The sequence below is a fragment of the Sorex araneus genome, chromosome 3 (assembly GCF_027595985.1).
Source record: "Sorex araneus isolate mSorAra2 chromosome 3, mSorAra2.pri, whole genome shotgun sequence".
NCBI lineage: Eukaryota > Metazoa > Chordata > Mammalia > Eulipotyphla > Soricidae > Sorex > Sorex araneus.
In genome coordinates this window covers 208705711-208777799 of record NC_073304.1, presented here as the reverse complement: position 1 = coordinate 208777799, position 72089 = coordinate 208705711, and the positions used below count along the sequence as shown (strand labels likewise).

General features: G+C 46.5%; 1 protein-coding gene across 1 annotated transcript; it reads right to left on the bottom strand.

The window, feature by feature from the left end:
• Positions 1-40827: 40827 nt before the first annotated feature.
• Positions 40828-70725, bottom strand: MMD (monocyte to macrophage differentiation associated). The gene is made up of 7 exons (XM_055131663.1): positions 70420-70725; positions 62267-62348; positions 57544-57704; positions 54236-54310; positions 52108-52209; positions 50266-50335; positions 40828-42792 (listed from the first exon to the last, which is right to left on the bottom strand). The coding sequence occupies exons 1-7, from the start codon at positions 70443-70445 to the stop codon at positions 42592-42594; spliced, it is 717 nt and encodes a 238-aa protein (XP_054987638.1). The 5' UTR covers positions 70446-70725; the 3' UTR covers positions 40828-42591.
• Positions 70726-72089: the final 1364 nt, after the last annotated feature.

The window sequence follows — 72089 nt, the reverse complement described above, 5'->3', positions numbered from 1 at the left end:
CCACCCCAGTCACCTCTCATTCCCCCTCCCCCACCCCAGAAGGCGCAAATATCCTAGCCTAGCCTGCATAGGTGCATTCGTGTGTGCGACATCCCACACCATTATCACACCAACAACAATCACAATGGGAAGCCAGCAGGGGAGGGAATAAATAGAAGGAGAAAGGGGCCGGAGCGGTGGTACAGCGGAGAGGATGCTAGCCTTGCATGCGGCCAACCCGGTTCGATCTCTGGCACCCCATCCTGTCCCCTGAGTCCGCCAGGAGGGATTCCTGAGTGCAGAGCCAGAGTAACTCTTGAGCACAGCTGAGTGCGCCCTCACTCCCCCCGCCCCCCCCTCAACACACACACAAAAGACCAAAGAAAAGGAGGGAAGCAAATGGCGGCCTGGCTGATGGATGCACACGCTGCCCTTCCGGGGTGGATTCCATCTTCTTCAGACACCTCACAAATACCTATCTAGGATTTTTGGTGGTGGTGGTCGTGGTGGGGCCACACCTAGTGGTGGTGCTCAGGGGCCTATTCCTGGTTTTGTGCTCAGGGATCACTCCTGGTGGTGTGATGGGCGAGGGGGATAACCCGTAGCAGCACTAAGGATTTGGGCCAGGTCTGGTCACATGCAAGACAAGTACCCTAACACCTGTGCCATCTCTCAGGCCCTCTTTTGCCTTATTTAGTTCTAAGGCTACCTCTTCCACACTGCTTCTTGTTTTCGTCATTTTGTCATTTTTGACTCAGCTTTTGGACTACACTCAATGGTGCTCAGAGTTTACTCCTGGCTCTGTGCTCGGGGATCACTCCTCGAAGGGCTCAGGTAGATCCTGTGTGGGGCTAGAGCTCAGAGCCAGGGCTACTCTCTCTCTGGCCCCTGCTTTTCTTCTTCTTCTTCTTTTTTTTTTTTTTTTTTTTTAGCTTTTTTGGGTCATACCCAGCGATGCTCCTGGCTCTGCACTCAGGAATTCCTCTGGCAGTGCTCGGGGGACCATATGGGATGCTGGGAATCAAACCCAGGTCGGCCGCGTGCAAGGCAAATGCCCTACCCGCTGTGCTATGGTTCCAGCCTCCCTGCTTTTCTTCTTACGCTCACTAATTCCTCTGCTCAAAGTTGAGGACGGCTAGCCCTGACTCGTCTGTTGCTCGTCCCCTGGAGCCACTTCATCCCTCGGAACCGGAAGAGCTGGGCTGCTTTTTCAGAACTGTCCTTCATTGATCTTGGTGCTCTAAACCCTTCCATGCGGCCTCTCTTTATTGCCTTTAGCTAGAAGCTCAAAGCCTAATTTGTGGGCCATCACCACAAGTGGTCAAAATCTCTTGTTCCTTATCCTCCCTTCTTCTCGGCCCAGATTTTATGGCATGTCTAAACAAAAAGTCACTGGGGTAATTTTCGTTGTCAGTAGGTACGCTCCAATCTCTATCTGAAAAAAAGAGTTATGAGTCAAAAAAAAAAAAAGTAGGAAGTATTGACAGTACATCTCGGCAATTTTCTTGACAATCTTGAACCGATTTCTTCCTGGGAGATGGGGCGGTCTTGTTGGGCCACGCCCAGCCCTGCTCAGGGGCTCAGTGCTCAGGAGTGACCCCTGGTGGTGCTTTGGTGGAGGCAAACTCCTTACCTCCTGCCCTAGCTCTCTGACTCCTAGACTCTTGCAACTTTGTTTCTTTCCAAAAAATAAAGAAATCTAAACATTTTAAAACCAGTCCAATTGTGATTTAACTTCCTGTAGCGATAGCACAGAGGTTGGGCGTTCGCCTTTCACTCGGCAGAGCTGAGTTCTATTCCTCCGCCCCTCTCGGAGAGCCCGGCAAGCTACCGAGAGTATCGAGCCCGCACGGCAGAGCCTGGCAAGCTACCCGTGCGTATTGGATATGCCAAAAACAGTGACAATAAGTCTGAATGAGAGACATTACTGGTGCCCGCTCGAACAAATCGATGAGCAACGGGATGACAGTGACAGTGATTTTCACGACTGTTCACGATGATGATTTCTCATGCACATAGTTCCAACACCACCGCCATCACCAGGGGGACTCACTTCCCTCCCTCAAGGACCTCGAGGTTCTGCCTTTCACAGCCAGCCTCCTGCCAACTCAGCTGTGTGCATCAGTTCTGCCAGTGACGCCTTCTCGACTTTGGGACCCTTTGTGACTCCCTTGCTGTGTATCTACCTTCAAGGCACTTGGGGCTCCGAGAGTTTACATAACTTTTTTAAGATGTTGCAATGTTCACACCGAAGAGCTGGAGTTCCAACTGTACCATGTGACTTCAAGGCTCACGCCCACAGCAGTTAGATACGCTTATACTTATTATGGACCGGGTTTTTGGCTGAGAATTCTAATGTAATGGGTATATAAAATATCCATGTTCCCTGGCTACATTCCTATGGAGTGGCGACCATAGTTACAACCATTTTACAGATGAAAAAAAAAAGTGAGTTCCAGAGAGACCTAGAATTTTCCCCATGTTATACAGCATATTGAGTTGCAGTGATTTTCCACTTGGCCGCAGCTTTGAATCTCTGCACTCCTCCCTGGGGGTGTGGCTTCATGCAAGAGAACTTGGCCTCACATGTGTGAGATCTCAGGTTCGAGCCCAGGGACAAGAAAAATAATTTTTTTTAAGTTAGTGATAAAACTTCGCACTCCCTCTGGATTATCTCACTTATTATAAAGATGAGCGGCAAAAAAGAAAATGGGGCGGAAAGATAATACAGAGGGTAATGCACTTACCTTGCATTCAGTTGGTCCAGGTTTGATCCCTGACACCCCATAGGGTCCCCCAAGCACCACCATGAGCCAGGAGGAAGCCCTGAGCACCGCTAGGTGTGCGCCTGCTCCCCACCCCACCTCCCGATAAAAACCAAAAAATCCTAATTAAGTTTTATTTGACTTCCTTTGAAGACTTGACTGCCTGGCTATAGCCCAAAGGCTTATCAACTGACAAATCCTATTGGAGAAATGAGTGCCTGGCTTGAAGTAGGTATTTCTGAGTTTCACAGTTCTTCCTGGAGCAGATGGATCAAAAACACAAAGTCTATGTGCAATACTAGGTTTTAAATGCCAGCCCGAGTACTGCAGAAAGGAAGAAAACTACACCACGCCCCAGGGGTGGGAAAAGTAAAAAAAAAAAAAAAAAAAAAAAAGCCTTTGGGGAAGGCGGTGCTGCTCACAGGCGCCATCTGGCAGGAAAGGTGGGAAATTGCTCAGAGCGAGAAACCCACAGCCAAAACGCAATTGCCCAAAGCACAAAGGTGTTGAGTGAGTGACTAATGCGTTTTTTTTTTCTTACATACCAACCCTGCCAGACAGATAGATAATTATCTTAATTTCACCAATTAGGTGAAACTCCAAGATACTAAGTCACTTGCTGCAAGATCTGACTTTTCTATGTGCTTGGATGCCACAACCCAAATGTCCCCCTCTAGGGCCACTGTTCCTCAATAGCTCCTCCCCGTTCCCCAGCCCTTCTCACATGTAAGTAGCGAGTAGGAAGGAGAGGTGGGTGCCTCCTGCCCCCCCTGTTTTGGTCCGATCCACAGACCAAGCCCCTGCCTCGTCCTTTGCTCATCTGAACTGGACCTTATGATCCACGTGAGTCCCACCAGCCCCCATTCCTGGGGGTAAGAAGGGCGGTTCCCATCCCTCTGCCCACACACACACACACACAAAAACACGTGCTCTCAAGATTACAAACACATACAACTAAACGAGAACAACAACAACAATAACAACGAAATGAGAAAGCCAGTCCTAAAGGCCACCACAGATGAGTACCTCTGGTACCAGCCTCCTGCCCCCCGTGAGAGGTGCCTGCTCCATGCCCTTATGAGAACCCGGCCCTGCAATGAACCTGGCTCCCCCAAGCGTGCTCCCCTACACCCCTTGGCATTCCTCAGCTGTGGGCCGTCGTGACCCCATAGGGAGTTGCATAACTGAGCGTGGAGGTTGTGACAAATTGGGCAACAGTTTAAGGTTCCTGAATGTGCAACGACCGAAACATTCGTTGAAAATCAATCACGGAATGAATCCGAGGTGTTTCCGGCACGTGGTCACCCGTGCTGCGTTTCTCAGGGAGAAGAGGGGTCGCAAGCGGTAGATGTTCCAGAAGCTCTGGTCTTGGGCAAGCTTATGAAAGCTGCAGATGGGTCCCCGAGCCGTTGTTCCTGTCTGTGGCGAAATGTGGGAAAGATGGAAAGGCATCTAGAAATGGGAGGATAGATCGGTGATGCCTTGATTCTCAATAAGGGACAATGATGCATCTTTGATATTTCGCTAAGCTGAACACTCTTTAGAAGTCAGTGATGTGTGAATAGTAAAGAAATAGAGAATAATGAGAGTTGGGAAAATTCGCTGTGAATAAATTAGGCAGAATTAACCAACATTCCTTCCTAGAAAAAAAAAGTCTTACGGGTACGTTTTGGAATGCTAGACGCACAGTTTGGAAATAAAGATTCCAAAACTATTCATGGACTAGATGTGCCCTCCTGGAGGGAGTATTTCAGGGAATGGTAGCAAGCAGCTCTACATTCTGTGCAATCTTGTCCTCAACTTAAATGGAACTTGGGGGTCCGAGAGATAGTACAGTGGGTAGGGTGCTTGCCTTGCAGGTGGCTGAACCAGGTTTAATCCCCAGCATCCCATACTGTCCCGGAACACTGCCAGGAGTGATTCCTGAGTACAGATCCCTAGGAGTAACTCCTGAGCACCACCAGATATGACACCAAAATTCTAAAAGTACTTCTCTCTGTGGCCCCAGCTTTCACCAGAGCAGATGATGACTTCTGAATGTCCACTATTCCATGACTTCCATAAAAACACCCACAAGACTCACCAGAATTAAGACTTTCAAAGTCCTGGAAATTTATCAAAGTCTTGCAACTATATAAGGAGGGATTTTATTTTTTTAGGAAAAATGATGGAATCTTAGCAAAGCCAGCATATGTGATGGCATTTAAGCCTTTCCTGTCCCTTTCCATCTCCCATGTTTTTATAAAAACATAAACATTTGTTAATTATTATATATGCTTATGTAGAGTCTCAGCAGTAAATCTGAAACATAGAAACCACCTCATCAATATTAACATATTGATAAGTCTTCTTCCATATTCTCCTTCCTGGAGCAACTTTGCCTCCATGGACAGCTGCTAGGTCCTCTTCATTCTTCTCTCTGAGTTTTCATAGGCGCCAGAAAATCCTGGTCAAATGTAGTGACCAGGTTAGAGCTCTCAAGGTATCAGCACCGAGACTGACGCTCAAGACTTGGGATCTCTACTCATGAGAGGCGAAGGGCATCGAGTGAAGGAGCTTGGGTGAAGTGGTGCAAAGACAGGACAGCCTGGGAGTCAGACACTGGGGGGACGAGCAAGCAGGCGGCACGGCCAGACTAAAGGCAGGAGTCCCCTGCCCCTTCCTTCAGCTCTGCACCTGCCTCCCTCCCATCTGGTCCTTCATCCCTCCACTTTCCCACCTGCACTGTGGCTGGGGGTTCCTAGCGGTGAGGTATACAGCCAACGTGATACAGGGGGAGCCTTCAAGCAATGCTCAGGCGCTTCCCCATAATACTCGGTTGCCAGGTCAGGAAGCTTCACTGCTCAGGACGGGGAGGCAGCACTGTTTGAGCCAGAATGCTGGAGGCCTCCAGAGCCACCTTCAAGGTATTGGGGTGGGGTGGGAGCATGGTGTGCTGGAAAGTCATCTGGGGCCAAGGGTGTGTGCCCAAGCCACCTCCCCACCCCTTGACACTATTCTCAAACACTGTAGCTAATGTGCCCTTTGGAGGGACTGACCTAGTAGGTAAAGACTGAGGTGCCGGGGCTAGAGCGCTAGCATAGCAGGTAGGGCGTTTGCCTTGCATGCGGCCGACCCGGGTTCAATTCCCAGCATCACATATGGTCCCTTGAGCACCACCAGGAGTAATTCCTGAGTGCATGAGCCAGGAGTAACCCCTGTGCATTGCAGGGTATGACCTAAAAAGCGGAAAAAAAAAAAAAAAGACTGCAGTGCCAGGTGCCTGTTTCAGCTAGAACAAGAACTTCATGTGGATTTCTCTTAACTATTGGTGCCCCCTTTAATACCGGATTTAAGGAAGTTTTTTTCTCATACACCATTGGGTCCCACCCCAGCCTATAGCAGCATCTACAGGGGTGTCCCTAATTAGCCAGCCCTCTTCCTTCCCGAACCCACTCAAGTGCCTTCATGATGTCACATCCTCCTCAAACGATCTGGAATATCTGTTGAGTCTTGATCTTTTTCAGACAAAGGCCTGCTCCTCAGTGAAGCCCCAGGGGCTGTTTCAGCCTGAATGAGAGGGATGACGGGATGCTTTGTGCTATCAGGAATCCCTGGTCTTCCACATAGAGCTGGTCACTATGGACCCACTTACTAAACTGGACTGCTCCTGAGCGCACCCCTTGTGTCCTCCCAGCTCCTCCAACAGAACCTTGTTCTGAACAGGAAGTAGAAGGGAACAGGGAACATTTCTTTTCACAGCAAACTCCACGACCCCCCGCCCCCCAGCTTCACAGAGTTCCCAGTTGGGGAAACAACCTGGTGATGTTTCAGCAGAGGCCTGAATTTCCATTTTTATTCTGGGGGTGAGGGGGAAATGATCCGGTGATGTTTAGGAAGTGTCTTCAACTTTTATCTCTTGTTGTCCGGAAAGGTACCTGGTTGGCCTGTTGGGTGAAGAGCTGAAAGCCCTCCAGAGCTTTATCCGTCCACCTGGCTCTTGGGGCCCCCTTGTGGCAATCTGTCACCATGGAGAGGTAAACAAGACGAACAGGAGAACCTGAGGCCGTGACCAGGCCGGACAGGCATTTTTCCCCAAATTAGCTCATTTTTTTCCTTATCACAACTCTCTGAAGCAGCTACTGTGAGCTTAATAACTTACTCTTAGCAAACACACACAAGAAGGAGCACAACCTCGAAGCAGGCTTGGTTTGTGCTGTCAACATTTCCGCTGCCATGCAAGGAAGTGTGATGGGGAGTTCTAAAAAGATGAATGAACCGGGACTTTGTTCAGGGATGTGACTCAGTGACAGAAGAGTATATGACTCACATGTGCGAAGACCTGGGTTTGAGCCTCAAAATAGGAAAGGAAAAAAAAAAGAAAAGAAAATGAGTAGAACTTCCAGAAAGATGGAGTAACAAGATTGGAAGAAATTCTAGGAAGAAAAATAATAGTGTAAACAGATAAAGTTAATTTGCTTGGGGGAGCCACACCTGGCAGTACTCAGGGCTCACTCCTGGGTCTGCACTCAGGGGTCACATCTGGCAGGACTTGGGGGATCATGAGGTGCCAGGGGGATCAAAACCTGCCAGGTCGGCCACGTGCAAGGCAAGTGCTTTCCCTACTCTATATCGCTCTAATCCCATAAACAGATCTTACTTTAATTATCTATCAAATTTCTAGAAAGTGTGCAAAGTAGAAACCTTCATTCAAGAAAAACCTAAAACTAGAATTAAAAAAAAAAAAGGTCAGAGGGTCTGGAGTGATAATGCAGCGGGTAGGGCGCTTGCCTTGCACGTGGCCGACCTGGGTTCAATTCCCAGCATCCCATATGGTCCCCTGAGCACTGCCAGGGGTAATTCCTGAGTGCAGAGCCAGGAGTGAACCCTGTGCATCGCCAGGCATGACCCAAAAAGAAAAAAAAAAAAGAAAGAAAAAAAATCAGAGACAAACTTAACAGCTAACTCCCCCGGGCCCAGTTGGTGGGATGAGCACAGACCATTAGGACACCCGACCATCACATTTCACTCTCTGTAGGTGGGTGGGATGGGCTTACACACCAGTATCACTGGATCTGGTCCATGGTGAAAGGGGTATTAGAGACAGATTTTCTTATATGCCTCAGTTTCCAATTCTGATCTCTCTCTCTCTCTCAGCAATTCTTTGTGCAGAGGAAAAAGAATTGGGAATATTGGATAATCCCAAGACACCACAGCTCCCTCTTGTGCTAACTTGCTTGCACAAAAGAACCCAAGTTATTTCTCAGCCTCTTCTGTTCCAACTCTTCTGCCCCGTGCTGCTCCTCTTCAGCAGAAAGGAGTCAGGCTTGACTGGAGGTCCCAATTTCCAAAGAAATGGAAGCAGGTGTTGAGAGTGGGAAATTGTAAGCAAGCATCAGAGGCTCCCTCTGTTCTTCACATAGGCACTTCTCGTACCTTCTCACTCCACTTGGCTTTTGCTCTGTTTCACCATACTAAGAGATGTTCTCATGCATTGTATTGAATCTTTTTTTTTTTTTTTGCTTTTTGGGTCACACCCAGTGATGCACAGGGGTTACTCCTGGCTCTGCACTCAGGAATTACTCCTGGTGGTGTTCAGGGGACCATATGGGATGTTGGGAATTGAACCCGGGTCAGCCACGTGCAAGGCAAATGCCCTACCAGCTGTGCTACGGTTCCAGCCCCCATTGTATTTAATCTTAAACTAGGTCCCATCACGGGTGGGTGGGGAAGAGCTGAAGGCCCACTGGACGAATCCCTTCTGAAGCTCTCATGTAGCCCTCCAGGACAGATGCTACTGAATGACATTACCTCAAGGTTTACAAGGATCTGACCACTGATCCCTAATAACTCATCAAACCATAGACACCAGTCAAACAGCCCTGAGGTTAGATTTCTCACCCACTGACTCACTACCCTTTTCTATTTTAACTTACTTCCTCAACTGGCCTCTACAAACCCCTAACTCCTGTTTAAGAATAAGCCTTTACACGCCCTCGACCCAGATAAATCCGGAGCTGCTGAGCGTGAATCAGACCCTCTGCACCTAAAGACTTTGATTCCAGAGATCTAACACATTCGGGCATCCAGCGCAGCATCCGATAGTGATGCACTGGGACTGCGAACTGGGCTACAACTCTGTACTGCCAGGGGGTGGATTTTTTTCCTCCCCACCCTGTCTTCCTGCACGGAAAGCGGCAGGTTGGCGGCACCCACGTGGCAGGCGCCATCTTCTGAGACTCCAAACCCAGAGGTATTTGGTTTTTACTTTTGGGGCTCCCAGGAACTCATGGGAAGGGGGCATAACCGGCACGCCCTCGGCCCAGATAAATCCGGAGCCACTGAGCGTGAATCGGACCCTCTGCGCCTAAAGACTTTGATTCCAGAGACTTCTTACAGCAATGCACTGGGACTGTGAGCGGGGCTATGTAATTTCTGGCAGAGTTTTCCCTGGACTTTATACAGAAATCTAAACCGCAGCCGCGTCCGCGCGACTTAACATATATAATTGTCAGCAATGTGAAATGGTTCCTTTTGAACAGGTCTGACTTGGGGGGGGGAAACTCCAAATAATAACAGTAAGTTTTTGTTGAAATATTGAAGGTTATTAATGTAGCAGCCACCTCTCTGGACTGTGAACTAAGCAAAAGCCCCACGCTGGCCAACAAGGCGTGGCGTACACCATACTATGAGGCGCGGGAAGGGGGATGAGGGGGAAAAAGAAAAAAAAAAGGGGAAAAGGAAAAAGGAAAAAAAAAAGAGAGTTATGTACTTGTAGCAGTGGGGCTACATATCTCTTCATTTCCAGCAATGAAAAACTAATTATCAAAGGTAGTAGGTCTGTCTCTCTTGGGTGGAAACTCCAACAACTATAGTGAGTTTTGTGTTGAATTATGGAATGTAATCAAGGTAAAGAAAAAATGAAGTGAAATTCATTAGTTATACAGTAGGGGGTAGGGGGTGGGGGTGGGGGGTATACTGGGGGTTTTGGTGGTGGAATATGGGCACTGGTGAAGGGATGGGTGTTTGAATATTGTATAACTGAGACATAAACTTGAGAACTTTGTAACTTTCCACATGGTGATTTAATAAAAAGTTTAAAAAATTTAAAAAAAAAGAAAAAAAGAAAAAAAAGAATAAGCCTTTATTTGTTTATTTATTAATTTTGCTTTTGGGGGCCATATCCAACAATGCTGAGGTTAGTCCTGACTCTGCACTCAGGAATTACTCCTGGAGTTGCTTGGGGGACCCTAAGGGATGCCAGGTATTGAACCAGGGTTGGCTGAATGCAAGGCAAATGCCCTACCTGCTGTACTATCAATCTGGCCACAATAAGCCATTTTTTAAGTCGTTATTTTATTTTGATAAAGTTTTTCACAATACTTGATTACATTTAATATTTGCACACCAATCCCATCACCATTCCACCTTCCCACTGCCATATTTCGAGTGTTTCCATCCTGAACCCCAAACCCTGCCCCCCAAAGCAGAACCAAAATAATTTATTTTGTACTGCTTTTTATGATTGATCCACTAAAAATAATCCAAAAAAAGGTTTCTTACAGGAAAGTGTATGAAGATTGTTGTATTTCACCCAGGAGCCATTAAGCTCTTCTATAAGAGATTAGTAACATATTGTTAAAGGTTGAGCCTTGTGGCTTTTATATATACATATGTATATATACACATGTATATACATATATATATATATATCGCTTGTATTACTTGTATCACTTGTCATCCTGTTGCTCATGAAAACCCAATGGCATCTGCTCGCTCCAGGAACATGAAGAGCATCAAACCATTCATGGTCTTGATGAGGAAGTTTGACCATTTCATAGGTGGCCGCCAGGCGGTTTTTTTTTTTTTTTTAATTGAATCACTATGTGGAAAGTTACAAAGCTTTCAGGCTTAAGTCTCAGTTATACAATGATCGAACACCCATCCCTTCACCAGTACACATGTTCCACCACCAAGAACCCCAGTATACCTCTAATCCCACCTCCACCCCCCGCCTGTGTAGCTGATAATTTTCATTTTACTTTCTCTTTACTTTGATTACATTCAATATTTTCCACAAAAAACTCACTATTGTTGTTTGGAGTTTCCCCCTCAAAATCAGACCTGCTGAAAAGGAAGCATTTGATAATTTGTTTTCCATTGTTGAGAATGAAGAGATGTGAGATCAGTTTTGGATTTCTGTATTTTAATATTTTAATAACTAAGTCCAGGGAAATTTCTGCCAGAAATTGCATCATTGCAAGCTCATTCCTCTCTTTAGTGGTCCTTATAAGATGGTGGTCGCCACGCCGCCCCTGCCCCCACCCCGGAAAGGAAAAGCCAAGAGAGAAAAACCTTTCCCCTCCTGGGGCGGCTTGGGGCCTTGGCTTAGTTCACAGTCTAGAGACATTTCTGCAAGTAGCTGCTGGTGCCAAAAGTAGGTAGGCGGCCTCTGGGATCATGGTCATCCAGCAACGGAGAGGCCGCACATGTGCGGCCACTCAGGTCACATCTTGGCAGAGAGCTGTGCAGGCATTCTTTTGATGTCCCATGGAATCCAGTTGGTAACAGCTGCAGTCCAGTGGTTGTCTCCAAACTACATTACAGTGTCCAGCCCATATGATTTTCGATACCTTGGCAAACAAGGCAGCATCCCTGATCCTCAATCGTTAACTGAGGTTGGAACTCCAGATTCCTTCTCTCACTTGAGTGAAATGTGATACTCCAAGTTTGTTCAAGTGCTTGCTATGTTATATGTATATATATATATATGTATATGTATATATATGTATATGTGTATATATATATATCTCACTGTATCACTGTCATCATGTTGTTCATCGAATTAGTTGAGCGGGCACCAGTAACGTCTCTATTCCTCCCAGCCCTGAGATTTTATTTATTTATTTATTTTTTGCTTTTTGGGTCACACCCAGCAATGCTCAGGGGTTATTCCTGGCTTTGCACTCAGGAATTACTACTGGCGGTGCTTAGGGGACCATATGGGATGCCGGGGATCGAACCCAGGTCGGCCGCGTGCAAGGCAAACGCCCTACCCGCTGTGCTATCACTCCGGCCCCCCAGCCCTGAGATTTTAAAGAAATTTTTTATTAGAGAATCACTGTGATGTACAGTTACAAACGTGAACTTTTGTGCTTGAATTTCACTCATACAGTGATCGTTTACCCATCCCTCCACCAGTGCCCATTCACCTCCACCAATGATCCCAGTATCCCTCCCACCACCACCACCCCATCCCCCACCACCCCACCCTGCTTCTGAGGAGGGCATTCCTTTTTGTTCTCTCTCCTTTTGGGTGTTGTAGCTTGCAATAGACATATTGAGTGGCCTTCATGTTCGGTCTATAGTCTACTTTCAGTTCGCATCTTCCAACCCGAATGGGTCTTCCCAGCATTCTCTACTAAGTACTTCTACTACTACTTCTTCTATCTGAGCTAATACTACTATTTCTATCTAATACTACTACTTCTCTATCTGAGATGCCTTTTCCCCCAGCATGTAGGGCCAGTTTTCAAGGTGTGGGGCAGACCTCCTGGTCCTTATCTCTACTACTCTTGGGTGTTAGTCTCCCACTCTGTTATTTTATATTCCACAGATGAATGTGATCTTTCTATGTCTGTCTCTCTCTTCCTGACTCATTTCACTTAACATGATACTTTCCATGTTGATCCACTTATATGCAAGTGTCATGTTATCTTTTCTAATAGCTGCATAGTATCCCATTGTGTAGATGTACCAAAGTTTCTTTAATCAATCATCTGTTTTTGGGCACTCCGGTTTTTTCCAGATTTTGGCTATTGTAAACAGTGCTGCAATGAACATACAAATTCAAATGTCATTTCTACTATACCTTTTTGCCTCTCCGGGATATGTTCCCAGGAGTCTTATTGCTGGGTCAAATGGGAGCTAAATTTCTAATTTTTTGAGAATCGTCCATATTGTTTTCCAAAAGGCCAGCCCTGAGATTTTAGCAGCCTCTCCTTACTTGTCTTTCTCAAAGATTGGAGGCTCTTCCAGGGTCAGGGTAATGAGACCTATGGTTGTTACTGTTTTGGGCATATCAAATATGCCATGGGTAGCTTGCCAGGCTCTGCTCGTGCGGACGGGATACTCTCGGTAACTTGCTGCGCTCTCCAAGAGGTATGTATGTATGTATGTATATATATATGTATATATATATATGATTTGTTGCCTACTGTTTGAACTCCATTAGAATATAAATATGGTGTGGTCATTATGGAAAATGGGTAGGAAGTGTCTTATAATGTGTCCCGTGGGCACAAAGTGGCTGCGCGGTCCAGAAAGTGGAAAGTGGCCTGGCAATGGTTGGGTAATGGGTGGGATATCACTGCATAACACTGTATCACTGTCATCCCATTGCTAATCGATTTGCTCAAGTGGGCACCAGTAACGTCTCCATTGTGAGACTTGTTACTGTTTTTGGCATATTGAATATGCCACGAGTAGTTTGCCAGGCTCTGCCATGTGGGCGAGATACTCTCGGTAGCTTGCTGGGCTCTCCGAGAGGGGCGGAGGAATTGAACCCGGGTCAGCTGCATGCAAGACAAACACCCTACCCGCTGTGCTATTGCTATAGCCCTCCCAAGTAAGTAATGATGAAAATTAAATTAAATTAAGTTAAAAATTGTGTTATGTTATATCAAACAAAATGGAATCATCAGATATGTTAATTTTGCTAATAATCAGCTAAATTATAATCATTACTTATAATCACTTATTACCCTGTGATCTTACAGTCACTTGTCACTTGTCATCCTGTTGACCTTCAATTTGCTCCAGTGGGTGCCAGTAACGTCTCCATTTGTCCCTGGCACGTGTTAGTGTAGCCCAATGATATCTGCTCACTCCAGGAACACTAAAAGCCTCAAACCGTTTGTTCAGGGTTTTGACAAAGAAGTCTGACCAACTCGTAGGAGGGTGGCCACACAGTCTTTTGACATCCCGTGGAATCCAGTCGGTAACAGCTCTAGTCCAGCAGTCATTTCTAAATCGAATTACATGTCCTGCCCACCCAATTTTTGATGCCTTTCAAATGAGACAGCATCCCTGGTTCTTGATCGTTGATGGAGGTCAAAACTCCGGATATATATATATATATATCACTGTATCACTGTCATCCCATTGTTCATCAATTTACTTGAGTGGGTGCCAGTAATGTCTCCATTCGTCCCAGGCCTGAGATTTTAGCAGTCTCTCTTTTTTTCCCCAATGATAGGAGGTTCTTTTCAGGGTCAGGGGAATGAGACCTATTATTGTTACTGTATTTGGCATATCAAATACGCCACGAGGAGTTTGCAAAAGGCTCTTCTGTGCAGGCGGGATATTCTCAGTAGCTTGCCGGGCTCTCCAAGAGGTATATATATATATATATATATATATATATATATATATATTTCCCTTTATGATGATATGTTGCGCGGCCGCGCAGTCCAGGAATATGTTCACTCATGCATGAGGCTCAGCAAAAATATGGAATGCTTCAGGAATTTGCATGTCATATAAAATAAAATATTTAAGTGTTTATTTTAATGTAACTATCAATGTAGGAAAATTCAGAAATAAAATTCCAATGTTTTATATGTATATGTGTGCCAAGTTTTTATACATTATCTATGTAACATAATAATTATACCATATAAGATAACATCAGTTTCATAATTGTATTAAAAATATGGAATATATAATGTGCATACTGGGGATGAATATCAAGATTAATTATTATTCCTTTGACTCACTGCCTGTAGCTCTTACTAACTGATAAGCATTCTGAGTCAGAAATACAGCGGGACCAATATCTCTGGTGCATGCAGAATTCACACAATTGCAATGGAGGTAAGGAAGGTCAGCATGACTGTAAAATGATACAACCCTTTGAAAAATGGCAGTCTCAGAGCTACGTAAGGTATATATATGTGTATATTATATATATAATAATATATATGTATAAATAGGGCTGGAGCGATAGCACAGCGGTTGGGTTTTCGCCTTTCACGCGGGCAACCCGTGTTCGATTCCTCCACCCCTCTCGGAGAGCCCGGCAAGCTACTGAGAGTATGGAGCCCGCACAGCAGAGCCTGGCAAGCTACCCATGCATATTGGGTATGCCAAAAACAATAACAATAAGTCTCTCAATGAGACGTTACTGGTGCCCGCTCGAACAAATTGATGAGCAATGGGATGACAGTGATGTATAAATATATTTCCCCTTAAGAGTGATTGCTTTCTACTTAAAACCCCATCAAGTATTACTCTTGGAATGTTAGTGGTATAAAGTACGAGATGTCCAGGAATAAATTCACTTTTGGGTGAGGCTTGTCTGAGCATGTGGAGAGCGGCTGTGAGCATCGCAGTGATTGAGTTCTGGAGGTTTCTGGCTGCTGAGCAAGAAGCACTTTTTAAAGAACAGTAATCCTGCCATCTTCTTTGGTGTTTAGCCATTGAACAAGCATGTTCTTCTCACACCAATTCTTCAGTGCTGTCTTTTTTTTTTTTTTTTTTGCTTTTTGGGTAACACCCAGCAATGCACAGGGGTTACTCCTGGCTCTGCACTCAGGAATTACTCCTGGCGGTGCTCAGGGGACCATATGGGATGCTGGGAATCGAACCCGGATCGGCCACGGGCAAGGCAAATGCTCTACCCGCTGTGCTATTGCTCCAGCCCCTTCAGTGCTGTCTCTTGAGAGGTGATCTTGAATTCAGTAAAAAGTGTCCAAAAATCTCAATGAGAGCACGAGTGCTGTCTGAACCCATCACCTGCCCTGAGCTCCATGTTACAGAAGAAGCTCTGTCCGCAGTAGCTGCCCCTGAGAAGTCAGGCCGCCATCTCCCCTTCGATCACAGTCTGGGGCTATAGTTCTGCCCTACACAGAGGCAAGGTACTGGTGTTTCTCCTCCCACCAACGCTATTTTGCTATTTTTATTCCAGATAGGCAGGCATCTCACCCAGCCTCACCCAGCTCCCACTTCTAGTCTGGAAACTGTTGCAGGCACAGAACGTAAAAAAATATGAGATCCTAATTGCCCACATCCTCATTCAGTTTTGGCGCAGAAATCCCGTGCTGATGAGGACAAGCTGAGAAGACACACTTTCTACTGCCCTTTCCCCAGCACCCACTGTTAAAGCAAAGGTGCCTTCTTTGCAACCTCGGGATATAAATCTGGAAACAACCCGAGTGCCCGAGAACAGATGACTGGATAAAGAAACTTTGGTACATCTACACATTGGAATACTATGCAGCTGTTAGGAGAGATGAAGTCATGAAATTTGCTTATAAGTGGATGGACCTGGAGAGTATCATGCTAAGTGAAATAAGTCAGAATGAGAGGGACATACATAGAAGTCTGCACTCATTTGTGGAATATAAAATAACATAATATGAGACTGACACCCAAGGAAAGTAGACACAAGGGCCAGGAATATTGCCCCATAGTTAGAAGCCTGTCTCGTAAGCTGGGGGAGAAGGCAGCTGGAATAGAGAAGGGATCTACTATGACAATGATGGCTGGAGGAATCGTTCGGGCGGAGAGATGTGTGCTGAAAGTAGATAAAGAACCAAGCATGTCTGTATTGCAAACCATAATGCCCAAAAGTAGAGAGTATGGGAGAAATTGTCTGCCACGGAGGTAGGGGGAGGTTTGGAAAAGGGGGATACACTGAGGACATTGGTGGTGGAGAATGTGCACTGGTGGAGGGATGGGTGTTTGATCACTGTATGACTGAAACTCAATCATGAAAGCTTTGTAACTGTATCTCATGGTGATTCACTAAAAGATAAAATAAAATAAGATAAAATAAAATAAAATAAAGTAAAGCAAAGGTGCCACTCCGGGGAAAGAGCTCTCAGTCCTAGCTCTCGTACAACAGCAGAAGTGGGGAAGGCAGGTGCAAAGGAGGACTCCACAGACCCTCCACAGACCTTCCAGCCGGGACTGGCTTTACTTGAAAGAAGGAACGAGTGAGAACCCCAGGCCGATGGGCATTGTTGGAAATAACGGCAATCTGCATGGAGAGCAAGTAACTAACCAAGGCTGCTATCTGCATGATGCAAGCAAAACGGCAGCGTCTCCAGATGGCTCTTCGAGAAACCCAGGCAAAGAGCAAGCCGGAGAGAATGCTCCTGTGATCACCATCAATTCCCGGGTTCAGGAAGCCTGTGCCGCGCCCCCTTAGGAGCAATCGGAGCAGGATGTGGGGTAGACTTGAAAGCATTCTTCACGCCACCCACAGACCCATCCGCCTCTAGGAGGCCTTTTACTGGGGTCGAGGACTTTGAAACACAACCTCAGATCAAAACCAGACTGAACAATAAACGGCTTTGACTCAGAAGTGACTCTTAGGAAGGGAGGCTTTCCAGTATAAGGCACGGTCAGCCCCGCAGGTCTGCGTGACCTGGCCCGGGCCCCCACTGTCCCCTCCAAGGCAAATGTAGAGAGAGAAACCCCAAGCCACTCATCCTGGGTGAACCAGAGGGTGAAACCACTCACCCCCCGATCCGAGGGAAGAGCCCCCCACAGCACTCACACCGTTTCCAATAAGGAAGAGCGAGAGCCTGTTCTGCCCGGGGAATTCAGGCACAGCCTTTGCCCACGTGGGTATGCTGACCCACCGCCATCTCTACTACCAGAGCAAAAGGGTACCAAGTAAAGAGAAAATACCTGAGGAGGGATGTTCAGGATGGCACACAGCCAGAAAAAAAAAGAAACTCTTGCAGAATTACTTTATCCAAAGGAACAAAATAAATGATCCAGAAACACAGTAATCACCCCAGAGAAACAGTTTCCAGGATTTCCACAATGTATTATCTAAAATGTCTAGCTTTTTTTTTTTTTAACTCAGCCATTTTCCTTCTATCTCTTTTTCTTTTCTTTTTATTTATTTTGAATTGAATCACGGTGAGATAGAGCATTACAAAACTGTTGTGGTTGAGTTTCAGCCATACAATGTTACAACACCCATCCCTCCACCACTGTAATTTCCCAGCACCAGTGTCTTCAGTTTCTCTCCCATCCCTTCCAGTCATCCCCCACCCCATCCTGCCTCTATGGCAGGCGCCTCTCTTCTCTCTTTCTCTGTCTCTCTCTGTCTCTCTGTCTGTCTATCTGTCTCTCTCTCCTTCTGGGCATTGTGGCTTGCAATATCGATACTGAAAGGTTATCAAGAATGACCATTTACCTACTTTTAACACTCAGATCTTTTCCAGCATGATCATTCCCAACTATTCTTGTCCTACTGGTCTCTTCTCTATCTTACCTACTACCCTCACCCCCCAACACACTTGTGGTTAGTTCCAACCATTGACCAGTCCTAACCCCTGTTTTTCCTGGCCATGATATTAGTCTTCCACATGATATTTTTTAATATACCACAAATGAATGCAGTCATTTTATATCTGTCCTTTCCTTTTGACTCATTTCACTCAGTATGTCTAGATGATTGTTTGCAAGGACCCAAGAGGATGGTGGTCTCACCGCGCCTCCCGCCAGCTGTGAAAGAGTAGGGGGCACATATACCAGCATCTTGGTTTGAAGCTGGAGGAGATGCTCAGAGGAGAGAGGTGTGCGAGGCTATTGGTAAGTCTGCCAGAAGTTACTAGAAGCTCTTGGTGGCAAAGATTTGGAAGAGTAGTTAGATGAGACTTAGAGGAGGATGTAGAACTATTCATTTATTTGTTTTTAAAGCAGAGCTGGTTTGGGTGATTGAAAACCAACTTACTATAGCATCATCTGTTAATGGTTTATACTTATATGTATATAAAATATTGTCCACTATTAATAAAATAATGGCAGAAATTCCTCTGGCCACTGAGTCTCTTTTTTCAAGCATTTTCAATGACTTCTGGGGTTCTCTTTGACATCTTGGGTTGTTGCTAGTGGTTTGTAGCTTAGATTCTGTCCAACCCAGCAGAGAAAACAGACTGTTGGGAAATTATCTGAAGCTCACCTTGTGTCTGAGCACAAACAAAAGAATAACTATTTCGTTAGCACACCAGATCTTCAAAGAGAGAGGCGAGAATTTTCTGGAAATAAAACTACACGAGGACTAGGAGAAATTTCAGCCCAGCTCTGGGGGGTTCAAGGTGATTCTCCAGAGGCTACATCTGCATCAAAGCAGCCTGGTTAGATCGGGGTCTCTGGTGAAGTCACAGCAACTGATATTCAGATTGAAGTTAGTGAGAGGACTTCCTCTAGATTTTGTTGTGGGGGTTAATAGTAATAAGGTGTTGAGGTTCCCAAAGAAAAGGAGATTCAGTTAGAGGGAGGGAGAAAAGGGTCAAAATGACCCAGAGGAAGGCTGTGTGTGTGTGTCTATATAGGTGTGTGTCCACATGGGCCACCACTTAAGCAGAAGAGAAACGGGCAGAGAACTGCTGGCCCCAATATCTGACGTAGAGATCGGACTTTGGGTGGTCTTTGCAAGGACTTGGGGGACCCCAGGGTTCTGCTTTTCTTTATCTTATTAATTATCACTGAATCACACAAGAGCCTTGTTTAACAGCAGCTAAGGTACTCTCCTCGCACATGGCTGACCCAGGTTTGATCCCTGGCTCCACATATGGCCCCCTGATCCCCAGAGGCATGATCCCTGAGCACAGAGCCAAGAGCAAAACCCCAGTGGAGAAGGCTCTGCGCCAAAAGCCAGAAAAATTAAGAAAAACCTTTAAATAAATGTGTTACACTGAGAGTACAATGTAAATCTCGTATTCAGCCTGCCCAGCATACACGAAGACTATTTTCTTCCCTCTTTTAATCCTTATAAAGATGCAAAACAAGGACAACCCACACTGCTTCAGAGAACTGTTTTTCCCCGCCCCTGAATTCTGAAATGGTAGTTATTATAAAACTAACATCACTGTTGCTGCCTTTTCTCTGCAATAGTTCAAATTCCATGTGAGGGGTTGGGGGGTACCCTGGGTCAGGCACTTGCCTTTCAGGCCGTAGACCCGGGTTCAATCCCTGGCATGCAAATGGGTCCCCTGAGCCTCGCCAGGGGTAGTCCCTGATCGCAGAGCTAGGAGAAAGTTCTGAGCACTGCTGGCTGTGGCCCCCAAATAAAGCTTCAAATTCCACGTGAGGTGAGGCTTTCTTGGCTCCTTACCAAATGAGCAGTCCCCCCCCCCAAGACATTCTTGTATGTCCCAGCAGGGGCCTTGTCTGATTGACAGTACAACACCCCCGTTTTCCCAGAAACTGTGAGCACCCTATCAGTATCTTAGCTGCAGGCAGAAGCAGCTCAATCTCAGAAAGTCTCTGCTGCTTGACCAAGACGTGTTTTACTAAAGATCAAAATCATAAAGTTGTGTAAATCTGGTCTTGCCGTTGGTGGGCCAGGGAAAACAAGGGCTAGGAGGACTGGTCAGTGGTTGGAACTAACCACAAGTGCATGTGGGGCTGAGGGTAGGTAAGATAGAGAAGAGACCAGAATGACAATAATAGCAGGGAATGGTCATGCTGGACAAGATCTGAGGGTTAAAAGTAGGTAAAGAGACTGAAGCTGGAGCAATAGCACAGCGGGTAGGGCGTTTGCCTTGCATGCAGCCAACCCTGGTTGATTCCCAGCATCCCATATTGTCCTCTGAGCACCGTCAGAGTGATTCTTGAGTGCAGAGCCAGGAGTAACCCCTGTGCATCGCCGGGTGTGACCCAAAAAGCAAAAAAAAAAAAAAAAAAGTAGGCAAAGAGATAGAAGGGTAGAGAGGGAGAGATAGAGGGAAGGACAGAGAGAGAGAGAGAGAGAGAGAGAGAGAGAGAGAGAGAGAGAGAGAGAGAGAGAGAATAAAAGCTCCTGCCATAGAGGCAGTCAGGAGCTGGGGGCTGGGGGCTGGGGGTGATGGGATGGAATAATCTGGGGACACTGTGCTGGGAAATGTACACTGGTGGAGGGTGGGTGTTGGAACACTGTATGACTGAAATCCAATCATGAACAGCTTTGTAAGGGTCTATCTCACTGTGATTCAATAAAAAAAAGTTTTAAAAAAGAAACCTATCGAGGGACTGGGGAGGGGCGATGGCAGGGAAAGCTTTGCATATGAGAGCCCCAGGTCTGATCCCTGGTACTGAGGGTCCCTTGAGCAACACCCTGAGCAACCCCCGAGCCTGGACTGAGCATAAGCCTGAGCATCACTGTGTGGCTGCAAATCCCCAAACAAATCATTACCCGAAACCGTAGCATATGAAAGCCCTACAAAACTGTCACCCTTCTGGGATCAAACACAAATGACACATGGTTGACAATGACAAGTGGAGGCGCTGAGGCAATAGCTCCAAGGGATGGAGCATGTGCCTCCCACGCAGGGACCCGAGTAAGGTCCCCATTGGGGAAGTCGGAACACTGATGATCAATACATAGAACATGCGAAGATCCACCCAGGTTCAGTCTCTGGCACCACATGATCACGTGGCACACACAGCACCAGCAGATGTAGCTCTAGAGAACCTTGGCACTGCCACGTGGCCCTGGAAATCCCTGAGCACCACCCAGGGAGGAGGGGCAGTAGTTTCAGGCACCTCAGTGTCTGAGCAGCATTGCATCCCTGTGCTCTCACACTGAGTCTCTCACTGTGCGTGGCCCCAGGGTCCAAAGCACGACTTGGAAAACCCCCTTCCCCTCAAAAAAAGAAGAAAGGAGGGAAGGGAGGGAGGGAGGAAGGAAGGAAGGATGAAAGGGTTGGAGGGAAAGAAGGAGGGAGGGAGGAAGGAGGGGGAGAGGGAAGGGAAAGAGGGAAAAAGAAAGAATGAAGAAGAGAAAGAAAGAAGGAAGGAAGGGAGGGAGAGAGGGAAGGAGAGAGGGAGGGAGGAGGGAGGGAGGGAGGGAAAAAGAATAAACAAGAGAAAGAAAGAAAGATGGAAGGAAGAAAGGAAGGATGGGAGGGAGGAAGGAAGGAAGGAAGGAAGGAAGGAAGGAAGGAAGGAAGGAAGGGAGGGAGGGAGGGAGGGAGGGAGGGTGGGAGGGAGGAAGGAAGGAAGGAAGGGAGGGAGGGAGGGAGGAAGAGAGGGAGGGAGGAAGGGAGGGAGGGAGGGAGGGAAGGAGAGATGAAGGAAGGGAGGGAGGGGGAGGGAGGGAGGGGAAGGGGGAGGGAGGGAGGGAAAAAGAATAAACAAGTGAAAGAAAGAAGGAAGGAAGGAAGGAAGGAAGGAAGGAAGGAAAAGGAAGGAAGGAAGAAAGGAAGGGAGGAAGGGAGGGAGGGAGGAAGGAAGGAAGGTAGGAAGGAAGGGAGGAAGAGAGGGAGGGAGGGAGGGGTGGGGAGGGAGAGAGGGAAAGAGAGATGGAGGGAGGGAGGGAGGGAGGGAGGGGTGGGGAGGGGGGAGGGAAAGAGAGATGGAGGGAGGGAGGGAAGGAGGGGGAGGGGGAGGGAGGGAAAAAGAATAAACAAGAGAAAGAAAGAAGGAAGGAAGGAAGAACGGAAGGGAGGAGGGGAGGGAGGAAGGAAGGAAGGAAGGAAGGAAGGAAGGAAGGAAGGAAGGAAGGAAGGAAGGAAGGAAGAGAGGGAGGGAGGGAAGGAGAGATGGAGGGAGGGAGGCGGAGGGGGAAGGAGGGAGGGAAAAAGAAAGAATAAACAAGAGAAAGAAAGAAAGATGGAAGGAAGAAAGGAAGGAAGGGTAGAAGGAAGGAAGGGAGGGAGGGAGAGAAGGAGGGAGAGAGGGAGGGAGAGAGGGATGGAGGGAGGGAGGGAAGAAAGGAGGGAGGAGGAAAGGAAAAAGAAAGAATGAATAAGAGAAAGGAGGTAAGAAAGAAAGAAGGAAAGAAAGAAAAGAAAGGAAAAAGAAAGAAAGAAGAAAAAGAAAGAAAGAAAGAAGGAAAGAAAAAAGAAAGAAAGAAAGAAAGAAAGAGAGAAAGAAAGAAAGAAAGAGAGAAAAAGAAAGAAAGAAAGAAAGAGAAAAAGAAAGAAAGAAAGAAAGAAAGAAAGAAAGAAAGAAAGAAAGAAAGAAAGAAAGAAAGAAAGAAAGAAAGAAAGAGAAAAAGAAAGAAAGAAAGAAAGAGAGAGATTCCTCAGTCACAGTAACCATATCTCGAATGAGTAAATGAGGGTCCCTTGCTGGTCTCTGCAAGACTCCAGACCAGCGAGGTAGCTCTGTAGGGTCTGCAGGGCTCACAGTGAGCTTCGGCAGGAGAGACCAGGAACGAGCACTGCGTTCCTGCCACAGGTAGGCGGGCTTCCGCTGCCCATGAGTCCTGGACTAACACATCATCCCTGCTATTTGTGGCCAGAATCTTTACTCTTGGGAACCCGTTGGCCTGCGCACAGCTCCTGCTCCTCGGCCAGGCCTCTGTCTCCTCTGGAGCCTGAATCCCACACCATCCCCTTCATTTTCCAGGTCCAGAATAGAGAAAGGATAGAGAGTCATAGTGCTTCGAGTATCAGTAATTCTTCGAGTAAGTGCCACGCCTCTGACCTGACTTTTCTCATCCTCTATTTCTTTATGCCTGAAATGATGCTACGGGGCCTGGAGGAATCGCCCAGAGGCTTAGAGTACCTACCTTGCAAGTATACGGTCCCAAGCTCAAGTCTCCAGCATCCGCACGCACCCAACGCGATGCTGGCAGATCTGATCTCTGTTTGCACTGCAGCCCGACGTGTGTATAAGCACCACTGAAGGGGAGGGTGGCTCTTGGTGAGCACTGTACCTAAAAGGATGTGTGAGGAGCACATCCAGGAAGCCCAGTTCCTGGGGAGCACCCGTGTGAGCTCTGCAGAGACACACTCTCCCCCAGCCCCACCCCCCGGGAGGTTCCACAACCATCACTTGTGTGTGTCCCATAGAGTGGTGTTCCGGGTGAATATGCATGTGAGCACCGCCACGGAAGGAGTGCCCACCGCCACAGTCAGGTGTGACCTCCAGCCATCTCAATAACAACGTCCACAACAGCAGAAAGAAGGGGCAGGGAGGAAATCTTTTTTTTTTTTTTTTTAATGAAGATCATGATGGTCCTGGGGGGAATACGCAGTGAAATGGTTTCAGGTACATGGTGTTTACTGTGACCTAGAAGGTCTGTGAGGTTTTCTTTGGAACATCCTTGTCTTTGAGGACCTGAAGTCTTCCTGCACCTTTTCTCCTTCTAGGAAGTGCTCTGGCTTTTCCATTCAATTCAGTTGAATGAACATTTGCCAAGGAGGGTTATTACTATGTTAGGTATATTCAAAAGGGTCTCACCTGAGGCTGGGGATGTAGTTCAGAGGTCAAGTGCATGCTCTGTACACGAGGCCTGGGTTCGATCCCTGGCACTCCCACTCCCCCTGACCACCCCTCCACACACACACACACACACACACACACACACACACACACACACACACACACACACACACACACACACACACAGTCTTACCTGGATAACAGCGTCCCTGTAAATGTTGTTAGATAAAGAAACAGAAGAAACAGAATCCCCGTGGGGAGAGCTATGAGTAGCTGACGGAGAAACTGCCTGAGGCAGGACTGGAACTGTCTGGGTTCTGACCACTGTCTATCAGGATTTTGCTGACCCAAGAGGTCCCCCAGGGACTCCTGGACTTGTTTCTAAACAAAGGCAGCCTGACTTGGTTGTCTGTATGGGGAAATAAGGATGTTGGCCATAAGAAGCTTGGATAAAGCTCGGAACATATGGCTGAGAGGCAAAGCATCCATGAGGAGGAGGAGGAGAAGGAGTGGTACATAGCTGGGCTGGGAGTCAGTGGATGCAAAGTACAATGGCATGAGGTGTGGTCAGCCCTGAGAGGAGAGTGGTCAGGCGTGAGGGGAGAGTGGTCAGGCACGAGGGGAGAGTGGTTAGGTGTGAGGGGAGAGTGGTCAGGTGTGAGGGGAGAGTGGTCAGACATGAGGGAAGAGTGGTCAGGCATGAGGGGAGAGTGGTCAGGTATGAGGGAAAAAGTGGTCAGGTCTGAGGGAAGAATAGTCAGGCGTGAGGGGAGAGTGGTCAGGTATGAGGGAAAAAGTGGTCAGGTCTGAGGGAAGAATAGTCAGGCGTGAGGGGAGAGTGGTCAGGTATGAGGGAAAAAGTGGTCAGGTCTGAGGGAAGAATAGTCAGGCGTGAGGGGAGAGTGGTCAGGTGTGAGGCTGGAGTGGTCAGGCCTGAGACGAGAATGATGAGACAGACTTGAGGGGAGAGTGGTCAGGTGTGAGAAAAGAGTGGTCAGGCCTGAGGATAGAGTGGCCAGACGTGAGAATGAGTGTCCAGGCCTGAAGGGAAAGTGGTCAGGCCTGAGGGGAGAGTGTCCAGATGTGAGGAAAGAGTGGTCAGGCCTGAGGGTAGAGTGGCCAGGCCTTAGGGGAGAGTGGTCAGACCTGAGGGGAGAGTGGCCAGACCTGAGGGGAGAGTGGCCAGGCCTGAGGGGAGAGTGGTCAGGCCTGAGGGGAGAGTGGCTAGGCCTGAGGGGAGAGTGGTCAGGCCTGAGGGGAGAGTGGTCAGGCCTGAGGGGAGAGTGGCTAGGCCTGAGGGGACAGTGGTCAGGCTGAGGGGACAGTGGTCAGGCCTGAGGGGAGAGTGGTCAGGCCTGAGGGGAGAGTGGGCATTCCAGAGCCACAGTACAAAGGCTCCTTATCGATGTCCCTCTGCCTGAGGAGAGCTGTATGGTGAAACAGTCTGTGCCCTCTGAAACAGCCATGACCTCCGCATATTTGAAGAGTTTCTTCTCATGACAGACTCCCAGATGTGCTCATCTCCTTGTCACAGCCAGTCTCCGCTGCTGCTTTGATTACTCCTATTCAGCGAGTGCTTCAGTCAAGTCTCTTGAGAGACCTGAGGGGAAGCCTGAGGCAGCTGGTCTCGAGTCTTGGTGCATTCTACCTCAAGGCAGGGGAAGAATGGGCCACGGTCCTGAGATGGAAAGTCGTGTCACTGAATTATTCTTACATATGTCACCCCCACCTCCTGCAAGGCTTGGGGTGCCACTAAGGCCACCTCTGATGCTGGGGGTCAATAGGTGCTGGGGACTGAGCTGAGGGCCCTGAACTCGCTGTTCAAGTGCTCTTACACCCAAGCTATTTCCTTGACCCTTGGAGTCTGTTTGGTTTTGTTTTATTTTTTCTTTTTGGGTCACATATGGCAATGCTCAGGGAATACTCCTGGCTCTGCACTCAGGAATTACTCCTGGCAGTGCTGAGGGGACCATATGGGATGCCGGGGATCGAACCTGGGTTGGCCACGTGCAAGGCAAATACCCTACCCATTGCACTATCACCTCGAAGCCAGAAACCCCTTGGGCCTGTGGATTTTGCCTGCTTCTCTTGATTTGCATTGTTTTTCTACTTAGACCTGAGTTGCTGCTGTAATATAAAAATCCCCACGCTAATAGAACGTTAAAACGGAAGGAGAGACTTGGCAGTGGTGGTAGGGGTATCCCAGTCAGACCCTGGTACTGGCAGGATAGGTTTCAAGGCACCAGATGCTGATGGATTGGGGCCTCAGTGCTTTAAGATCTGGTTTTTAAAAATAAGAGACAAGGGCATTTGGGAATAAGAAGCAAGAAAAATCATGTGCATGCTCAGAGCTAAAAAAAAAAAAAGCACAAAGGAATGAGTTGTTCCCTCTGGGTTTTTATATTCTCTTGCCAGATCCTTTAATTATGCCTCTATTCTTTTTTTTCCCAAATTTAATTTTCCCCCAGACTTAAATAAAGAGCAGATGGATGCTTCATAGAAGCCATGGTACAGTGGTTACTTTTACCCGGGTGAAGGTCCTGGCTTGATCTCCAATTCACTGACGGCGGGTTGTTATTTACCTCCTAGGTGGTTTTGTTTCTCCAACTGTAACATGGGAATCAGGACATTAACCAATAAAACAGCCTTCCAAGAAAATGAAAGAGAAAAAAAAAAAACCCTGCAGGATGAGACTAAAGGTTCCAAGCGTTTAAGCTGGGAGACATCATTACCACCAAGATATTTTGGCAGGGGTTGGGGGTCGGGGGGAGATCCCACATAGTTCTCAGGGGCTCTAGGGTGCTCTAGCCTGATGGTCTGTGAGCCACTAGGACATACCAAAGGGGCTCTGGGTGCCATATGGCTCTAGGAATAGAACTCTGTTCCCTGCACTGAGCTGGTACTATTAGATGATTCTTAAGAGTCACCAGGTTTGTGGCTTACCACAGTCCCACAGTCCCGGAGCCTCTCCTGGCCTGGACAAAGACTGCAAGGACACTGGTCAGGATGGGACCTCAGGTCTGGGCTCTAAGATGCCTCTCGTTAGTTTGTGGGGTGAGATTTGCTTAGGATATGGAGTCCTAGAAAAAGAAAGGGCTGGTAGTCCTTGATGACCCAGGTTGGAAGTGCATCATGATCTCAGTGAGGGAATCATCTCAAGAAGTATGAAACCTTTTCATTCAGGATGGTGATAATTTAAAAAAAAAAGTTTTATCTGAATTTGTTTTGCTCAGCAGGTGCTTGGCAGATTGGGAGGAAAAAGTGGTCTAGACAGATGCGGGGTGGTGGGAGAAGATCAATGGGATTGGGGCTGGAGTGATAGCACAGCAGGTTGGGCGTTTGCCTTGCATGCAGATGACCCGGGTTCGATTCCCAGCATCCCATATCCATATGGTCCTCTGAGCACCGCCAGGGGTAATTCCTGAGTATAGAGCCAGGAGTGACCCCTGTGCATCGCCAGGTATGACCTAAAAAGAAAAAAATAAAAAAGATCAATGGGATTGAGGTTGGCTCTGTTCGAGGAAGGCCGTGCACTGAGATCAGGACTGGTTCTAGACTCTTCTTTTTTTTGTTGTCTCTTCTGAAGACTTCAGTTCCTTTAGCAGTATCTCCTCTGAAGGTCTAGAATTCCAGATTCATATCTTCTCACTATCACCGACGTCCTTTCAACAAATGCTCCCTTCCCTGTCATCGACCATCAGGCTTCATGCCGTCATTCAACTTGTTCATTCACTTAGTCAATAATTATGTTCCAAGGAGCTTCCATGTGTCAAGAATTTCCGAAGGATCGGGGTTATAATGATTACAAAGCTCCCCTCCACTTTGAGTTCTGCTGTGAGTAAAGACAATTACAGTCAGATAAATAGCTACCACAGTGGAGCATGTAAAGGAGAAATAGGCTTCAAGTCCAGTGGGGTCAGATCAGACAGAGTTTTAGGGCCAGAGAATGGTTCAAACTTAGACCGCATTGAGAAAGGAGAATTTTAAATGTTGCTGGATAAAGGAGATAATACAGACCATCAAGATTCTAGAAAAGAGGAAACACATGGAAAGGTATGGAAGTGGGACCAAACGGGAGTGTATATGAGCAGGGACAAGCATTCTGACCAAGTGGAGGGGACAGCTGGAGCTGAGTCTGCAGAGGCAAGTAAGTGCAGGATCCAACAGGGACTTAGGAAGAAGTATGTGTGTGTGTGTGGGGGGGTGAGGGGTGGGGGGCAGGAATAGGGAGGTGGCTATTCCAGAGAAATGGATCAGGAGCTCCTTTTGGAAAGAAAACCTGGGAGAAATGGAGACTAGATTAGCGATGTCTGAGATGGAAGGAATCGGATGCAAGGCCACAAGTCCTGTTGGGAGCAATCGCTGGTATATTGTGATTATACTAGTGGATAAGACCCTCACCTGAGGCAGTGCTTGTGGAGAAGGGGAGATGTCAGAGAAAAAGTTGGGTGGAGAGTCTGAGATTTCGGGACGGATGGAATGTGGGGGAGGGGAGGCAGAGGTAAGAGAAGGCATAAGGAACCCAGAGATTAGTGGTTTCAACTGCTGGTCTGTGGTTTGTGTGCAGACCAGTGCTATCTGCAGGTGTAAAATTTAAACACCCCTTGGAGTAGCTAACCACGTGGTTGGCTCACTCAAGGAATACTGCAGGAGAACCGGGTTTGAGAGGAAAGATTCCTTGACCTGTGAAAATGTTGACTTTGGCAAAGTGAGTGAGAGACATTGGTATGGAAAGAGCCAGGGATAAGCTAAAGGTTTAAGGATTGGGAAGCTAGGAGAAGTTGGGGGCTAGAGGTAGATCCTCACGATGGCCACACGAGAGACCACCGAGGTAGAGAAGAGAAAGAGACAAAAGTAAGAGGGCTGAGAAGAGAGTCCAGGAAACCAGAACAGAAGGAACAGGAGAGCAGGGCAAGTCAAGGAAGGAGACTGAAGGAGGCCAGGCAGGTTTGGAGAAAACAGGAGGTAGCAAGGTCAGAGGCAAGGGCCAAGGGAATGTAAGAAGGTGGAATTCACAATAGCCAGAATCTGAGTGTCCAAGAACAGATGATTGGATAAAGAAATGATGGTATAGCTACAGAATGGAATACTATGCAGCCACCAGGAAGAATCTGTAGCACTAGCACTGTAGCACTGTTGTCCCATTCATTGATTTGCTCGAGTAGGCACCAGTAACGTCTCCATTGTGAGACTTGTTGTTACTGTTTTTGGCATATTGAATATGCCACAGGGAGCTTGCCAGGCTCTGCCGTGCGGGCGGGATACTCTCGGTAGCTTGCCAGACTCTCTGAGAGGAATGGAGGAAGAATCGAACCTGGGTTGAGCGCATGCAAGACAAATGCCCTACCCACTGTACTAAACTGCTTATAAATATATGGACATGGAGAGTATCATGCTGAGTGAAATGAGTCAGAAGGAGACATTGAATGACTGCACTCATTTGTGGGATATGAAAAAACACAGTCTGAGACTATTACCCAAGGACAATAGAAATGAGGGCCAGGAGTTGGAGGCTCACAGTTGGAACCTTGTCACAAGTTGGGGAAAGGGAGAGAGAGTAGAGAGGGTAATAAGGATAGAGAAGGAACCACTCTGACAATGACAGTTGGAAATGATCACTGTGGATAAAAACTGAATGCTGAAAGTAGGTGAAGGGATATACGTGATAACGTTATAGTACCTGTACTGCAAACCATAATGACCAAAAGGAGAGAGAGGGAGATGGATAGATAGATAGATAGATAGATAGACAGATAGATAGATAGATAGATAGAGACAGAAGAAAGAGAGAGAGAGGGAGAGAGAGAGAGAGAAGAAAGTGTCTTCTATAGAAGCAGACTGGGTATGGGCATGGAAGGTGAAAAATTGGGGACAGTGGTGGTGGGAAATCTACACTGGTGAAGGAACAGGTGTTGGAACATAGCGTGGCTGAAACCCAATCACGGACAATTTTGTGACAGTTTATCTCATGGTGATCTAATTAAAAAAATTTATTTTTAAATGTACACAGAAGGGGAAGTAAACAGTGCTGTCAAGTCCCAGAGAATGGAATAGGCACTGAAGGTGACAGGGTGGGCAGGGCTTGGCTGTGGAGCTGGTGGGCTTGAGGAAGAGCCTCGGAGAGGAACACCGTGCCTTTCCTGAACCTGGGAAGAGAGGACGCAGTCGGCCCCAACGCTCTGCACTGAGTCTGTTTCATCAGGGCGGCCCCTGATGGAGAACAGTGGGGAGTGGAATTCAGCTCTTGCAGAGGGCCAGGTCTCTGGCTCAGCGCTGGAGGCGGAGAGCGTCGCCCCGCCTTCCAAAGGGAGAGTATGACTGGGAGAACATGACTTTCCTTCCTCCCTCAGCCTGACTGCCAGGGCAGAAGGCCCAGCGCAGATCTGTGAAGGGTCACAGCGGGTGCCATTCATTGCCAGGTGATGAGCCAGACTTCTACCCCAGGGGCTCAAGCTCCTCAAACTGACAAGTGGAAACGAGAGCATGGGGAGAGAGTTCTACTGCCGAGAGCTTCACTGGAACAAATGAAACGGAAGGGCAAAAGACAGATAAACTAGGACCCAAAGAAGCTTTCTCCTAAAGGAGCAAAAAACAGTGGGCAGGGATAAGGTGGGGTGGGAGGGGAGGAAGGTCGGTCAGAACTTTAGTTCCCTCCAGTTAGGGAGCTGCTACTCTTGCCCTCCGAAACAACCATGGGGTTAGGCTGCCTGGGGACACCAGCCCATCCTGTAGCACTGGAGCACTGTCGTCCCCCTACTGTTCATCGATTTGCTTGAGCGGTTATGTCTCCATTGTGAGACTTGTTTTTACTGTTTTTGGCATATTCAATATGCCACGGGTAGCTTTCCAGGCTCTGCTGTGCGGGCGAGATACTCTCGGTAGCTTGTCAGGCTCCTACCTGAGAGGGTAGAAGGAATCAAACCCGGGTCAGCCGTGTGCAAGGCAAATGCCCTACCCGCTGTGCTATCCTTCCAGTCCGACCCAGTCCAGCCCACCCTACCCTCTGTTAAGTGAACATTTGTCCAGGCCTCATGCTCTCTGAGGCTCTCCTGCGTTTTAGAGATACACAGACTGACATTTGGGAACCTGTCCTGGTCTTCCTCTGCCATCCAGGAGCCAGACACTGGGATCTTTCTAACCCAAGGCAGGGGACTGCCAGGGACCCCACCCTGAGAAGCACCCCGTGCCTGTGTTTCAGGCTAGGCAGGGGCAAGTCAGGCCTCAGGGAGTCCATCGGGACCCTGTTAGGAACTGAATCCCCCACCACACCTGTTCCAGATGGAGCCGCCACAGTAGCGCTCTCGAGCCCTGGAAAGATCAGACTCAGCTCTCGCTCTGAGAACAATTAAGGACAAGCAGGGATTCATCATGGCAGGGTAGGGGGCGGAGGTGCGGGTAGCTTCCTTGAGGCAGGTAAGAGGGCAGGGGTGGGTGGGTAGGGGGTAAGGAATTTCCTTAGTTCTCAAGAGGAGGAATGAGGCATTCTCACCAAACAGACCCAGAATAAGTTTTTTGTTTGGTTTTGGGACCTCACCCAGCGGTGCTCAGGGATCCCTCCTGGTGGCACTCAGGGGACCTCAAAGGATGTCCGGACTGAACTCAGGATTGAGGCCTTGTGCAAATGCCTTACCTGCTGCAGGTCTCTCTCTATCCCAAAACCCAGAGCAATTCTTGCAGAAACTGTGGACTAGATAAGCCAAACACAGCCTGTGATCAGGGAGTAGTGAGGGCGAGGACTCGGAAGAAGCATGTCTGGTGAAAGGAAGGTCTATCATTCCACGGTGGCCCCAGGCCCTTCCCCTCATCACCAAGCTCCCGCTCAATATCAGCTTCCTCCCCTCTCGCGGCACCCCAGCACCATGCCTTTCCTGGCAGCTCCTCATCCTTATCCAATCCTCAAGGAAACAGCCTCAGCATCCTTGTTGGAAGCCCTCCTCCATCCTACCCTCAGCACCTGGCCCCCCTGTCTGATCATTTTCCTTTCCCTGCACTTATGACCTTCTTCCCTACTGCACATTTCATGCACATTTCCTTCACTGTCCACTCCCCTCCAACTCCCCTCCCATGAGGGGGCCAGTGCCACGAGGCAGGTGTCGGAGTTCGTGTTCTCCTCAGGGAGAGACCCCAAAAGGCATAGGGCATCTGGCAAGTAGGAGCAGGCACGCTTCCTGGTTGTGTGAATCAGAATCCTCAGTGAAGGTCTCTGAAAATTCCCTTGGCTCTGCTTTGTCTCTGCCAGTAGCACAGGATCATGTCCCCAAGGATGCATGGTCCATGCAAGTAATTCAGCATGTCCTTTACAGGGGGGGACAGGAACAAAGGAATTAGCTCTGCGGAGTCAAGAGACATTTACCTTCTGGGGCTGGAGCAGTAGTACAGTAGGTAGGGCGTTTGCCTTGCACACGGCTGGCCCCGAGTTCGATTCCCAGCATCTCATATGGTCCCCTGAACATTGCCGGGAGTAACTCCTGAGTGCAAAGCCAGGAGTAACCCCCATGCATCACCGTGCATTATGACCCAAAAAGCAAAGTGAAAAAACAAAACAAAACAAAAAATAAACAAAAAAAACCCCAAACAAGCAAAAAACAAAGATATTTGCCTTCCACTAGAATGCTATGGTGTTTGAGTGGTTGTGAGAGGTCGAGAAAAAAAAAAAAAGAGGAAAGGTAAAGGAAGTCCAGAAATATTAGGACCAAGAAACCCACTTGGATTCTGAGTTTGCTGCAGAAAAATTCTTGTGCACATTTTCCTAAAGTGTCTAAAGGGCCCTTCTTAGTTTCCCAGTGGACATGGGGTTATTATTGTCCCCTCTGGACATCTGCATGCAAAATTCCTGCAGGTGCATCCCACGCCCCTGCGACACTCTCTTTCCTGTGCCTGAAATGGTGCACGTTTTCAGCCTGTTGCCCCCCTTGTTTTTCCTATCACTGCTCTCTTACCCATGAGGTCTCTGCCCAAACTCCTCCTCTGCAGGGAAGGCTTGTCTCCTCCATTCCCAGGGGAGGAGAGCTAATCACTTTCCTCTCTCAATAATAGAACCCCAGGCAAACACGCACTGCCATTAGGCTGCATTATGATTGCTAATTTGTTCCTGTGTCCTTCTCCCCAGGGGGGGGCTCCAGGGGCCCTCAGGGCCAACACTTGCACCAGCTCCCCAGACACTCTGCAGGCCTGTGAGACAAGAAGACAAGATAGAGGTGAATAAGGGAGGCTCCATGCTTAGCCCTGAGGCAGAAGCAAGCAGGAAAACAAACACCTGGATCCTGGCAGGTGTTTCCCCATTCATCTTCCCAGTACCTAGGAAGAGAGCAGAGGTCCCTGTCAGGGGCCCGGTCCACCTGCGCATCTGCTGGATCTGAGGGCCGTGACTCCGTGACTGAGCACATGCTAAGCACAGGTGAGGCCCCGAGTGGGAGGGATCCTTAGCACTGTCACCTCTCAGAGGCATTCATTATTCTCTTGATGACTTCTGTGTCATCAAGAGTCACCCATGGGTGACTTCTGTGAATCGGGGAGGAGAAAGACGGTCACTTTCTCCCCAACCGCCTCTACCACCCAGGACCCAGAGTTACTGGGTTCTTGTCTGGCTCGCGGAAAAGAATTTCAGGAGTAGACAAGCAGTGAAGTAAATAGATTTTATTCAGAGGTTTCTAGGGGAAGGAGGAAGGGATAAGTGGGAGAGAGAATAGTAAGAATAACGTGCTCAAAAGAGAACGCGGGCTTCTCCAAGGGTGGAGAGAGCTCTACACACATCCTAGCACTGGACACGAAAGCATGAAAGTACACATCCCAAGGGGGGAGATGCAGGTGACACATGTGCTCGGGCACCACATGTGCTTGGCCACGTGGCACAAACAGCACAGGGGCTCAGGCAGCATATGCACGCACTTCCTTTGTTCAAGGTGTCTTTTATAGGGTCTCTTCAACCTGCTCCCATGTGGGGGCTTCTTCCCAGGTAAAAGTCCATTGCTATGGAGGTTATCAGGGAGGCTGGGTCTTCTTTAGGCTGGATCACATTTTAATCAGATTAAGGGAGAGGTCAACGGAATTTGGAATTTGAGGAACTTTATGGGGAGGGGTCCAACCTCCTCAAGGTTTTATCAGGTCTGTTTTCTGTATCTACAGGGTAGGTCAGTCTCAGGATTCTCCTTCCAAGAGACTTTGTTTATCTAAATTTCATTGTCAAACTTAAAGAGAGTGCAGCCACGTGGGCTTTCCCATTTCTCCGCGCCCGCACCCCCAGAATGACTGACGAAGAGGATGGAGCTGCTTGGGACACCGGCAGCCCACCAGCAACCTGCAGTATGTGACTTGAGAGTTTCCACCAGGTCCCCCGTGCGGAAATCTCTCTCTCTCTCTCTCCTTCAACTTTTTCCCTGGACTTTAGACAGAAACCCAGAACCGCGCGGCCGCGGCAGCGGCCGCGCGACCTAATGTCATCTTAGTATCAGCAGTATGTAATGGTTCCTTCTTAATGGGTCGGACTTTTGTGGGTGATCCTAACAAGAATTGTAAGTATTTTGTTGAAATATTGAAGGCAATCAAAATGGTAGCCATCTCTCTAGACTGAACTAAGCTATATCCCCACGCCGGCTGAGAAGAAATATCCTTCTTTCTCGGGAAGAAACGTGGCGTGGTGTCAAACATAGTGTGATGTCCATTAAGCAAACAGACCTGGTGGCGTGGGAATGGGAAATAAGGGGAAAAATTAGGTACATGGACCAGCGGGACGCTGGTGGTATCTTGAGCCGGAGCCGATATCAGCGCAAGAGCTTTGGTTCCAGAAACTGCTTCCAGACACTCTACTAGACTATCAACTAAGCCAGAGCCCCACGCCGGCTGATGACGGGAAATAACCATCCTCTTCGGTTTTTTTCCCTTTGTCAGACAGCGTGGCGATTACTAAACAGGCGTGAACTCGGTGGCGCGGGGCAAGGGGGAAAAAGAAAAGTTATGTAACAAACAGCAGGACTTAATATCTCTATATGCTTAGTAATGGAGAATTATCAAATGCCTCATTGGCAATAGGACTGTCTTTTTCTTTTTGGGGGGAAACCCCAGCAACGGTAGTGAGTTGTGTGTTGAAACATGGAATGTAATCGAGATAAGCGCAAATGAAGTGAAACTTACCACGTACAAGGGTGGGGACTAGGGAGGTGGGAGGGGGCGGCAGATATACTGGGGGGGTTGGGGATGGAAGATGGGCACTGGTGAAGGGAGGGGTGTTTGAATATTGTATAACTGACATAATCCTGAGAACTGTGTAACCCTCCACTTGGTGATTCAATAAAAAAAAAAAAATTTCATTGTCAAGGGCCTTTTCCTATCTACCTGCCTACATCACTCTCTCCTAAGAATTTTGTACTTGAACGTGGGGTTCACTGCAGGGTTCCTATAAATAACAAGCCTGTGGCTCACACCGGGAGACGGTGCCAGGGAGTTCTGGGTTCCATCCCTGGCACCACAGGGTAGTAAGAGTCCACTCCCACCTCCCTCCCGTTTCCTCCTCACACCCCCCACATCTCCCCCAACGCAAGAAAAGAACGGCCAAGCTGCTCTGTGCTCTCCAAAGCCAGAGCGGAGGCTGGTGTCAGGCAGGGGAGTCAAGCTCCCGAAACCCGGGTCTAGTGTACCAAGTAAGGCACCCGGACTGAAAAGCAACTCAAATCAGCATCCTGTCCCATTTGCCTATTCAAAGTTGCAACCGTGGTCAGTGGTCAGAGGTATCCATAGAGTAGTGTCCAGAGCCAGCTAACCCAAGGGACTCAAATGTAGAGATTGAGTGAGAAGGGGCAGGGAATTGTCTGGGGAGAACAATAGTTTGGTCTTGCTGATTCATTTCTATCATGGCAGCCTCCATGCCTTGGGTCATCCCTCGCATAGATTTGATACCCAACACATGTCTCTTGAGTGAGTGGGACTGGGAAGACAAGATGGAGAAACCACTGAAGGTGGGTCTGGTAGATGAGCTTCTTCCAATGACCCCTCTCATGGCACAACAGATGTTGACTGACCTGCTGTCCAGAGACAGCGGTGTCTGCAGCTAGAGGAAGGCCTCTGGCGAGGCAGATATATTTCCATTGGGGACACAGACAGAGACCTGACAGCTCCCTCAATTCTGGCCTCTCTCCATGGAGTGCTCAGTCCTAAGAAAGAGCGAATATTCAAGGAACCTTCCCCCCCCCCCTCCCAAAGAGCACAAATCACTAGAGAGCCTGGGAGACCATCTGCCTTAAGCTTAGCCTTTGTCACAATTTGATCCAGGACCTTTTATAAGAGCTAAAAAAGCACAAGACTATTTTAAGAGTCTCAACTTGTCTTTCAGGTTGTTTCTACATCTCTGCAGGTGGGCTAGCGCCATGGTTTTAAAAGCCATATGGGAAGGAAGCTAACATTTATCTAGTGCCAATCAGATGCCAGAAGGCATAAACTAGACACTTGGGAGTAGGTGATTTCATCCTGAGGACTTTGCGAGGAGGAAGGTGCTCTATTCCCCTGGCAGAAGGGGATTCAAGATGATCCATAATTTACTTAAGCTCACCCAGTTCATTTGTCACAGGCTGGCTGGTCCCACAGCAGCTGAAATGCAGCGCAAAAGGCCAGAAAAATAGTGTGACGGGCTGGAGCACACGATTTTCATGTTGGAGGCTAGGTTGCCTCCTAAACCAGATGGGCCCCTTGATCACTTGCCTGGAGTAGCCCCTGAGCACTGGTAGGTGTAGACCCCACACAAATAAAAACCACCACCACTAAAAACCCATGTACCTGGCAGACAGCAGTCAGAAAATGCTCCTTACTTCAAGAGAACAGTTTCCTTTTGAGGAAAAAAAATTTTTTTTACTTCTTTTGGGCTGGAGTGATAACACAGCAGGTAGGGCGTTTGTTTGCCTTGCATGCAGCCAACCCGGGTTCGATTCCTCCACCCCTCTCGGAGAGCCCAACAAGCTACCAAGAGTACCTCGCGCACACGGCAGAGCCTGGTAAGCTACCTGTGGTGTATTCGATATGCCAAAGACAGTAACAAGTCTCACAATGGAGACGTTACTTGTGCCCGCTTGAGCAAATCGATGAGCAACAGGATGACAGTGATACGGTGATAGTGACTTCTTCTGGTGACTGACACACTGGACCAGGTGTGGGCAAGACTGGCCTGGCACAGAAGAATCAGCTGACCCGGGACTCCTCCCGGGAGAATCAGGGAGATTCCAAAGCATGTTTTCCCAAGGCCCTCTTCGGCCTGGTTAGTCTGTTTTAACGTAATAATTCTGTGTGCAGTGAAAGTCCCAGTGATAAGTAGCTGAGAAACAGCAGGAAGCTGGTTGGGTGGACTGAACAGGCCCCAGATGAGAAAAGCTTTAACTCCCCTCCCCTCCCACCACGGAGCAGCCAGAGCGCACAGTAGCATGTTTTCTTGGAAAAAAATAACACCACAGATACTCTGCAGGGATGTAGGTGGCAACGGCAGAGAACATGTTGGCACTGTCTGTTAAAAATAGCAAGAGCAGCGGAAAGACACGAATGCAAGTCATTCTAACCTCCTTAAACTAAAAACATGCCTCGGGTCCTCCTGGGAAACTATTTTGCTCCACAAGGAGGGGGCTGAACCAGTCTCTCCCAGGTCAGTTTCCTTTGGAGGTTTTCCCACTCCACTCTGTAATTAGCACTCGAGAAGGAGCGGACATAAACCCAGTGAACAAGGGAAAATGCAGAGGTTTGGAAGGAGCTTTGTTTGGAAAAGATCTGCCTTTGGGTGAACCCTCGGTTTCCTTTGACCTGGAAACTGTGCTCCTGAGAGTAAAAGCTGACCCCTGCCTTCCTGGGCTCAGGCTCAGCCACTTAACCTCGGATGAGGAAACTTATCAGCTGTTTCTGCCTCTGTAAGATGGATAATAAGTGTAAAATACACAACAGCCCAGAAGGTTTTTGGGTCAAGATGAAATGATCTGTGTAAAGTAGCATACTAAGTAGCCAATCCAGCCACTGTTCATTCTCTGTTCATCAAGGTCTTACTTAAAGGCCCAATCACAAACAAGAACAAAACAATGCAAATGTGTCTGCTGTCACACCATTCCTAATGATGAAGAAAAGGACACAATCTACAGGATCTGAAATAAAGCAGATGATTAAACAAAGGGCTGGAGCGATAGCACAGTGGGTAGGGCGTTTGCCTTGCAAACGGCTGACCGGAGTTCGATTCCTCCGCCCCCCTTGGAGAGTCCAGCAAGCTACCAAGAGTATCCCGCCCGCATGGCAGAGTCTTGCAAGCTCCCAATGGCGTATTCGATATGACAAAAACAGTAACAACAAGTCTCACAATGGAAACGTTACTGGTGCCTGCTCGAGCAAATCGATCAGCAACGGAATGACAGTAATACAGTGATTAAACAAAACAGGCAGCATATCCAGTCCAAGACTATGGCAGAGGCAATGAAGTCACTTGCTACAAAAACTATACACTAGTTTTTCTAAACATTTATGAAAGAAATAAGTGAAAAAAGCAGTATGGAAAATTACATAGACAGCATATTTGAAATGAGTGCATGAAACAAAGAAAATACATAAACATTTCTAAATATTTATGAAAAAACTAAGTGAAAAAAGCAGTATGGAAAATTATATCGACTGTATATTTGAAACCATTAAATGAAACACAGAACAAATACTGAAAAGAGGGGAGGAAAGCTGACATGAATTATGCAAAAATGAAACCGGATGATGGATGTTTTAGTTTTGAGTTTTCTATTTCAGTCTTGCATTCTCCAAAGCTTTATGTGTATGTATATTTGTTTTGGGGTCACATCTGGGGATGCCCAAGAATTACTTCTGGCAGTGCTCAAAGGATCATATGGGATGCCGGGGATCGAACCCATTTTGGTCGCATGCAAGGCAAACACCTTACCCGCTGTACTATCTTTCTAGCCCCATTTTGTGTGCTTTTAGAGTAAAAAAATCTGAAAAAAAAAGTGTTTACAATCCTTCAGGGCTGGGTGTTCGCCTTTCATGAGGCCGACCCGAGTTCAATTCCTCCGCCCCTCTTGGAGAGCCCAGCAAGCTACCGAGAGTATCGAGCCCGCGCGGCAGAGCCTGGCAAGCTACCCGTGTGTACTGGCTATGCCAAAAACAGTAACAATAAGTCTCTCAATGAGAGATGTTACTGGTGCCCGCTTGAACAAATCGATGAGCAAAGGGATGACAGTGACAGTGACAATCCTTCAAAGGTATTCCCTTTTGAGTGTAATTCTGCATTAAGACTGGTGCTGCAGTGCTGTTTCATGTTATCATAAAATAAAAACAATGAACCAGAAGGGAAATCGGTGAGGCACGATGATGCTCCAGACTTAGGCATAGCTGTTTCTTCGGAAGCTCCAACAGCTGAGTGTGGGTTTCTCTTTCACATCTGCACAGCAATTTCTCATCCACTTTCCTGTGCCGTCTGAGCCTCAGGCCCACTCCCTCGGGGGGAATATCGGAAGGGTCCCCAGGGGAATGCAGGAGGAGAGCTGACCATCAGAATCCAGTCACTCAGTGGGAACCTGCCCCGGAGACTGCGATGGACACTGTGAACTGGATCAGAACCATGCCTGCCTGAAGAATGCTTTACTCTCACTCTGATTCCTCCAACCTGCCCCTCTCCACTCTCTCATTCACGGCCCTCTTCTGCACTTCCGTAGGTCTATCAGAGCTACGCTAGAAGACAGAGGTGGAGCGAATGACAGAGGTGAGTCCCAGGACTGACCCCGGAGAGAGGGGACAAAGAGACACACTTCCCATGCACGTGACAGGGGCCATGGAGTGCTGGAGAGAAAAAGGAAGGCACCACTAGCCACACAATGGGTCTGGGCCAATGGCACAGTAGATGCCATCTGATGAAGGACTGGAATGAGCAAATATTTGCCAGTGCAGGAGAGGGCGAAGGCAAAGGCATTCCAGGTGTAAAATAAATAGCTGGTGCATAAGCCGTTACAAAAGTACTGGGGAGGGGCCAGAGCGATAGCACAGCGGGTAGGGCGTTTGCCTTGCACGCGGCCGACCCGGGTTCGATCCCCGGCATCCCATATGGTCCCCCAAGCACTGCCAGGAGTAATTCCTGAGTGCAAAGCCAGGAGTAACCCCTGAGCATCGCTGGGTGTGACCCAGAAAAGCAAAAAAAAAAAAACAAAAACAAAAGTACTGGGGAGGCACGGTATTGTTGGAAAGGCCATGAAACTCACTAGTCTCCAGAGCTGTTAGGTTTGCAGTGCAATGTGTATCTGGTTGGTGACATAAAAGCCTGTAACGCCCGTCCACCTTTATATCCTATAAGCAAAAAGGCTTCCTTGGATAATGATACGTCATTTACGATATGTACAACCTTCGGGGCCCGACTAGCCCTGATTAAATTCAATATTTTAAGTAGAAAATGCTTGTTGGTTAATAGATGAACTGGCCCTGGCATTTCCATTCTTAAAACATGGACTAGAGATCATTATTAAAACAGGATATACAGAGTATACACGCCTCACTGGTATGAGGCCCTGGGTTTCTTATTTAGGACCAAAGGAGACTGGGGGGGAGGGGAATGGCTGGAAAGTTCTAGATAACAGAGTGCGATTTTTGTTTTTCTGTTTGGTTTTTGGGCATACATGGTGGTGTTCAGAACTTACTCTCAGCTCTGCATTGGGGAATCACTCCTGGAGGACTTGGGGGACCCTAGGGGGTGCGGGATATCAGACTTTGGTGGGCTGGGAAGGCAAGTGCCCTCCCAGCTGTACTATCACTCCAGTGCCCGGAGTGCATTTTCCCCTCTTCCCACTCAAATTTTAAAAAAGGGGGTGGGGGGCGCTAGTATATATGAATTGCATGCAAATACTAGATGAGCTCAAATTCTCAAAAAAAAAAAAACAACCACACACATGAACATTTCCACAGTTATCTTACTTAGAGACAGTGGGACAAATTCAAGTAACAATTTTATTCTAGTCTACAACACTTTTTTTACATACATTTTAGTGGTCTTGACAGTGTTACTTTTGAGTAGACTTTAAATAAATCCACACAAGTTAATATATTAAAGTAAAATATATACAATAAAACAACAGGTTTCTAAATGTTCAGAGTCATGCAGACAAAAGTGGTCTGGTTGGTGTTTTCACTGGGTACACGATTTAAGAATTCACTAGCAAATGCTAGTTCTTCTATTCCTCACTCTCTGATAATTCACCAATTCATCAGAGAATTCTAAACATACACACACAGGCACACACATGCACAGGTGCATGCGCGCGCGCGCACACACACACACACAATCCTCTTTTAAAGCCATTATCAGTACAAAATTACATGAATAAGCCAAATGTATTATCAAACCAACAATGATCAAACCCATTACAAGAAAACAGGCCATTTCTGTACCCGATCTAAAGGCAAGGCTATTTCACTCATTAAAACACCAAGAGGAGATTAATCAATAAAGCAAGTAATAGGTTAATCTTAATATAAGACACTGAGGGAAAAACCAAATACAATATATTAAATACCACTCCACTGAGCCAATATTATAACTTGTGGACTACAGACAAGTGAGCTTCGGTCAAACAATGCTTTAAATCTTTTTCTATATGAAAAAGAAAATCACATCAGGGGATGCGGGAGGAAGGCAGAATGTGAATTTATGCATCTAACTCCACAATTCTAAAATGTGTATCACATGAATAATAGAAAGCTAAGTGACAATGACTTAACTGTCAGGCACCAAACAGGCAGGACCACTTAGCCGCTGTACTTCATAATACTCCTCAGGAGTTTTCAGTGGAAGGCCAACATGACAATACTCTCGGAATACAGATATGGACACTCAACCACTGGGGAAAGAACACCCCGAAGAAAACATGGCAAAGGCAGAGAGAAAAGGCTGGATCTTCTGAAAAAGTTAATGATATCAAAATACTTTTCCATCACTGGTAAACCAAACTTGGTCAAGTATATGGCCCAAAGCAGCACGGAATTCAGAGTCAGAGGTTGGCAGAAAAGTTTGGAAAACTGTGGTTTTTTTGTTTTTTTTTTTTTAAAAATTGGCAATTTCTCTCCATGCTTAATAAAACGACCAGAAGAGGTATAATGTTTGTTCGTGGAATGTTTAAAATTTCCTGCAAAAATTCACATGAATGAGGAACTGCAGAGATGCACTTCAATGAAATATTTCCTAAAAAGTTACAAAAACTAAAGTTTCTATTTAAAAAATAACCATGTTATGCCAAGATGAAACATGGTAAAGGTAGTGTAAGTTCTGTTCATGATTCTTTATGTAGCTGATGGGAAAGTGATAGAAACAATTTCTCTTAAAAAGGAAGCTTGGTAATTGCACTGACTTTTACAACCTGACCTAGTAATTTAGAAAAATCATGTAGTAAAATCTGTAAAATGAAAATACAAAATCCGGGTTTGTAAACATCAGTTGGCCAAGTCTATGCAGAGTCCTTCATGATAGTGGAATGGAATGAAGAATTAATTCACTACCTTATTTATCTGCTGTGAGGGGAAGAATCCCAGAACACAGCTTTTAGACTTTCACAGTAAATATAGTCAAAAGATATAAAGTCAGTGCAGTGTCTTCTTTGTTTTTTTTTTTTTCCCCTCTGTGCAATGTTCAGGTCTTACCCCACTCCCAAGTGCCATAATTAAAATAATACTGGTTTGGAGACCTAGTACAACTTGGTCATAAATGTCGCATAAAATCTGTAGGGCTTCGGTAAAGATATTTCCAAATGGCATAGTAGTGCACCGCAGCTGCCGTGGCCACAAACAGGTGCCAGATGGCATGGGCAAATGGAATGATGCCATCACTCTTGAAGAACACAACTCCCACGCAATAAATTAAGCCCCCAAAGGCAAGTTCGTAAAGTCCATCGGTGTTATTCTGTCAAAAGAGGAAAAAAAAAATCAAACAAAAACGTTTTCATGTTATTACGATGTGACAAACTGGAGAGATATTGCAATCCCCCTTCTAAGCTCCCAGATTTTCTAGAAAATAAGTGGCTCAGCAAGGACAGAATCCTGCTCTGCAAATATGAACTCAATTGAACAGTCTCTCCCTCCTTGGGTTACCTTGGAGTGGAGTGGCCTGATTTGACCAGGCAGTCAGGTTACAGGTCCCAGATGAAAGCAGCCAGTCTGCCCGGCTGCAGCATGTCTGAGCAGACGACGATCACATCCGGACAGGATAGTTCATTTCAATAAAGCGCAACCCCTGGCTTTCATCTTCCCCTTTAAAAGCTTTCTTCCCCACCAAGGCACGCCCACACCACTGCATTTATAATTCACGTCTCTGCCTGAGTTTTTCCGCCTCGTGTTGACTGATTGCTCAGACACGGGCTGCTTTTCTGGGACCTCCCTTGCTTGTGTGAGCCATCCGGCTTCCTGAGGGCTGGAACAGGAAAAGGAGAGCGAGCAGTGGCTGCTATCAGAGATCGTGCAGTACCACCTCAGTCTGTATCTTCTGGATCGTGCTGGGTCGTTTTGGTCTTTAAGTCTGGGCGCCTCTTAGTTGAGTTGGAAAGTTACAGTTATCTGTATTCTAGCACATAAAGGAGAATTTGTGGGCTACTGTTGCTTTTCAAAGACCTGGCTGCCCAGGAGATAGAGAGTTCAAGGGTTAAGGAGCTTGCGGTGCACGTGGCTGAACCCAGTTGGATCCCCGGCACTGCCAAGAGTAATCCCTAAGCACGGAGGAAACCCTGAGCACTGCTGGGTGTAGTTCAAACCCTGCCCTCCTCCCTCCCTCCAAACAACAACAACCCAAAGACCTAGCCCAAATGTATAATTGGATGTATGAATGAGAGGAAAAGAGAAAAGAAAGGCGAAAGGCAGGGCATCGATTGGAAGCTAATGAAGGAATATGTCAGTCCCTTCCATTCTTGAGGACTAGCAATAAAGGTGTCTCAGGTTCTATGCGGTGAGTAAATTTCTAGCCAGATGATGAGCTATAGGTGTCCCACATGCCTGGGTACTAATGGCTGTACAACAGGCCTCCAGGGGCAAGCCCATCAGGGAGTTTAGGAAAAAGATTTAATAAAACTTGGCCCAGTCGGACGGGCCAATGCAACAGCAGCAAAAGATGACTATGGGTGAGAAAGAACCAGACATGAGGATTCAGGGCTAGGGACGAGACTCTTCAAAGTTCAAGGAAGTCCCCGGGTTTTTTTTTTTTTTTAATAGGATCCAAAGATGGGAAGGGAACCAACTCAAATGGACTAGTTTTCTCTCTAGTCCCTCTTACTATTTGGGAATCAGGTGTCATTTTGAGAATGTGATGAGAGCCTTAGCCCTACTGTAAAAATTAAAAAAACAAAAACAAAAACAAAACACCCTCTCCCCCCCCACACACACAAAAGGCTTTCTAAAGGATAGAAATTCCTCACCTAATACAACCTCCTTGTCTGGAAACAGTAGAGGTAGAGTAAGTCCTGAGAAATGAAGCCGCCTAAACAAAGTCATATAACGGGTGACTGTCCCCCAAATGATCATCTTGCCTTCACTGTGCTGAAACAATAAGCACGAGTTCGACCAAGCCAGCAGGTTGGTCTTAACAACCATTTGGCTAACAGATCCTTGCTTCAGACTCCACATTCGTTGTATCAACTTTCACAATAGAAAAGTCATTCTAAAACAAACACTATTTTCTTCTTTATCAATCTCATGATTGTATGTCTGTGAAGCACTCCCAGGTGCTTAACTCATTTAAGCGCTGCGACTCTAAATTAGATCTATTACTAAAACACAGAGAGGTTTCCTAGTTTACCCAAAGCCACACAGCTTGTAAGTGCCATAATCAGGATCTGAACTGAGTATGGGCTGGAAGGGAAACTGAAGACCGGTGCTGGAGAGTCCCCAGAGTCCCCGGAGCCAGGAGTGATCCCTGAGCAGAGTCAGGAGGAAGCCCTGAGCACGGCTGGCTGTGGCCTGAAAACCAATCAACAAATCAATGAAACAACAACAATCACAACCCTGAATATTAATTTCGTGTTTAATGCATAGCTCTAAGTGAACAGTATAAGTTTTGATCAAGCAGATACCTGTATTACCTCTCCCTTTCTATCAAAATAAAGAACTATCCAAACACCCCCTTCCACTAAGGCAACTAAGTTTTTGTTATTGTCATTCCCACTATCTGTTCTCAAACTGCATATAAACGGAAGTATACTCTATGGCTTTGTATCTGGCTTAACTCCCTCCCTGTCCCCTTTGTCTTACGGGCCACATGGGTGATGCTCAGGGCTTACCTTTAGCTCTGCACTAAGGGATCACTCCTAGTGGTGCTCTTCAGACCACAAGAGGTGCTAGGGATCAAACCCCGGGTTGGCAGGTGCAAGGCAAGTGCCCTACCTACTGTCCTATCACTCTGGCTCCCTGTGTCTACCTTTTTTGTTCAATAGGGTTTTGAAAGTTCCCTGGTAGTCTAGTGGTTAGGATTTGGCGCTCTCAATAGGGTTTTGAATTTTTTGCCTGTGCTTGTGCATATTAGACATTCATTCCTACTACTGGGCATTCTGCTGATAAAATATCTACTGTTTTTCAATTTTATGTTTGTTTGTTTGTCTGGGGGCCGTACGTGGGAATGCTCAGGGCTTGCTCCTGATTACTCACTCAGGGATCACTCCTGGTGGGACTCAAGGGACCATATGGGGTGCCAGGAGAATCCAGATCAGCCACGTGCAAGGCAAGCACTATTGCTCTGGCACTCACTATTGCTCTGGCCCCCTGTTTTCCAATTCTGCTTGACTGTGAGGCAATTATGAATAAAAATCTTACTTATGTTATACAAATCTTTGTGGATATATGCTTCCATTTCCTCCCTCCCTCCATCCCTCCATTCCTCCGTCCCTCCCTTCCCTCTTTAATGTGTGACACCTAGCAGTGTTCAGAGATCACTCCTAGCAGTACTCTGGAAACCATATGCAGTTTCCAGGGACTGACTCCAGGTCAGGAGTGTACAAGGCATGTGCCTTACCTGCTGTACTATCTCTCCATTCCATATCTCTACTTCCTTTTCTTGGGGTTTGCAACGTGTTCCCAAGCAGAAAACAGGATAAATTGGAAGCTGACATTTTGATTTCTCTCTCTTCAAATATCATATTCCTGTCAAGTTTATCTGTCTGTCTGTCTGTCTGTCTCACTCTCTTTCTCTGACCCATGCTCCACCCCCTCCCAACACACACACACACACACACACACACACACACACACATTGGGTTGTTTGATGAACTTCTCCTAGTTTTATCATTCTTTATGGCAGATGAATATGTTTTACCCATTATGCTAACCAGGACTAAAGCTGTGAGGCATTTGTTCACAGATACATTGTATTGGCTGAGATAGATTATGAGGTTCTTTTTTTGAAGCTGTCTTTGTTTAATTTCCATGAGGCATCTCACAAGACTTGCGCTACCTAGAAAACAATCCATCATGCACGGATGCAAACTTGAATCAGTATTAATACTTGTGTTCCAAACCATGAACTATTTTCAATTCTTCAAAGATACCAGTGCCTCTTTCTCCTCAGGGCTCCCTTCCTGTGAAATTCCCTGTACCACATCCATCATCCCAACTTACCGGCTTCTACCGGATTTTCTGAATTTACTTAAGATAATTTCCTCTGGTACATCTAACATGTGCTCCCAGAGTAGCCTGCACTTTCTCTAAGCAAAGATATGATAAAACTTTATTATATGAGCGATAGCACAGCGGGCAGGGCGTTCGCCTTGCACATGGCCGACCAAGGCTCAATTCCTCTGCCCCTTTCGGAGAGCACGGCAAGCTACCGAGAGTATCTCGCCTGCAAAGCAGAACCTGGCAAGCTACCCATGGTGTATTCGATATGCCAAAAACAGTAACAACAAGTCTCACAATGAGGATGTTACTGTGCCCGCTCGAGCAAATCGATGAGCAACGGGATGACAGTGATACAGTATGACAGTGATTTAATAAAAGCTGCATTTTCCTGCTTGATTCTAACTTCTATGAGGTTAAGTGTGAGGATTATCCTGCCTGATTACCAACATTAGTCACTTGCTATTTTACTTCTTATGAAAATGCCAATTAAAGATTTAGGTTAGTAAATGTACTGGATAAACCTGCTCTTATGATACCCAGTGGAACTGACTTGAAGTTTTATTCTAATGATCACTAACATATCTACACAACCTTGTTTATATTGGGTGTCCTGAACTGCCCTATGTTGTCTTTCAGGCAGAACCCACTGGAGTTACTAATCCATCTCAATCTCCCTACTCTTATCTTTACCAACTGAACTACATATATTTTGGGCTTCATGAGGCTCATTTCTCAAAGAAACATATTTGTTACACTCTCAAGACATTTCCTCTGAAAAAAACATAAACTTACAATTCCCTAAACTTTCATATTTTTGTGACCTGAACAAGACTATGTACAGTGGAATGATATTTTTCTAATATGCCTAAGAACTCAGAAGTGAAATGATCATATAATTCTTCCGACCATTGTAGGCTGAGAGGAGAGTTCAAACTAAACACATGTAGCCTCTGTATCACTGTATCACTGTCATCCCGTTGTTCACCGATTTGCTCGAGCGGGCACCAGTAACGAATCCATTCATCCCAGCCCTGAGATTTTAGCAGCCTCTCCTTATCCATCTTTCCAAATGGTGCTGTGTTGGAGGCTCTTTCAGGGTCAGGGGAATGAGACCCATTATCACTATTGTATTTGGCATATCAAATATGTCACGGGGAGCTTGCCAGGCTCTGCCGTGTGGGCGGGATACTCTCGGTAGCTTGTTGGGCTCTCCGAGAGGGACAGAGAATCTATATAAGAGAATATAGCAAGTATGTCAAAACCAAACACATATGTGCTGCTTTAAGTATATCAGTGGGCTAGACTATAAGCAGTCTTGCGGCCATGCCCTTCCGGGGGCTTTGTTTTATATACTCTCTAGATCTTGGCCATTGGTGGGATTACATGGCGTCAGGGGCAGTTTCTGGGTGTGATCTGCAGGAGAATAAACATTACTCTTACCCTTTCTCCCTCCAAACACAACTCAAGGTCTTAAAACTGTTCAAACATGAGGGCTACTTAGTACCTGTATTGCAAACCATAACACCCAAAGGGAGAGAGAAAGAGGGAATGCCCTGCTACAGAGCCGATGGGTGTGTGTGTGTGTGTGTGTGTGTGTGTGTGTGTGTGTGTGTGTGTGTGTGTGTGTGTGTAGCGGGGCGGGGGGGGGGGGGGCAGGGATACTGGGAACCTTGGTGGTGGAGAATGGGCACCGGTGGAGGGATGGGTGCTCAATCACTGTTTGACTGAAACGCAATCACGAAAGTTTGTAAGTCTCAGTCTAAAGGACATCTCTGTCTGAAGGACAGAGATTAGAACAGTAAAATAAATGCTTGCCTTCCAGAATTGTTGATCTTCAGCAACAAGTAAGTCCCCCAAAAGAGTTACCCCTAACTACACCTAGCACTAAGATAATACAACCAGGTGTCGGCCGACAGACAGAACAACCTGCTACACTTTATAAAAGCAGAAAAGTTAAAGATTAGGCATAAGTGGTTTTGCGTACCACAGGCCCAGGTTTGATCCCCAACATTACACATCACCAATGAATATCCCTTGTGGAAACACTAGCTCTTTAACCCCACCAAGACAAAACTGCATAATAATATAAAAAAAAAAACCCTCAGGCCTTGCTAATATAAATACTGAGCTAACTGTTACATCTTTTTGACTATTTATGGGGTTGGTTTGTGTTCCGATCAGGGATGAGTGCCTGGTTAGTAAATGCTTTTAAGATTTGGTATATTTAGTACAGACTTACTTTACAGGTTATAAAATTGTTTTGCTTCTTAACTTTATGTGTGTACATGTTTTCCTGTAGAATGAGTTTTTGGGGTTCTTGGTGTTATGCATCCTCTAGTACCCTAAAAATGTAGAGTATAAGACAGTGGAATATATAAGCTAAAGACACAAGTAACCAAGCTAAAGATACAAGTAACCAGGTGGGTGGAATCATACAGATGTAAAAATATTTATTTCAGATCAACAGAAATTTCCTAATAATTTAATTTAAAAGGTAGGTGAAAATATATGAATGCCAACTGCTTAAAAGTGATAGTACGGGGGCTGGAGCAATAGCACAGCGGGTAGGGCGTTTGCCTTGCACGCGGCCGACCCGGGTTCGATTCCCAGCATCCCACATGGTCCCCTGAGCACCGCCAGGAGTAATTCCTGAGTGCAGAGCCAGGAGCAACCCCTGTGCATCGCCGGGTGTGACCCAAAAAGCAAAAAAAAAAAAAAAAAAAAAGTGATAGTACGGTTCTATCCATGAAAGTTCCTCAGGACATTTTCAAGCAAGTCATTTTTCAAAACAAAACAAATAAAAAGGTCTTTCCTTTGCAGTAATATGACTTACAAGCAAGTAAAAGAAAAATAAAGGGTGAAAGAATCAGAAAGATAGAATAAAATGTTGAACCAAACAATCTGTTAAGTTCCTTCTAATTCTTAAGGTTTCAGAGGCTGGTAATTTATTTTTATTATTATTATTTTTAGAGGCTGGTAATTAATATTATAGCCATTATACCACACTTCAAAGTTTACCCCTTCCCATGCATTCAGGTCTAAGACACTAAGAATTCAAGAAGAAATACCCACTTTCACGTAATCCCATACCTCACTGGGAGAAAACTGAAAGGGATGGGGGTGCATGGGTGGAAGAGAATACAAAAGATTTCTATGTAGAAAGAAACACATCTAAATATAGAGCCTTATCAAACTACAGAGTAGCTAGTACAAGGTGTTGTTACTGCTATTTATATTCTATTGGGTGGACTGAACTGCCTGATTTGGTTGTTAAGACACACACACACACACACACACACACACACACACACACACACACACACACACACACACACACACACACACACACCCACCCTAATCACTACCACCAAGTAAGGCAGCTATCCTTTCTCCTTCTAATCCAGGCCTTCTAATAGAAACCAAACTCACAAACCCATTTTTTCCTGTCTCTTGGTATGATTTCTTCATCATGGATTTTTATTATAAAATACTAGGTATGACATGTACGTCACCCTTCATTATGAATTCAAGCATCCCCATTAATAGTCTTCGGCTCCCACACACACCCCCATCCCCTTTCAACTTTCTCCCAGTGGGAAATGGGATTATGTTGAAACTATGTGCAGGCAATATATGTTAAAACATACATGTTAAAAAGATTTTTTGTATAATAGGCAGCATTCCTCTTATGGTGGAAAGCTATGTATTTATAGTGGTCATGAAGTATTCTGTTGATTCACAAGGAAATTGCGTGAGATAAAATTATATAGCTACTCCTTACCATTGATGTCACCACCAGGGCTGGTGAAAACCCCATTGTGAGATAGAAAAAGAGCTCAACCACCTTATACCTGTAGGACAGAAATGCAGTTAATTTATTTTTACAGCATGTACACCATTTCCATACCAGATTTTCTTTCCTTCTTTTGAAAAGGAAATGTAAACTCTTCACTATTCCAAAGAAATGCATTTTCTCAGTAGGAAACATTGGCCTCTAATAAGTGAGTCAACAATGAACTAGCATTTCTTTACAGACTTATAAGGCAACAAATTCCAAATGCTACCTAGAAATGTTTTCTGCTAAAAAGAATCCAATCCACCATTCATTTTCCCGTTCCAATCACAGAAGATTTACCTTCACTATCACTGTAATACACAGTTACAAGAAATGGAAATTATAAAGATGGACAAGGAAGTAGCTCAGCACCTAGAATTATCAGCAGCAATAGGCCCTAGGTCATAAAGGGTCTGTATTTTTGTTTGACTCTATTTTCTTTTCTGCATCTGCACAAATTCCAGCTTGCGAGGCTCAGTACGCTAGGCTTACAGAACATCTGGATATACTTAGAAACACACTATATTACAATTCAACTCACATCCTGCCTATTTGTACCAGGCCCTTAAGTTCTTCAGAGGCAGGGACCAAGTTTCATCTCTGTGCAGATCTGCAAGACTTCCCATAGTACCTGAAACAATTTAAGTACATGCTCCCTAATAAGTGCCAAACTGAATGGCCTGGGGTGACACACATGTAATTTGTAGTGTTTTATAATCAAAATCTGTGATGAAGAAAGGAAAGAATGGGTTTGTGGACTTGGTTTATACGAGGAGGTCTGCATAGGAGAAAGGCTAGCTGCCTTACTTCACCTCCAGTATCAGTTAGGAATTTAAGCCCAAGACATAAACTGCTCCCTTGCATTTCTGTTTACTGCACTAAGACCACTCAGAAACTGCTAACTATGTTCAAAAATGCTTTTGAATGAATTTCAAAGTCAGAGAGACTTTAGTAAAACTACCCATTTTCTTCTGATAAAGGTAAATAATTTAGTATGTTGTGTAAAAACACAAATTATGTTCAATTTTGAGGGCCATTCTGCTAACCACAATAAAGGATCTAATAAACAGCATCCAAAACAATCATCTTACTGGCTGTGAATTTCGAGCATATGAAAGAATGAAAAGAAACTCGGAAAAAGCACGAGCACTCCAGGCTCATCTTCATAGACGAGTCACTAATCTGATAAATGTTCTCCTTTTCTAAGCATGAAGCTGGACCAAGTGACTCTGAAGGTCTCCTCCCAAACTAAAATACAAATGCCAACAGAGTTTGTTTTTATCTTGCTTTATGGGCTTGGCTATGATTTATGAATAATGTTCTTCTTAATATGCCCATAATTAGGATATTTAGGGACTAGATGCCTTTCCAGACACTGTTTTTCTCCTGGAATCGCAGTTTTGAGCATCGTCAAGATCTGAATCTAAATTAACAGTACCTGGGTTGTTAAATACCTATGAGCTACAATCTTCACAGAATCTTAAAAAAAAAAGTGGTGATTTTTCTCATGTGATGACTCAATCCAGAGAGTAAAGCTATTTTTCTGCCTGAGGATGTGAGTGAGGCCCAACTGTGAGTCTACCTTGTTCTCGAGCTGGCCACTTGCCACTCATTTCTTTCCACAGCAATTTGTCTCCCAAGAAAGAATGCCAGATGGTTTTGAAGATTTGTTAAAACAATAGATAGTCTATTTATGTATTTCTACTCTTTTAGAGGGAAATATAAATTGTGTTGTAACATAGATAAAATTGAGACAGCTAACATCAAACAGAAATTATGTTCTCTTACTTTTCATGGTAGAGAAATACATAAATGGTTCCTCCAGCTGCCATGAGCCAGATAAACCAACGCATATGAGATGCCAGGGGTCCAAGTTCACGGAGATTTAACCTAAAAATGTAAACATGACAACAAAGAATAGAAATGATAAATGAAGGGAATTCACAAAGCCCGAGTTTTCATCTAGACACTGAAAATGAGGGATAATGAGTTACTGAGATTAGACCGGGAAGAGAGGCTACACCCCACTGTGCTGCAATTGCGATATCCCATGGCGATATTTGGGGTAAAAATGAAGATAAAATTGTCAGTTGACCTTTAAGATTTAGGATTCATTCTACTGTGGTTCTAAAATAGAACCAGCTAGAAGGAAGCATGTAGAATGAGTCCCAGTACATCTGTGACACCCTACATTTTCTTCTTAAGTAGACAGCAGACGAGGCTGCTTGCTTTCCTTCTGATCAAGAATTATAAGATTCTTATCACCCCTTAGTAAGAACTCTGGACAAAATCATACACTGGGGTCACCTGACCACAAAAGACACCTAGTACCTAGGCCAAGGACCTCTAGTCTCAATCTTTCTGCCAAGAAAGAACATGAGAAGATTTAGACCAACATGTTCTAGGAGACATTTTTTGCCCCTTGCAGGGACCCCAAACCTGTGGTAGTTGGAACGGCCCCAGCACCGGCAGGTGGCAACGGGTCTGAACTCTCTGCCTCGTAATTTTTAAACTTGAAAGCGCTCAACCAGCTTCTGGCCGTCTGGGGAGAAGTGCTGTTAGACTCTAACTACGGGCTTTTGTGAAGCCTAAATTTTAAGATCCTTGGGGCTGGAGCGATAGCACAGCGGGTAGAGCGTTTGCCTTGCACGCGGCCGACTTGGGGTTCGATCCCCAGCATCCCATCACTGCCAGGAGTAATTCCTGAGTGCAGAGCCAGGAGTAACCCCTGTGCGCTGCTGGGTGTGACCCAAAAAGCAAAAAAAAAAAATTTTAAGATCCTTCAAACTTGTTTGTACTAATTTTATATAAAGAATAAATACAGGGGGGGGGGGAATTGTCCTGATCGGCTCTTACGACAAGATTAGTATTTCCAAATGGAAAAGCTATCACCTGTATACTAAAGATGACATATAAACAAACTGCTCACTCTGAGATTTGATTCCTCAGCCTACATTCATAATTTTTAATTTACTTATTAAAAATTGAGGTCAATTTCACAAAATCCTTTCATTGTTCTTGCTCCGATACATGCAGACTTATAACTCAGGAATAGGTGCTGGGGGCAGACAGCACACTTCATTCTGACAGGTAATTAGGTTTCTTCTGAATGAGGGATGCTGTATTAGTCAGAATCTGGAGGCTGACTGTTTCTAATGACTATAGCTGCTGATGGCAGAATACAAATTTCTGCGGGTTTGAAACTGGACCATGCCTTGGTGAAGGAAAAGAAATATTTCCTTAATTATGGGTTTCAAAACAAAAAATTATATCTGATACGTACCAAAAGCATATAAAGATCAAAGTATTATTCTCCCCCACCGCCTCCCCCTTCACTATATGTTTTTAAATCGCTATTTGGCTAGTTTTGTTACTCATATAACTAAATAAGGGAGGGATGCACTCTGCTTTTCTAGTAGCTACTGTGCGCTGTGAAAGACAAAGAGCACAAAAGCGTGCACGCCTCGCACCTATTTTCGGCACTTCTGCTTAAACAATGAGATGCTGTAATACTCGGAACAGCAGCAGACACACAGAGGAAGAAGGAAGGCAAAGGTGACAGATTTCACAAGTGTATGTGCTACGACATGCAGGTTCTTAGCATTTCTGGAACAATCTCAATTCTGAGTAACAATCTTTTTAAGCCACCTCTTCCTTAATACATACTTAACAGCAATATTCTTCAAATCTGCAATCTGACCCAAGTAGATGAAACGTGTGTGTGTGTGTGTGTGTGTGTGTGTGTGTGTGTGTGTGTGTTGGAGGGTGCAGGGATAGAGGGGCAGAGACTTATGTGTACTGGGGTAAGGAGAGGGGTATAGGCATGGGGCAGTGTCAGGAAGTAGAGGGGAAGTAAGGACTGGGGAATTGTAATCAGCAACACAGTATCTTCAAAAATAGAAAGATTGTGTCTTACCATGGAGCATAAGAAGCAGCAATGAAGAAATAGATGACCATTCTGTCACACATGTGAAAACAATGCTCCACTGTTCTGGTGGGGGGAGAAAAACAAGTCAGAGTTTCAGAACTGAAAGCATGGGTTATCACTCAGCTATGTTGCAATTTCCATTTTTGTTCTACTTTCTCAAGGCAGTTACAACTTGGCCTAAATATACAGCTTTTTTTTTTTTTAAGAATATGCATGAAGGGGCTGGAGCGATCGCACATCAGGGAGGGCCTTTGCCTTGCACACGGCTAACCCGGGTTCAATTCCCAGCATCCAATTTGGTCCCTGGAGCACCGCCAGGAGTGATTCCTGAGTGCAGGTAGAGCCAGGAGTAACCCCTGAACATTGCCAGTGTGACCCAAAAAGCAAAAAAAAAAAAAAAAAAAAAAAAAAAAAAAAGTATATGCATGAAAAGGCAAAGATAAATGCAAAGTACTAATGCACTGCATCGGTTTCAATCAATTTTCAGTGTCCAAAGAGTAGCAGACTAGATTTGGTGGAGAACATGTATTGGAACTTGTCTCTTGCCCCCTCTGCCCTAATATCTGTACCCCCTCCCCAGCCCTCCCCCACACACACTCTGCACATACACACAATTGATCAAAGCAAGGCTGAGGATGCTTTAGACTTATGAGGGTTGGCATGTATTATAGTTAAGTAGTAGAAATAATGCCATAATTCTAAAAAGCAAACACTAGATGAAGTGCTCCTCTAAGTTGACTGCCTAGCAAAATTGTCCTGAGAACTCAGAAACTCTCATCATGGACTCCAGTCCAGAAGATTCCTATTTAAAGGGGTTACAAAATAGAATACAGAACGGAGGGAAGATTATGATTCCTTAGCTAGGTTTGTGATTGTATTCACCATCTTCCAGCCTCCTTCCCACCTCAGAAGCTTACTTCCCTCAGAGGTAAACAGAAATGACATATCCATCACAAGAATATGTGAGAGTTGCAAATAAGGTCATCTGGTCCATGTACGTAGCCCAGACCCTAGGACATAGTAGGTAGTTTAAATAGTATTCATTTCCTGCATCCTCTTACTAAATTAAGGCTAAACTTGAATACTTTTTTTTTTTAATGTAATGCAGAGCAAAAATCCACACGTGGCTTATGATTCTAGCAGGGCTATTTCAAGGCTCCTGAGAAATCTGGTTTCTATTACATCTTCTTCCCCAGCCCCTGGCAAGGAGGATGTGCAAACTGAAGTAGGCTACAACTCTTTATTGATTCAGAAATCTAGAAATCCAAGCCAAGTCAGCCCAGCCAACCACAGTGTCGGACTGTGCCAAGAAGATAATGAAGTGCCCTGGTCCCCAGGTTCCATGACAGCGTGGTTTTAGGAGCAGGAGAGATACTTTTGAGGCTCTTGTGTGTCCCAGAATGCCCTTGTGATTCAATGCTCTGGTTTTATTTTAATCCCAAGAATTGTCATTTTATAGGCACAGGTCACAAACTGCAAACGACAAGCAGGATGGTGAAGCACGGGAGCGGGCCAAAGCACGGGTCCGGAGTCAAAGATCCTGGGATAGTCAAACTCTGCTGTTATAAATGGACTGAGCTCTGAGTCCCGGCTCTGAGCCTCAATTTCCCTGGGTGGAAATCCAGGCATATAATTAGATGACCCTTAAGGATACTTCCAACTCTAAAACTCTGAATCTATATGTGAAAGAGCAATAATTGTCTTGTAAATCTATAATGCTAGTCTTACATAAAGCATGTCTTTTAAATATCAGATTGAATAGTTTAGGGGTTATGTTAAATCAAAAGGCTTGTTGTTAAATATATGTATCACATGTACACATATATACATAGACTCATATTTGTGCATACACACACACACACACACACACACACACACACACACACACACACACACACACATATATATCACTGTCATCCCAATGTTCATTGATTTGCTTGAGTGGACGCCATTCATCCCAGCCCTAAGATTTTAGCAGCTTCTCCTTACTCGTCCTTACAAACGGTGCTGTATTGGAGGCTCTTTCAGGATCAGGGGAATGAGACCCATTATTGTTACTGTATTTGGCATATCGAATATGCCATGGGGAGCTTGCCAGGCTCTGCCAGTATACATATATATATAACAAATTATATATATATACACATATATAACAAATTATATATATATATATATATATATATATATATAAAATCTCTCTATGAGGCAGTGCTGGGGATTAAACCCAAGGCATGTGCTGTACAAGTGAGCTACATCCCAGCCAGAACAATTTTTTTCCTTGCAGAAGAGGGGAAGGGAGCAAGTCGAGCAGTCTTCAGAGAGCCCAGGAGATATTCCTAGAGCTATTCTGCCTTACTCAGCAGACCTGACTGACTGTGCTTGCGCCCCGGAGAGTGGTGCCCAAATTGTTTTAAATTACCCTGTCTCCTCTGAATCTACTATTAAGGAGGATAAATTCCACTCCTTTGGATTGTGCAGAATCCATTCCATAAAAACAACAACAACAACAACAACAACAAAAACCACGACTAAATGGCGTGCTGCTCCCTTCACATCCCTTCACCCAAACAAGCCTTCCCTCGGATGAGGAGAGCCTTTATGGCCTTTTCATTGGGAGACAGAGGTCCGTGGTGTGGCTCGGAAAGTGCCTGGCAGCAGACGGTAGCGGAAGCACGTGACTCTTGTTTGAATGGATGTACAGGCCCAGATCTGAAAGCTGAACCTAGCAAGACTGTGAAGCCCGGCTGCGGCGGAGACCTCGTTCTGTCAGTCCTTTAGTTTTTCCTAATTGTCAAGTCATTTTCACATGCATTATCTCGTCCGCCTTTTGCAATCACCCTGTGAGTCAGACATTATTACTCTAACTTCGCTGATGTAAGAAACTGAGGCTGCAATCGGGGCCGAGTGACTTACCTGAGGGTAAATGGCAGGGCTGGACTCGATGCCTGAGTTCCGTGTCCTGTCACTACCCCACAGCTGTCACTGGCAGGAAGCTGCTAACAGCAGCCTGACAGCACTGAGGCACAGGCCTCCGGAGCGGACACTTTAAGTCCTGGGGGCAGCAGTGTCATTTTGCTTGAGAACTCCCAGCAAAAGCACGCGCCCTTAGGTACACCCGCGGGGGTCCCCAAACTCTGCCAGGTCTAGAGAAAATTTCCCAATAGTGGGAGAGCATGACAGCGAACAAAGGAAGGGACATGTCTCCTTCCACTTCAGCTGCTGAGAACAGGCCACGGCAGGAGGCTGACTTGAGTCAGCTACTCCCATCTGCTGAATGGGCGTGCCGTCCACGGTACCTGAGGTGACTCTTTTTCCAGGATATGATGTGAAATACTGTGGAGACGATGAAGAGGGCACAGAGGCCCATGCCATAGATCCATGCCGTTATCTTCTCCCAGCAGTCGTCAGACAGCCGGTGGAGGAGGGCGCTGCCCACAATGGCCGGAACGATGAGGAACTGAGGGGAAAGGAGCACAAAAGCACATGTCCTGGGTCTTACTGCATGGAGTCCATTGTTCGGGACAGACAGACAGGCAGACAAACACAAGTGTACTAAGGACCATTTTAGAAAGATCATTTATTTGTACTTTGGGTTTCTTTCTTTTTATTTTTTGGAGGTGGGGGGGTGGCTCCTGGGGGGACACATTTGTCAGTGCTATTGGAGGACCAGGCTTGGAGGATCGAAGCTGGGCCTTCCACATGCAAAGCACACAGTCCAGCCCTCTGTGCCATCTCCCTGGTCTTTAGGAAATATAATTTGAAGCATCTGCCTTTCCTGGGCAAGACAAGTATGGAACAAAAGTTATACGAAGTTGTCAGTTTTGGCACTGCACACAGGGTCCTGCTGTCCAGAGGAACGCTGTCCACCACTGGGATAGACCCCCCGCCCCCCGGCGAGAAGTATGCAACTTTACTCAATAGTCACAAAAGAGATGTCCTCTACCCTGTATCATACAATTAAAACACAGTCAATCCTACTCTCTCATGGGCTTTCATTTTAGAGTAGAAACTTAAAACAGTTATTTGCCAAGCACTGTCTCAGATTTCCCCAGGAAATTTTGGTTTTAAAATATTCCTTCCTGTTTTCCCAGCAAGTCATTGAAATCCCAATAGCAGGGCAAGGGTGGCTGAAGGAAATGGTAAGTTTTACAATGGACACACCCCCAAGACCCCACCCCCCACCACTGCATCCTGCCCTGTCAAATCAATTGTTCAGACCACATGTCCTGATGTTAATTTGGATTTATACAATCTGTTGATTTGGGAACTACTGTAGAATGAACAGGGTGTTTTTTTCTTGTTGTTGTTTTGTTTTGTTTTTTAGATATTTCAATTCTAATAGCGGCTTTCAACTAAGCAAAGACAGTTGACTCCCACATATGCAAAGAATTTTAACATACCAGAGTAATAGAGAGAATTTTGCTTTTCTATATCTTTTTTTTTATAGTCCATAAAAAAACACGTCAATGTCTTCTATCAGCAACTTTCACTAATGAACATTCCATAGCATATCCTCGGAGAAATAAACTATACCAATATGTTAGAATAAGCATGCCTAGTAAAGAAGCCAAACTTTAGCAATTATTTTTTTCCCCTTCCCAGTGCCTACTTTCACCCTCTTGCAACAGAATATTAAATCTCCTTAGGTAACACTGAATTTCCAAATGCTCGTGCTTCCAAAGCTCAAAATGAAAAAGTTAAGGACATTAAGATTTTCATAATTTTATTTTGAAATTATCTAAGTTCTAGTTTTTTTTTCCATGTGAAAGTAAAAAATGCTCTTTAATGAAATGATGATAGAAGTGCTTTTGTTTCATAAATCTTACTGGTCTCTGAAATCCAAGTTAGGAATATAATTTAAGAAGATGCATTTTCTGTTCAAGAAAATTAACATGGAGATTTTTACAGTTTTTCCTTAATTCTGGTCTATGCAAATGTCCCTGTGATCTATCAAGAAAAGATAAATCCAGGGCCAAAGCAGTAATACAGCCCGCAGGGCATTTGCCTTGTACACAGCTGACCCAGGTTCGATTCCCAGCATCCCGTATAGTCCCCCAAGCACTCATATAGTCCCCCAAGCACTGCTAGGAGTAATTCCTGAGTGCAGAGCTAGGAGTTACCCCTGTGCATCACTGATGTGACCCAAAAAAGCAAAAAAAAAAAAAAAAAGGAAAAAAGAAAAGAAAAGATAAATCCTGGGATGATTCGGGTCTATCTCAAGCAAATATTATTCTCAGATTTGAGCTTTACAGTTTATTTAAATCCCCAACATGATACTAAGCAATCAACACTTCATTTGCTGTTCTTACTGATCAGTGGTATAGAAGCTATCAAGAAAATACTTTTCCCTAGAATTTTCATCAGTGTTTTTGTAAGTGATACACTGAAAAAATAATGGATGGAGACTGGAGCAATGATAGGAATAAGACACAAAAATTGTGATTCAAGGGAGATCGTACAGTGAGTAAGGTACTTTCACACAGAGGACCTGGGTTTAACTTCCAGCAGCAGCCCATATGGTCCCCCGAGCCCCATCAGGAGTGATTGATTAAGCCAGGATTAAACCCCATCACAGTTGGGTATGGCCCAAAAGCAAAAAAAGCAAAAACAACAACAACAACAAAAAAAAAACACCAACAACTGTGATTCAAATATTTATAGTCCTTACATCCAAATCCTAACATAGGTTCTCACACATGCAACACATGTGTTCTACAACTGAGCTACAATCCCTGACCCTCATACTTGTTTACTTACAAGTAATTTTACTTTAGGCTCTGTTAAATTAATCAGACATTTATTAAGAATAAAAAATGGATACTAAGCAACTATAAAAGAAAATCAAATTAGGCTGTGCATTTAAAACATTTTGATGCTGTAGTGCAATTATTAAGCTCATTCCCAGTTGTTATGGCAGAAACAGCTGTTATGGCAAAGACCCCTGTCAAGAGGGCAGTAGATCTTCCCTGTCCTCAGAATCTATGCCCTGGGTCCAGAGAGACTGTCCACTAGAAGCGACTCTGAATTTCATTACTGAACCCTTTTATGGAATCCAGGACAGGTCTGACAGGTACACATTTTTTCCTAACAAAAAATATTTTAGCATGATTTCAGCATATTAATTATTTAAATAAGAATATTTTTAGCACTGAAGGAAAAAAAGGACTGTCAGTGACAAATGAGGATGTTTCTGCATTATTAAGTAATATCTGATTACAATATATAAAAGAGACGGTTTATCAAGTTTGACTTATCCTAAGTAATGATCAAATGGCACTGTTCTATTATAAAAGAATCAAAATCCACAGAAATCAAATTAATTTGGGGTATATCTGGAAGATGTTTCCTTGATAGAAAACATTGTGATGATTCTTTGAGGAGGTTCAAGAAACGACAAAGACAATTTGAATTAAACAAATTTTATTCTTATAACATATATGTGTAACCTATATGTTGTATTGACACTATCCTAAAATAAATTAGGATATAACTGAAACTATACTAAACACTCCTCATTAAAAAAGTAAATTGAAGTAAATTGGCCTCTTCTATTTCTTGTCCACAGACTATATACCAACTACCATTTTTCCTCCCTCAAAAGTCTCATTAAGAGTGTTGGGGAGATTGCTCAAAGGGCTGGAGAGCATGGCTTGGCATGCATAGGGCCCCAAGTGGAATCCCTAATATGGAAGAGAACAAAGAAGAGGAAGAGGAAAAAGAGGGAAAGAGAAGGAGAAGGAGGAGGAAGAGGAGGAGGAGGAGGAAGAAGAGGAGGAGGAGGAGGAAGAAGAAGAGGAGAAGAGGAGGAAGAAGAAGAGGAGGAGGAAGCAAAGTGGTGGAAGAGCAGGAAGAAGTGGTCTCACTACATGGGTAGAGTAAACCTCAAGGGTCCTTGAGCACTGTAAGGTATAGCTGGTGGTCCTTAAGCACACGAGGCTCAAGCATGCCAGGGGTATCCCCTTTAAAATTATTATAAGAAAATGAAATATAAAGTGTCACTAGGAGACCAGTGTGAGGTCCTGGGTCTGGTCTCAGCACAGTGTTCCCCAGTACTATTGGATGTGTAGCACTGGGAGTCCCTGAGAGCCAACCGCAATATCAACAGCAACAACAACGAAACACTAAAGGGAATAATAAAATCACAAAGAATACTTTATGTTGACGCAAGAAAGTACCATTCATGACATCAATGGGGAACTATAAACACATACATGTTCACAAAGCGCTACACATCAAATGCAGCACCTCAGCGTTAACGATTTACTTGAGGAGCTTTTTCCTGCTTATTTGTTTTTCAGTATTTTCTAAGTTTCCTTTAAAGAACATTTGCTTTTATAAGGGTGAAAAAAAATCAAGAACTTAGGGACCAAATTAGCACTTTCTTCAATATGGAACAACATCTGCTCTGCTAAATAAAGGGCTCCATAGGAGTGGAAAGGGCATGGCCACTTGTTTTGAGGGATCACTTAGTTTAGAAATTTAAAAAATGGGCAGGGAGATAGCGTAAAGGGCTGGAGCATAAGCTTGGCATATGGGAACTCCAGGTCCAACCCCCAGTACCACCTGGTGCCCTCATCTCTGGGCACGGCACTGGAGTAGCCCCCCAAGCAGCGCTAGTCAGCAACTTGTGAACTTTCTTTGCCAAATAAACACAATCTTGTCAAAAATTAATTCCATGGGCTGGAATAACAGTAAAGTGGGTAGGGCACTTGCCTTCGTACATCTAACCCGAGCTCTATCCCTAGTATACCATACATATGGTCACACTGAGTGTTCTAGGGTACTCCCAGCTCTTATTCTTTTAAAGAGGGTCCTGACGGAGAAAGGGATGAACCAGGGATGACTGGAGGTTACAGCTGTCAGTGGTCCACATGCTCCCAGACCAACCCAGACCCCTCGGGAGGTGGGCTCACAGAGATGGGCGACCCCGTTAGCTGTGCAAGGTTCCGAGAGGTGACTGGCTCTGTTCCCACAGGGTGCCTCTGAGAGCGGTGGGGTAGGCAGGTAACTCATACTTACTGCATGTGTGTAACAATTAGCAGCATGTTCATAACAAGTTGGTTTGTAGCGGCCATTGGCTGGAGCCCGGTGGTTCATGAACCTGTGGAAACAAAACACTTGCTTGTGAGCAGAGTCCAAAGTCTGAAGAACAACAGGGGTTGGGGGGGGGTGGAGGAAGGGAGGAAGCCTGCCAGGGGTGGTTCAATAAAGAGGTGACTATGGAAATACCTAGTTCCGGAAAACAAAACCAAAGACTCTTTATTTAATTGGTGTAAACTGAGACAACAGCAAAGGTCCTAAAACAAATGTCCTAGTTTAGTGGATCAAGTATTCTTTCATAAGAAACACCTACCAGTCAAGAGTAAACCAAAACCATATCTACCCTACCCGTTCAACTGCTAGTCCCCAGAGCAATAAAATTTTTTTCAATGCACAACCAAATTTTAACAGAAAACAAAGGGGGGGAGGGGTCGGGAATTTTTCTAAACTTTACAAATGTGACTAGCACTACAGGAAATGGGATACATTGCCTTTAAAAGCTTTTCATTCCCCCCTCTCAAAATTTGTAAAGTTTTATATGCACAGATCCTTAAACCCTGTATCTCTTGATTAGTCGGTGCATTCAACTAGTTTCCCTGTATTGTATTACCTGATCTAGCAACAGACAGCTTAAATAAATGATATCTGGCTGCCCCTAAGCCAACTAAATTAAGAGGCTCATTTTCGCCTGTTTTTCCTGAACTGAATGAGTTTGCTTCAAAAACCAAATAAATAACAAATATTCAACACTCCAGTTATAAAATCTAGATGAGCTGACAATGTGTGTGCATATCTAAATATGAAAAGCTACTGCAGATGTAAGCCCATATTTCACACTCCCCTTTGGGCTAACAAAGCAATCAGCAACCCAGTGAAAAGCAGACTTATGCAAAATATCCTAAGGGACAAGAAGCACCCCTGCTTTTCGGAAGGTCCCCCTCAAGCCCCACAAGCAAGGGCTTATGAGGGATTTTGGTTTAACCTGTCTGTTCTCTGGAAGAAAGAAGCAAGACAACTCAGGAAGCTATTTTAGAAAGAAAAGAAAGAAAGAAAGAAAGAAAGAAAGAAAGAAAGAAAGAAAGAAAGAAAGGAAGGAAGGAAGGAAGGAAGGAAGGAAGGAAGGAAGGAAGGAAGGAAGGAAGAAAGAAAGAAAGAAAGAAAGAAAGAAAGAAAGAAAGAAAGAAAGAAAGAAAGAAAGAAAGAAAGAAAGAAAGAAAGAAAGCAGCCTAGGCAGAGAAACAAGGCAGAGACAAGAGCCTTGATGATCCACAAGCTCACACTCGGTTTCCTGCTTGAAGCCTGCAAGACATCAATAGGCTGGGCACCATGAATTGTCCTTTTGCAGGTTAAGTGATGGGGAGTTTCCTTATTTGCCACTAGTGGGACCTTACTAACTTGATATGATGAATAAAACAATGTCAAGTTGAACAAAATTGTAGTCAGGTTGTCAGAAACTGGCAAGGGCCAGAGAGAGCTCACAAGGCTGAGCACATGATTTGCATGCAACAGGCCCAGGTTCAATCCTGAGCACCGAATGGTGCTCCTGAGCACTGCCAGGAGCAATCCCTGAACACAGAGGTTTATAAGGCACACAACCCCCCCCCCCCCCGCCCCCGCAAAACACAACTGGCTAAAACAAGTCACTCTAAAGCGTTAGCCCGCAATGAAAAGACTAGCTAACATATTCTGTCTGAACAAAGATGATCAAATAAATAAATAAATAAATAAATAGAAACAAGCTGGCATTTCCCCATTAACCCAATACAGAGAGCTCAGGTAGATAATCCACTGGGGAATGAGTCTGGAACAATGAAGGTGTTTTATTTGGAGCACCAAGGAGCTGGCTCCTTACCTACCTAAATATATAACATTTGCACTTATTAAGTAGAATTCACCAGATGAATTGAAAACTGTTAAAGAGAAATAGTCAGTTAACAGTGTTAGAATTTATCCAAGCTATTCTTGAACACAGATAAATAAATCTTTTCTCCCCTGATAATCCTCTAAATAATTTTACTAATTTCCTAAGGGATGCAAGTGTTGCTATACAGCCCTTATTAGTAAAAAAGAAAATAATTACACTCTTGGGAAGAATGCTTTCAAAGCGTCCCAAGCATTCAAGGATCTACCACATCATTACCATGAGACATAACAACCGCGTCACAAGTAGCTGCCCTAGGAGGAATTTTAAGGGGCAAAGAGCGAAGTCCCAAGATGGTTGAGGACAGATGAAATTGACAGTGTTCTATGCAGGGTGCAGTAAGTCGGGTTAGTATACCCACCACCAGGCTGCAGACTAAAATAGCAATTTATATCTCTGGCAGCCCAATCTAAAAATAGTCAAGCCCTTACATAGCAACCGGGATAACTTTCACATTTTCTCCTAAAGGCAAAGAGGCTGGATTGGATGGCCACATGTGTGACAGTTCTGTCCACCCACCTGGAAAAGCTCAGCTCAAAAGAAAGAAACGCAGATGTGGAGGAAAACAGACCACCCGGAGAACAGTCGTCTCAAGAGTGTCTCTCCTTATGGACGGGGCCGTCTCGGCTAATAAGGGAGAGGAAGCCCCCTCTATGCTCCCAAGCTGATTGCTTCTTCAGGATGGGGGGGGGTTTGGGGGGGTGGGCGAGGGGGCACTCCTGGGAGGCAGCACAGTGCTCAACTGGGAAAATTACAATGCCAGTTCTCCACTTATTCTCTGACCTGACAGGCTAAGATCCTGCCTCCAACATAGCTTCTTGAAAAAAGAAAAAAGAAAAAAAAATCCGCTCCTAAGATTTTAAGTTAAAAAAGCAGATGTGAAATGCAAATCAACTCCTCCACACAGAACCTATTCCCTTTCCCCCCAGACGACTAGAGAAGTGTTCGGGGAAACAGCTCCCATTTATGGAAGACACCTTTATCTAAGGAGAAGTCACCGGAAAGGTTATCTAGGGCCAGAGAGTATCCAACACGCTTCCAGAGGGGTTGGTCTTTGGGGTTTCTTTTTGGTTTGGTTTTAGAAGTAAGGTGCTTGGGGCCTGGGTATAGATGCCATACTTCATAACGCCACTGGCTCAGCGGGGCTTATTGACTCATCTCCTTGCTCCCCCTTTTCAGTGCTCTCCCACTTCCTTCTTACCCAGTTAATCTATCCTCTGTGTCTTTCTTCTCTCCGAGGCAACACTTTGGGGCTGAAGCGATAGCGATAGCGCAGATAGTGGGTGGGGAGCTTGCCTTGCACGTGACCAACCCAGTTTCCATCCCTGACTATGGTCCCCTCCTGAACTTTGCTACGAATGAGCCCTGAGTGCAGAGCCAGGAGAAAGTCCCGAGCACTGCTGGGCGTGCCTCCCCCAAATACATAAATAAACCAGGCAAAGAGAGAACAGCTAAGAGTGGGGACCCAAGGACTACCGGGGGGGGGGGGGGCAGACGTAAGACATTTTAAGTTTCACCTAAAGTAGACCTGCAACCCCCCGCAGGCCAGGGACCGCAGATCAAGTCCCAGGTTCCCTTACCTGTCCCTCATCCTCCAGAGGTCCTGCTCTCAACGCCACCTTCAGAACAGAATCCGAGCGCCCATCCCTCTAGAGTTCCACAGATCTTACAGGACAGGGCACAGGTTAATGGAGACAATGACATCTGTGGTCTGCACACAGGCTGTGTGTCTTAATGGGTCCTCGCTAGCCTGCAGAGGCTTGTCTTTACACAGCGCCTGCACCTGCGTGGTCACAGCACACACTCTAGCCCCCAGGTAAAAGCCTTGTTTCTGGCTTCCCAAAGTGGTTCCTAGGACTTCGCCCCCTGGCTCTCATTACTTTGGCTGCCAGGGTGTCCTATCTTCCTTAGGTCACACCCTCTAGCAATTTCACCTCCTCCCAGCTTCCCAACCGCTCCCCACCCCGCAGCCCAGCTGGGGTTCTATCTGCCACAGGGCATTTGCATCTCTCCCTTCTTCCTAACCTTTCTTCTCCAGAATTACTTTGTTCTCTGTCAGGCAAGCTCAGCTGGAGCTTTCCCACCTCAGAGGTTTTGCTGATGGCCCTCCCTATTTACAGTGCCATTACCCTGCCGCCAGAGCCCTGGGCTCCATCAGTTAAGAATATGACTTTTCGGGAGCTGGAGCGATAGCACAGCGGGTAGGGCGTTTGCCTTGCATGTGGCCGACCCGGGTTCAATCCCCGGCACCCCATATGGTCCCCCCAAGCACCGCCAGGGGTAATTCCTGAGTGTAAAGCCAGGAGTAACCCCTGAGCATCGCTGGGTTGTGACCCAAAAAGCAAAAAAAAAAAAAAGAATATGACTTTTACCACATTTTATTTCCTCTTTCCCCCACTGTAATGTGAACTCTGCATTAAAGGCCATCTTGCACATCCTTTCATTCCCGAGTCTAGACATGAGACACATATTACTGGGCTGGCGTGATACCACAGCGGGTCGGGTGTTTGCCTTGCACACAGCCAACCCGGGTTTGATTCCAGCATCCCATTTGGTCCCTGGAGCACCACCAGGGTTAATTCCTGAGTGCAGAGCCAGGAGTGACCCCTGTGCATCGCCGGGTGTGACCCCCCCCCCAAAAAAAAGACACAGATTACTGCTAGAGCTTAATGAATAAGGAGTAATGAATGAATAATGACCGCCAAGAACCGAAGGGTAGACACGCTACCTCCTGCTAACTATTTTTTCAGAGTTCATCAGTTTCACTGGAAATCCAGCAGGTTCCATCTGCAGCCAGGACAAACGCGCAGCCTTTGGGCCAAAAGAACCCCGGGTCTCATGAAGAGAAAACTCTTCCCCCTTCAGCATCATCGTATCAGCACAGCACCTGGTTAGCTCCCACGACAGAGCAAGATGTTCAAGCAATGAGTCTATTGTCAGAAGTGTGGGCAATGGTTATAATTAAATCGGAGAGAAAGCACAGAGGAGGCGCCTACCTCTCCCCACACACCCAAAGCTCCCATCTGAGAAGACTTCCTAAAGCTTTCCATCATATTCAGTTTTGAAGCTACCCTAGTGGTCAGGCAGGAAGCTGGGGCAGGAAAAGAAAGGAGCACCTTTTGTCCTAGGATTCTCGGTTCTAAGATTGGAGAAAGTTGCAGAGAAGATAACAAGAGATAAGCAGCTCTGGGCTATTCTCATGGAGACTCTGGGATGACAGAGAGGAGAGAAGCTGGTTCCGCCCCTCCCTGCAGTCAGATTAAAGTCTTTCATCCTCGAACCCTACTTGCTCCTCTATAAAAAGGGATGCAATTTGACGTGTTCCAGAGCAACAGTGGAATCCATCAATAGATTCCTCAGACACTCTCCTGTACCAGGTACTTTAATCAAGACTCTGCCAATATCTGGTACAGGAAGGTCAGCAGTTATTCTATCAGTCTGTTGTTCTATCAGTCATTCTATCAGGTGGACTTCTTAGGGTGAAGAGCTGGCTGTCTGTGCGTGTAGGTAGGTGTGGCTGTTTGGGGGAGGTCGACGCCCGTGTGCAGAGAAGACTAAAATCCAGTATTTCTGTCCCAGGAGAATGTTGTTCACGCTATAAGCTTTAAAGTCATCTGTGTAGAGTCCTCCTCCCGGAGAGTGGGCTGTTTCCTTCCAGCCCTCCTCCACAGAAATGGCAGAACTCCGGAAATTGAGCCAAAGCCACAACATCTGCCAAGTTTCCATTATGAACACACCAGCTAGGTGTTCAGGTTTTCTTGTAATTCAGGCAGGGCTGCTACAAACTCTGGCCCACTCCAATTAAATCCTGAGAAATATATCGGGAGAGGCAGCATGCGGTGCTCAAAGGCGGAACGTCCCTCCCTCCAGCCCTCTGACTGTTTTTTTTCTTTTTTCTTTTTGACCTGTAGCTTACCTTGCATGCTCCAAAGAGACAGAACAGACTGTGGTTTTAGAGGCATAACCTTTCAGTGTGTGGGCCACAAAAAAAACCAAACCAAACCAAAACCAAAAAACTGAACTTCGTTATTTTACTTTTTATTTGCAGGTTTTATTTCTACATTGAAATTGACCACCCCCCCCCCCCAGAAATGAGCTCTTCAAAAATCTAGTCTATAAAAGAGAACCCAGAAAAAAATAGAATCATGCAATTTTCATGGAAAAAAAAAAAAAACCAGGGTAGGTTTTAGATAGCCACTGATATTGTGCAGCCACAGGCAAAACCTGTGCAGTCCATGGGCACTCCCACCACAGGAAAATGCTTGTTCTTGCCACTTTCATGGGCACAGAGTACAAAGCCACATCACTACTGCGATAATCAGGACTGGAGAGATTAGAGCTCCCCCACCTCCCAATGGATCAACCAGCTAAGACCCTCTAAGATATTTTTAAAACTTCCTTTAACACGATTTTAATGTTAATGTGATGAATAATAACACTGGCTTTTGTTTTTCTTTCCTGGGGTGGGGGGAGAATGCCATTAATGAACAGGAAAAAAAAACCAAATTCATAATCAAATAAGGACTTTACCACTCTTCTCTGAAAACAGGAAGAACACAGATGTGCAGAGAAGTAAAACCAGATCAAACAAGCCACGTGCACGAAGCGCAGGCCTTTGCAGGGGGTGCGTGAACGCGTGTTGCATTCCCCGCTGGGCCCCCCAGGCTGTGCGCTCTTTCTCCCCGCGGGTCTCAGGCCAGAACTGGAGCCTTCGTTTTTGCCTTTGGGGAGCACCGCTTCCGTGCTCCCGGGTGCGGTGGGAGCTAGCGTCACGCATTCACAGCACTCTTAAGTGCTGAGGACAAATCAGAAGTTACTCCATATCTCCCTTCTGATTGCTCAGTCCGCGGGGACTCCTTCTCAACAATTCTGGCTCCTTTCTCTTTGGGCCCAGGGAAGAAATGAGATCAACGCTTAACGGAGGAAAGGGGGGGGGGGTGCACAGAGAGAACACTCCTGACAACCCCCATTAAAAAAAAATAATAATAAGTGCACTTTGAGATGGGACATAAACTATGGCAGTGCCCGAACACGCAGCGATGGACTCCGGGGAAGGCTGTCACGCATTCATCCCTTTTTTTTTTTGTCTTCTCAAGCGCTGCCTGTCACTGCACGCACGAAACTGGCCAGGGCACTGGGCATGGGGGTGGCTGCCCCATCCAGACAAAGGGATGGATGGAGAGTCGGCACACAGGATGGGGGGGGGGGAGGTGAACTTTCACCCACTTCAATGGGTAAGAATGTGAGCAAACAAACCAAAAATGGGGCTCACAGTTTGCTCCCGAACCCGTGGGCCGGCCTCCATCCAGGGCTGAGACCCCAGGGCGGGCCGGGGTTTGGGGTTGGGGCCTCCTCCGCCCGCTCTCCAGCACCCAGCCAGGCTGCAGGCGGTGCCGCCTGGGTGCCTCCTCATCCCCCAACTGCACAACCTCAGCAACCCTCCCCCCCTACACACACACCCGGTTCTAGTCCCCCACCCCCACATCCCGACTCGGGGCCCGAAACAGCATCGCCTCTGTGGGACTCGGAGCCCCGAGAATCCGAGCGCCACCCCCCCACCCCCCCGCGCACCCCGTCCCCCGGGGACCTGGTCGAGCAAAGGCTGGAGCAGCAGGGAGGGGAGGGGGGGGAGTCCTCAGTTTCCCTGCTGTCTAGGGCCACGCACGAAACACCCCAACCGCCCGCCCTGCACCCCCACTTTCCGGCACAGCGAACTGCAGGGCGCAGCAGCTCCTCGGCTCCAGCGCTGCACGCCTGGGGTGCCCCTCCGCCCCCTCTCCGCAAACACATTCTGGGGGTGGGAGCTGGGTGGGTGCGTGGGTTCAGGCCAGGGGCGAGGGTGCCGGGAGACGCCTGCGCCTGGTGGGTCGGGCGATGAGAGGATGAGCTGTGCCGGGTGGGTGGGAGTCGGGGCGACCCCCCTCCCTCCCGTCTCCGGGAGGCAGGCAGGGTCCAGGGTCCGAGGGGGGGGTTCCATCAGGGTGGGCGGGGGCGGAGCGCTGGGGGTGGGGGGTGGTCGGGGCGGGCCGAGGGATCCCGGGGCCGCCAGGGCGGGGAATCCCCGGGGAGCTGGTCCCCGGCCAGGGCGCGGGAGCCACCGGGAGGGAGGATGGATCCAGGTGGGGAAGCCCGGGAGCCACGCGGGCGGAGGCAGGCACCGGGGCCCGCTCCCGGCGTGGACGGCGGGCCGGGGGGGCGCCATCCCGCTCACCGCTGGAATCGATTCTTGAACCGCATTGATCCTCCGCTCCTCCTCGGGGGCCGGGAGCTCCGTCTCGTCAGCGCCAGCGGCCGGGCGCGCGGCCCTCATGGGCTGGGGCTGCTCGGGAGGCCGCCCGCGTGCCCCGCGGACCGCTCGGCGGGGCACGACTCGAGTGGGCCAGCACGGGGGTCGCGACAGGGCCGGAGCCAGACCGGGCGGCTGGGGGCGGGAGGGAGGCCGCTTAAACGGCCCCGGCGCCTCCCGCCTCCCGCCTCCCGGCTCCTCCGCCCCCGGGCGCCCGCGCCCCGCCCCGCAGCCCGGCTCCGCCCCCCTCCGCCCCGCCCCGCCTGCGTGCTCCCGAGGCCGCCGGCGCGTCACCCGGCCCGGCGGCCAATCAGAGCCCCGAGCGGCGCGGCGGCCACGCTGCCATTCATCCCGCAGGGGCCCGGCCGAGGGGCGGGGCCTCCGGCCGGGGGCGGGGCCAAGGGGCAACGCCAGGCAAGCTGCAGGGGCGGGCTGCTCGGTTTTAGGGGTCGGGTTGGAGCGAGAAGGGGCGGCGGGGGAGAGGAAGAAGAAGGTGCACGGTGAAGGAGGTTGAGCCCCAGAACCATCAGGCGATTGTAACGCAGCAAAGACTCCTCTCTGCCTTCTGGTCCTGGCTCTGAGTCACTTCTTCATCGTCGACTGTTTTATCCTCCCTTTATTTTTTCATCTTGTTGAGGAAGCTCCGGGTAGGCTATTGTGAGAAGCTCCGGGGCAGCTTTACGAATCTTCCCTAAGTCTGTCGCTGAGAGAGTTGGAGAAGTCACGAAGGCATCTACATCTACATAACTCTTGATTAATGAGAAGTACAGGCAGGGGGAAATATCTAGATATCCTTGCATGTACATATGTGTGTGTGCACGTATTTAACTCAAGTAGCTATCAGATAAACCAAGGACAGACTTGAAGCAAGGTGCTATCGCTAAACCCAAACGAAACGGCTTGGTGGAAATGAGGATCTGAGAAATAAATGAATACGTAATTGCTTGATCTCTCCCTTCTCTCCCAGAATTCAGCTGTGCCTCCTTCTATGTACATAGTCTGTCTATATCCATCCCCCCCAGCACAAACTTGAGCCTCTCATATTAGGTCAGGCTGCTAGAAGTGTTTACTCGGTAAGAGCTCTGGAGTGCTGGAAATTCTCTCACCCACAATTCTGGTTTCCTTCCCTTTAATACCTTCGAAGGGCCAGGATCTCAAAGGGCACTTTCCATGCTTATCTTGAAATTTCCCCCCAAAGCTAGGGATAGATAGGCATTATCTTACACATTTCGCTGATAAGGGAATCTAGGGCTGGGAATGAGGCTTGGTCACAGAGCACTTACCTTGCATGTGTGATGCCTGAGTTCCAGCCGGACACTGCAACGTTAAAGGAAAATAAGAAGTCTTGAAAATCGCTCAGAGCAGAACAAGATTTTGCACCCAGCTTTTTTTTTTTTTTTTTGCTTTTTGGGTCACACCCAGCGATGCTCAGGGGTTACTCCTGGCTTTGCACTCAGGAATTACTCCTGGCAGTGCTTGGGGGACCATATGAGATGCCGGGGATCGAACCCGGGTTGGCGGCATGCAAGGCAAACGCCCTACCCGCTGTGCTATCGCTCAGGCCCGCACCCAGCTTTTTCTAAGGTCAAAGTACT

Bases quoted from the DNA above. Each gene is read 5' to 3' on its own strand.
- MMD (XM_055131663.1), bottom strand. From the start codon at position 70,445: ATGCGGTTCAAGAATCGATTCCAGCG. The intron at 57,705-62,266 runs GTAAGTATGAGT...CTTTCCCCTCAG, and splicing joins CTAATTGTTACACACATGCA to TTCCTCATCGTTCCGGCCAT. The intron at 52,210-54,235 runs GTAAGACACAAT...TTACATTTTTAG, and splicing joins GCTGCTTCTTATGCTCCATG to GTTAAATCTCCGTGAACTTG.